The sequence below is a fragment of the Gymnodraco acuticeps genome, unplaced genomic scaffold (genome assembly GCF_902827175.1).
Source record: "Gymnodraco acuticeps unplaced genomic scaffold, fGymAcu1.1, whole genome shotgun sequence".
NCBI classification, from domain to species: domain Eukaryota; kingdom Metazoa; phylum Chordata; class Actinopteri; order Perciformes; family Bathydraconidae; genus Gymnodraco; species Gymnodraco acuticeps.
The window spans coordinates 2,404,470-2,476,558 of NW_022989800.1; the positions used below are offsets into that span (position 1 = coordinate 2,404,470).

General features: G+C 40.1%; 1 protein-coding gene across 1 annotated transcript; it reads right to left on the reverse strand.

The window, feature by feature from the left end:
- Nucleotides 1–36,901: 36,901 nt before the first annotated feature.
- On the reverse strand, nt 36,902–53,158 carry LOC117552250 (rab11 family-interacting protein 2). The gene is given in 7 exon segments (XM_034225596.1): nt 36,902–41,675; nt 43,864–43,930; nt 45,803–46,136; nt 47,895–48,058; nt 48,060–48,296; nt 51,575–52,152; nt 52,990–53,158. Coding segments are annotated over 6 exon segments (1,383 nt in total). The 5' UTR covers nt 51,928–52,152; nt 52,990–53,158; the 3' UTR covers nt 36,902–41,447.
- Nucleotides 53,159–72,089: the final 18,931 nt, after the last annotated feature.

A 72,089-nucleotide genomic window follows, 5' to 3' on the forward strand; every position in this document is an offset into this window, starting at 1 on the left:
TTGATTTTTGTTCATATGAAATAAACAGAGGGAAAATATGTTTTTTAATGTCTCTGTTGTGCAGTTCGTTTGCAAACTGACGCAAAGTGTTCTGTTTTGCGTTGCAGGTAGCTTTGTTGGTTGTCTTTGTGAAAGCTGCACCAACAATAATACCAGTTGGAAATGGTAGGAAGATAAAATGGTTTACAAGTGATCACAGAAAACTTGGCCAAGTATAAAATTCAAAGCTCATCAGTCTTTTCTCTATATTCTCTTGCTGAGTCGGTCTTCTTTGGTGGTTACAACGTCAGAGAAGATGCAGGCTGTGCTGAAATCTGTAGCAGCTCTCTTTGTGACATGGTAGAGTCCTTCTGAGCCATCAAGGCATATTTGCTCCATCACTCCATTGTTCAAGACTGAAATCCACATTTAAATCCTCTTGCCTTTGTCTTCTTCCAAGTCACATGGCTGCCTCCCACTCTGAAAACTCTTCTGTTAGCCATTCTAACCGACCAGGCTTAAAGGCTACAAGCAACTACAATTATCTCAAATGTAAAAGGCCATACCGGGTGTAGGTTCAAAGCTAAATGTTGAATTATACAAAATTTACAACCTTTATGACCAATAAACTCCCTTGGAAAAAGCTGTAAATAAAAGTAGCAAGCTGTTCATTAAAAACCCACACATCAATAAAAATGTCCTAGGCAAAATAAACAATAGCAGGGTGTCTGTACACATCACTGGATAGCACAGCGCTAACTACTTATGAGGCTATCAATGTCAGTCACATCCCCTTCTCGCATTTTACTGGGGCTTGTGCGCTGCTCTTTAATGCTCAATTTAACACAATCACCGTATGAAAGGAGGACCACCTTCGCCACCTGGCTCTTTCCTTCGAGAGAAAAGCCGGCTGAGGATCAAACTCTTGACCCTGCAAACTAAAATTGTTATGCCCCTTTACAAATGAATCTGATATGCATGCTTACTTGGCATATCGCGTTTCCTCTAACCACAGCTCCCGGTGCATTTGCAGGGTTTTTTTTTGTAGGGTACAGCTAGTTTGCTAATCAATGCTAGTGCTTCTTTAAGATTGATATATTGAAGCATGAATTGTTCTGACTATACTAAAAGGTAATGAGTCAGAGAGGATACAGCTACAGACTAGTATCTTCAATCTAGATAGTATGTCATAGTCACTTAAAGTCTACTTCAATGAGGCCAAGCAGAATTGCCCCCGAGGGACAGAACAGATATTTCCCCTTTGGTGTTTGTTTGTGTTCATATGCATGACTCCTTCTCTCTCAGTTATGTCAACCATACTAAAGAGTTTGTTAAAAATGGGAAATCTTCATGTTATTTATAAATCCCAAATAATAGTTAAGGGGTAAAGACAGAAAGATGAAAAAGGGATATGGGGATTCAAATCAAATAAATCACACCTGGATCTGGGTAAAACTGGCAGAGCGCTCCTTATATTGCGCTCAAATTACTCCATTTGTTCCAGAAAATATTTTAATCCCGACTGACCTCAAACTTCCCATGAACCAGGGCCTGAACAAAAGGCCGCCCACTGTCCTTGCAGTAAATCTGTTGTCTCCCTTCTGGGCCCTCAACAGGGGATCATAGATCAGCACTGCTCTGCAGCTTGCTTCAATTTACTCAATTAACTCTGCTAAAGCACTTGTAAGTTCTGCAGATGTTGGTTTATTATCGAGGCCTAAAATGTACAAGTGGGTTCAGGAGCCCGGGGTTGTGGCGGGGTTCAAAAGGGGGGGAAGGGCAAACTAATTACAACCCTTAGTTTTAGTACCGAACATAGATTATGATACATAAGGGTGTATGCATTTGTAAAGCTAAATGTAGCTAAATGCTAAAAATGGCCTGACAATGAGTTTAATTTTCAGATATACAGAGGTGGTGACTTACAGGTTTAATCGAGCCGTTGGAATGACAGAAATCTCCACTAAAGATGAGCACACACGCTGTAGACTATTTCCGCTGCTACAGCTGGTAGACTTCCAGCCAGCCAGAAAAAGTTCTCTAAAGATCTTTGCCACATGAAATGGCTTAGTCCCTTAGCCTGAATCATTTGCAGATGACAAACCTTGAGTGGCTAAATGTAAATCATGATCACAACATTATTGCAATGCTTACAGTTATCGCAGAAATGACCTTGCACCTTGATTTGTAAAAAAATGTTTTTACATATTTATTGCCTTGCCGTTATCAGAACATCTCTGATTTTCTAAAACATAAAACTCTCAAAAATGTGTATCTGCTGCTAACCTCTCCAGGATAAATCAAACTAAAAGTGACGTTAGGAATGTAAAGTATACAGTAAGGAGGATGCTAATATTAAACAGGTGTGGTTACCATCCCCATAAAACATTCTGCCGACACTAGTACCCGTATATTTCCGTGCTGGGACAACTACATTTCAATTAAGAGGGGCAACACAGGATGACATTCATAGTGCTTTAAAGTAAGGTTCAGACAAATGCTTTTCCTCCGTCAAGCTAATATGCTAGCTTCAGTGGAGGGCTTATCTTTGTGCAGTTGGTGACTCACAAGCCAAGTCAAAGTTGGGAGGCTCTGCACCAGTTTAATGGCTTTCCAGCTGATTTCAATGTGAAGTATTGCTCGTACGCAGGTACAGCAGCCTCAGCCACAGAACATATTTCTCATAACCTCACTCCTCAGTGACATTGATCAAAAGAGGTTCTGACTTCTTTTTCCAGTTAAAGCATTTTATTCCTTTGGAAAAGTCGATAAAGAATCTTTCGCTGATCCGAGCTCAACTCTGTTTTGACAGAAGGCAATCATTTTAACAGCGATGTCAAAATGTTTACATTGTGAGGCATAGACAGAAAAACAAAAACCCATTGTGCTTTATTGTGGAATTCTGAAGATTTCTAAGAAAATGTTGTGGAGTTTTATGTTTAACTGACACTGAAATTATTTAGCTACAGATTGCCAGCTAATTTCACATCTTGATGCAGTATATCATGGTGCCTGTTACTAAAGCAACCATTACAATGATCTTGGTTAAGGCTCTTAACCTTTGTTGGAATTTCATTTTTTAAGAGAAGCTTGATTTATGCACATTTTAAGCTGGATTGTTGGTTCCAAAACATCTGAAAATGGTGTTTTCTGGCATAGGAAGACACAGATCACTGCAGTTTACAGCATTACTGACAGTATTACTACATTTAAAATCATCGGATCTAACCAGCATTTACAGTACATTTACAATAAAACACTGACAATAATTAAATATTGATTTAATTATAGCTATTGAAGCTATTTGAGTGACCTTTGTGATATGTTATTAGGATGTAGCTCCTGCAAAACAAGATGTTATGGCTCCAGAGCATTTACTGTAAAACAGATTAGCGCCGGAAAACCATGAAAGAGATGAGTCTTACTGTCGACATTCCCCCTCCATTTATAAGATGAAAAGTAAGACAAAGTCTTTTGGGAGGCTATAAGAAGGAATTCCCCGCTAATGATATTCCCTGTGGGAAGAATGTAATTTATTCAAGTTAATGCGTCTTATTTTCTGTTCAAGGTGTATTCCACGGAATTAGCAAACAAATTTAATTGTTAATCCATCTGCTTTGAAACAACCGAGATCTTGTTCAATAAGCTCTGAGTCAGCTTGATCCAATTATGCTACAACGGAGACATTTGTAATCATTTGCCATCACACCACCCCTGCAACCTACACAGATACACGCACAAAACCGGCTTATGCTATCTGGGAGGAAGCATGAAAGTTGCACCGGAGTAACACAAACTGTTTGAAATGAAGCAGGGACCCCAGAGAGTTTGAGGTCAAGGGTTTCGGGGTACGAATTGTAAATGACATGTTCACCCTGGGGCTTTCACTAATAACTTTTTGGGGAGAGGATGAGGCCCGCTCATTTCTCCACTGTCTTCATTGACAGGTCTTCAGGGAGTGATATGCAAGTATGGAAGTGTAATGAACTTGTTTTCCTTCTCTAAACCCCCGCACTGTCTCTTAAATCACTTGTGCAGCACATGAGCCACCGTCCTCTCTCCCACAGCTGCACTTGCTCTGAGGCTGTGAACTACAGAAAGTGGCATTGATTGTGAGCAGATACACAACTTTAGTCTATCTCAGGGCACAATTAATGTCTCTTTAATTGTTGTGCTTTGCAGTTTTGAAATTAACTCAGTTCAGTGTTTTAAAACTTAAAAATGACAATATTTGTCTGCTCTGTTTATCAGTACTGCTCAATAAATAACAGACGTAGCTTGTCATAACAGTATTTCCTTGAACTCTTGTAAACGGTGATGATGTTTGACATCCCAAGTTGACAGTCTCATCCTGCTTCTGTATACTTCTATACAATAAAAATTGTTTATACACAAGATTATATAACATGACACTAATTGTAGCATTATTCTTGGTTTTCTTCTTACAGTATGGTACTAAATTATTGCTGTCTGGTCCCATAGCTTTCTATTTCCCTGTCTTTTACGAGTCTTAGTGATATACAGAACATTATTTTTAGTTGACCTTTGATAGTGAAAAAGACATCGTTGATCTCTGATTCTGATCTCAGAGTTAGTTTAGCACCAAGCTGGTCACAACATCCAGAGATTTTTTTTGTATCCATTTTGATATTAGTTTAATGGGTGACTAAACAACTAAACAATGTGACATTTTGCGGCAGAGCTATTATATTTATTTATTTACTTTTACAATTTTTAGCATACTTTCAGCAGGCAAGTCTAGCTATGGAGGTCCTGTTTATTTAGCCTTCCCTTTGGTATACATATTTGTAAAACATGTAAACTCTTGAAAATTTGAAAATTAGCAATACAAACGAATGTTCTCAGATGTTCAGAAATGATTACTTATAAGAAAAATACATAATGGTAGAATCATACTTGCTTTGAACAGTCTCTTGTTTGTGTGGTGGTAAATGCAATCGCTACGTTATGTCTTCTACACACTTCAGCGAGGCGTATGAGAGATGTGAGATGGCCGTGTCCGTGTCACATCCCGCACAGGGTGCAGCGCAGGGTGCAGCGCAGGGTGCAGCGCAGGGTGCAGCGCAGGGTGCAGCGCAGGGTGCAGCGCAGGGTGCAGCGCAGGGTGAGCGCAGGGTGAGCGTAGGGTGAGCGGCCGGTCTGCTGCTGGTTAGCTCAACAGATCTTAATCTTCTGGGTTAGACTGAGCCCAGCATCTGTGGTATTCAAAGACGATTGATTGGGCAGCATTCCTAGATTTTGTTTTCAACCCTGCCCTTCCCCGTGCCCCTTACGTGATGTAATGACATTATCAATTAGCCCCCATTAATTTAGCAAAAACAAATAAGCACCCCCTTCAAGCATGTGGTTCTGATTTCCTGAGTGTTTGTCAGTGGCCGCTGTTTGGTTAATCCTTTGGCCAGGGTGATGTGGCCAACAGAGGTCACGGCTTTCTCCTCCCTTCCGCTCGTTTCCTCCCTGTCCTCCCTAGACTTTCTTCACGTTTGTGGCACTCTGTTTCCTTTCTAAAATGGGTCTTGCTGACTTTCTCTGCCGTCCTCGATAGGCCACAATTATGTTAAAAGTTGACGATCACTCATATTTTAAAATGTGTATCAAGAACAAACCAGAAACAATATTATTTACAAGCATATTTTGTCAATTAGTATTTGTCAAATACAGAGGCTTAGAAAAAAAGAATAAAGAAATATTTTAACTGACAATTAATTGGCTTCTGTGTGGAAAACCCAAAGTATCTATGTTGACAGTTTAATATCTTAATTTCGATTCTTAAAAGTAATACGTAATATGAGATATTTCGAAATGACATGTGGCAAATGTATTTACATTTTTTATTTCAAAATAATAGTTACAAATTCAGTGTGGATCTAGCTTGAAATCACGTGAACAATCTATTTTGAAAATAGAAAAAAATATTACAATTTAAAGACAGTAAACAATGTATTCACTACTATCAATATAGCCAATACAGGCACATGTCAACTCTGTTCACACTCTCAGGCCGCTTTGTGGTTGGATTTCAAATGTGGGATAGCCTGAGCTGAAATACAATACTGTTAGATCTGGAAACCACACTGCACCTTTATGTTGAACATCTGGGAACACTGCTGAGGAATAGCAGTAGTTACCTGACCATTTTTTATGGCCAAGAACATTTACGAATAACTTTTGCCATTTTTTGTTTATGTTCAGAGACTTGGAGGGCTTGCTTGAGGGTAGTAGCCACAGCCCACCCTCAGAAGCTTTTCTAGCTAAAGTTTGCAACTTAAACCTGGTAGTCTGCTAACTTGAATAACTTGTTTGCACAAATGTATTTATTTGAAATAGAAGAAGTCGTTTTTAGTAAGATAACTTTTGTTCCCCCCTTTGTGGTTTAACGCAGATATTTAATCTGCCCCCAGAAACCAAGACATTTGAGTATATCTTAAAGTCCATGGTGCTATAAGTAAATCAGTACTACAAAGCTACCAATAGTAAATAGATGGGATACACTCTCTCTAACACACAGACGCTCATATACACAAACAAACAATTATGGACATATTAACCACACAAAGCTATATCAATATGCATAATATGGATTTTTGTTATTTACAGGGAATTAAAGCTAAGTGGACACAAATCAAAATGAGCCTAAGGAGAAGTTGACAGCCTCCACTGTGAGCCCCATGTGTCCCAGAGGAGCAGTTCATACATAATACTGCACCCCTGCAGGAAATCCCCCCCCCCCTGTATCTCTGTAAAACATATTCCACTGCAACAAAGGCTATGGAAAGTAGCCGGCTATTTAATATTAATAATGAGGTTAAGACTGACGCTCATAGATTAGACCACAACGTCTGGCTGTGTGGGAAGTGGCATAGAGGAAACAAATAAAGTTACAGATCGTACAGTTAGAGATGCTGACTTGACTTTGGAGAGTTCGACCACAGTTGGAAGCCCTTCGCAGCCAAATATGAACATAATTGAATGAAAGAAAAGGAACTTGGGTTTACCTGATGCTGATAGCTGAAGATGAACTGAGTTGTAATATAATAGTTTGTTGTTTAACTCTTGTCTATTAAGTACAGGACTCTTTACTTTGTGAAATGTTTTGTTTGTAGTCTACATAGTAGAGTTTAACAGTATTTACAATAAGACAATCCAGCCTGCATGTTTTTTTTATAATTGTAAGTGTTTTAAGAAATGTGTAGGTATGTTCTAAATGAGGAAGTAAAATCAAATGTATCACAATTGAATAAGTTCAGTGGTCCCCACACATAAACCACCCAGTTTCTTTTTTTTGAAACATTTGTCTGAGACAACAACGCCATCTGCGCTCTATTAACGTGTGGACAATCTACCCTTGCTCTATCCCTCTCCAACCAGTTTTGGACAGATTACCAGAGGAAAGGAATCACACCGCTGACTACTCTGACAGATCCACACTTGGTCTCTGTTGACTGCAGTGCAAAAACAACAACAACAAAAACACAGAGAAAAATGTACTTTGATTATCATGGTTGTCACTTTAAATACCTAACAAGTAACCTAATTATTGATGGGTGGTTAAAGCGGAACTCTAAGATTTACTGAGGGTCAGTATCACATGCTGAAGCACCTGCTCCTGGGTCAGTGAATGTGGATTAGCTAAAGGGGTCGGTTCTCTTTTCATTCAGCAAATCTTCTGTCTGAGTAGTGTCACGCTGCCTTTACTCAGGCCACATTGACACTTCTCTTCTATACTCATGGCTCATTTACTAACCGGCACATTGTTTCCGAGGAACCACTTTTCAAAAGTAGTGACATGCTCAATACAACTTGAACTTATCGTTCCAAAACCATCATTTTATGAAAAAAGGTTTAAGAGTTTATCTGCTCTCAGATTAAATGAAACAGCAATGATTTTAGTTATGACAAAATCTTAATCTAGACTGCTGTGTTTTCTTGATAGCGGAGCACGTGTTGGTTATATGATTGCTTCCCCTGCCTATCCTATTTACTTTAGACTGAAGGGAACAAATCTCCAGCTTCTCCTCTTGGTCGCCACACAGTAATTCCTGAAGAGAAATCAAGGACCTTGAAGCGTGTTAATGCTCACATATTGAAGTCTTACAGCATGGTTAAGATACAGTAGCTATGAGGGAGCACAGATAAGAAGGTGTGGACAGTGATGCGAAGTTTCTGTGCAGCCTGTTTGTGTCATATTGCATCTAAACACTTCAAAGGTGGTGTGACTCATCTCTGGACTTTGCACCTAACTTGCGCCTAGCCCATCAGCAATGTGCATATTTATCCCACAATCAACTATGGATTAAGAGCTTTCTAAGAAGATAAAGAAGATATCTGCTCGAGGTTTTGGATGTTTTTTCTGTTTAAAATGTGGCTGAATAATATTTTACAAAGCAGATGACGTTGTAAGGGTATTCACTCTGCAGTGGGACACATACACACAACTGTATATACAGCAAGACAATAAAAGCTACTTGTTAGCCCAACCTATCCTGGTGTACTCCAAAGCACCATAATGTTTATTGTCAATCACTGGCATGTAAAAGACCTACACACCATTTACACAGGCACTCAGTTTAATGGTGCAATATGTAATGCATGGCCTTATGCTCTGAATAAGTAGCACAGGCAGAGGCAGCATACACATTTGTTAGATGGACATTTAAATGCGCGAATACGCAAGTCTACAAAACAGCTGAAACTATGAAAACCGGTCCAAATAACCCGGCTATTGTATAATCTCTAAGTGAGGCGTTGGCTTATAGTTTACATCTGTTTGTTTATTTGAGTACAAACGAGAGGGGCCGTAAGGGTTCCTCCTGGGAGTATGGGCTGTCCCCCTGGATCTGAAACCGGTGAAGGGGATTGCGTTTAGTTGCTAGTACATTTGAGTTGTAGCTGCTAACGGAAGGACTGTCTCTCGGCAAGGAGCCTCAAATGAAATATGTAGTTCTTCGTTTCTGCCACTTTGGATTGAATCTATTTAAAAAACTATACAAACAAACTTGGTGATGCTAAAAGCACTCCCATCATCCGACCCATACGTGAATTGAGGATCACTCACTCAGGCCTTATTACTATAATAAAGAAACAGGTTCCTTTTTTGTCTTCCTCTCACATATCCACAGCTGCATGAATGTATTGGCTAGGGGATAAGAGAGAATGGAATTTCTCCTATGATTTATATGATGGACCTGCATTTGACCCAGTCCTACTGCTGGAAGCTTGCCATCACCCCATTCAGTCATCAGTCAGCACTTGAAAGTGACCAGACAACGTTTTACGCCACGTTTGGGTCATTCTGGGCAGCTGGGGCCTTTAAGGAGTGGAGTGTCTTGTCAGATGTATGAGTAAATATGTCACACACGCATGTTCTCGCAGCTTCATATATTGAGTCTGTTTTTTATGACAAAGTGTAAAAAACAGTTCATGCAGAAGCTATCACTGCTGTGTATGTTGTAAGTAAAGTAACATTGCCCTATGTTTGATACAAGGCAAACTAAAGAAGACTCCTGGAAAGTGAAGAGTGCAGCTCCTTCTTCTTTTATCTCTTGGAGAGCTGTTAAAACCTTCCAATGAGCGCTTGTAAAACGTCTGTTGGTAAACTGTGTGGTAGTCGGATGAGCAGAAAGGAAATCTAGAAATAAATAAAGTGGATTACATCCTCTGAAAGCTCCATCTTTGCCCTACAGCTGACTGGGTACCTGTCCTGTCTGCATGATAATGCTTTTGTCAAGGCTTGTGACCCAGTTGGTACAAAGCAGGAAAATTACGTCATTTGCAAATATGCTTTTATTCCATGATAGTGTATAATTGTACAAATGAAATGAGATTATCTCTCTAGTCCTCCACAAACAACCATGCAGCTTTATGTGGGGGGGGGGATTGGAAAAGACTGATAATTTGCCAAAAAAACCTGTGGCGTGGAAGCATGTACTCAACCTTGGGCCCAGGTTATTTTAAGGAAAGCCAATCTTTGATCAGCCAAGCTGAAATGGCTAAGATAAGTGGGAGCTACATCTCGCGGCAGGACCGCGCACCAGTCTGATATTGCTATTTCCTCCCTGGTTTCTCAAGAGCGGTAAATAGCTGCTGCCCCCACCTCTCCCCCCCACTGCACCTCCTCCCCTCCCCCTTATCTACTCCCCACTTTCTTCTGGAGATCTCTGTCACTTTAATCCACAGAGTCTGCCGCTGGTTAACAAGGAAATCCTGTGTCAATTATCACCAACCACTTCCTGCTGGGAGAGCAGCGGGGAATCAAAGGGGCCTGAGAGTCTTTCACACCAGAGAGGAGCAGTAGTCCTAATTAAATGGCCCTTGTGTCCCGCTGGCTGCCGGTGGCCGGGTGACAGATAGGCCAGCCCAACGATAACCTCCTTCAGCTGATGATTGTTTTGATAGGGGCGCTAGTAGGCACTTTGGGTGCCCTAAGGTGGGCAGATTGCGATCCAGGGGTCCAAATTAACTCACATCCAGGACGCAAAGGTTTATGGGGGGGAAATGATGGCTAAACTCTTTGAAATGTATGTAATCATAATGTAATGTGGGTACGGGTACAGATGTAACAGATTCATGTTGAAATGAAGCTGTTAAAGCTTTTAAGTACAATACGCTTTTTTACAATTCACCATACTGTAGGCTTTCGCAAAAAAATCAGTGTCCTATAAACTACAAGTCAGGGGGGAAAAAATAGTCATTTAAATTCTTGGTTCATAAGTCTGGGGATGTGAAACCCATGATGTATCATTTGCACACTATTGGGTGAAGCGTGCATATTAAGATTTGATATGCCATATTTTATCTCGATTCTCAAAACCCTGCATTTGGGGAAGAAGGGAGGTTATTTGAAGCCCAAATGTGCAACGCTTAAAATGACAATTCCCGGACCACTTTCAGGTGGGGGTCCTGTGAAAGCACAATTAAGGTTCAAACTGCTTTATATCAACTTTTAACATCATATGGGGTCAGCAAATCAGCAGCCTGCCTGCCTTGTAGTTTGTCATTTCACTCCTACTGTCACTTACAGGTATCTTATGTCGCCTGCTGCATAATGTCAGATTAAGCTAACAGCCACAGTCACTGCCAAAGTAGCTCTTTCTGTTCATTAAAAAAGTTAGCTTCTAAAAACTCACCGGAATTATCATTTCAAATAGTGCCTGTGTGAAATATGTTTCCAAGAGATTGGCTATGGATTGTGCATGATTTATAGAGTAGGTAGTTTGAGGGTCGGGAGGAAGTGAATAAATCAAACTTAGAATGTTTAACATTTAAACAAGCTGAGGATAATGCTGAAATTTGACATTGAAGCCAAACATTAAGAACAAAAGAACCTGCAGCTGAATGAAGTTCATCACAATGTCCTCCCCTCTGCCTCCACTCCTGTTGGAGACTGCTTCACCCCCCAGTGCCTTGTCCACCTTCACATTTTCATATGGAGGAAAAGGGGGCAGCAGAAAAAACCAATTTACTAACAGAGCGACATCATCTGTTTGGCCGTTTATCTCTGACACACCACCCCTCAGTCCAGTGTTGACAGTACATGATATTCCATTAATCTGCCTAATGAAAATGTAACCAGTGTTATAAACAAATAATTGGCCATTATCCTCTCAAAGATCCCGAATAAATTACTTGGGCGTTTTTCATGGCTTCTGAAAGAAGAAGAAGCCGGCCCCTCCTGATTGATGTTGGAATAAATGCGGGGCCGGCTCCGACGCTGCGAGTGGGTCTCGGCTAAGCCTGTGATTGACTTAATGAGAGTCTTTGGGGTGAGTAAATGTTCCAAATTGCTCAGTCATTAGCTTTTGCTCGGCTGTCTGAAGATACCCCCGGATCTGCAGCGCGGGTCTCTCCTCTTGTACCATTCCGCCTGCAATTACATTTTCATTTAGAGCAAACCTCTGAAGTCCGATAGGCAGGCCCCTTTTCATTATGCTGGCCTCCTTTTTCTTTTTTATCTAAATGGTGTGAAATGTCTCTTCATTTAGACCAATTAAAGTTGAAAAAGACTGCGCTGTAATGAATTATCATACAAATTATTTACTTAATGCCACAATCTCTCTCCCTCTCTCTCTCTCCCCTCCTCCTCTCTCATCCTCCTCTCTCTGGCACCAGGGATGCACGGAGTCAGGCAGGCGGGGAATACGGTGCGAGAGAAGACGTGGTGGGAGTCCACAATGGATCCACTTTGAAATTGAAACTTCCCTCAAAATGCTCCACATTTCGCTGAGGTTACGTCTCTCTCTAGCATTTATCTACGTCTTGCATGAACCAAACGCTGCATATGGACCATCTTGACTAATGGAGGAGGACGGGGAACAAAGGGGAATAGTATGTCGTCAATATAGCTCATTTCAGATATTTCATTTCAGGAGATGTCTAAGCTCTTCTTAATTAAGGACAAGCTTATGGTTTCAAATTAACTCATTTAATTGAAGGGACCAGTTCTAGTCTGCAAGACGGTGTGGAGAATGTCTCCAGTCTCCTTCCGGAGGCTGTTGGCTCACACATAAACACTGGGAGAGTTCACAACTATCACAGCAGCCCCATCCATACCTCTGGGACCGCCTCTCTCTCTGTCTCCCTCCTCAATGAGACACACACTGCCAAAGTCTCCCTCCATTAGCTTTTCACCAGCAGAACAGCTATTCAGCGCATATTCTCCAGCCATTATTCAGTGTTAGCAGCCAATGCACCATATTAGGGCTGTTTTTCACCCGTCGACATAATAGGGAGAGGAATGAAACGCTATATTTTCTTTCAATGTTTTTTAAATTTTTTTTAAAAGCCAGTCAATTCACAGCCTGGATAAAGCTGGTGGAGCTGAAGTGACTTGTCACCATGGAGACGGCAGCTTCTACTTCATGCCAGAGCAGTTCAGCTAAAGCCCCGAGATGAGGGGGCAGCAGAAAGGGGGCTGTTAGTTTGTCCCCAGCCCAGCCACCACTTCCCTTACTGCAAATGGGGGGGACTGGCCGGACCCGAGATGGAAGCCAGATTTGTCACCGGAGGCCATATATAAAAAAAAAACAACAAAAAAAAACCTGCTGAAATGAAAAGTCCCAGCCTGGATAAATTACTTTTACATCCTGCAAAGAAGTTGGAAATCTATGGGGGGAAATAAACTCAAGAGGGGTCAGTTTCAGAGGTGTCAAAGTGTTGTTAAACTCACTTGGCAATAATCGTAAGTACTCCATGATTTGCACTAATTGGTATGAAATCACCCACAGTGCTTAACTGCAGCTACCGCTTTGGTTAGCTGCATCTGCTCTATGTCAGAGTCGATTCTATGTGACAGCCTGGAAATACAAATACTAAATTGCCGTATGGATCGCCCACCTTTGAGCTTAAGCAACAGGTACAAACGAAATGGATTCTCACCAGAAATGTTGCTTCCTTATCAGCAGTTAAGGAAACAAGTGCTATTCGCTGTCATTATCAAGGAACATGTAAAAGCTGCAGATATTTTCTTGTGCAAAGGGAGCTTTTCTGAAAATGATGATGTGGAATGATCCAAACACAATGACAGGATTGCTGTTTGGTGATTTAGACAAGCAGGGGCGATATGATATGCTCATAACACAAAGATATATGTTGCCTTTCAGCGGGAGACGTGGGATTCTGACAGCAATAAATTACCGCTGTGAGAGGATACTGTAGGAGTTTGATGTCAAAACCAGCTCACTTAGATCAGTCATGGGATAGTGAGTGTCCCCTAACCACATGTGGCTGGACGAGGCTATTTGCTCTCTCCAACATCAAGCTGTCTGAGTAATCATACCCAAGTACTCATTATGTGTGGCATGCCACCCTAATGCATGCTAATTGCTGCTTATTAATCTAATACTGGCATTTAGAGAGGTAACTAGGGGGCTGACGCGAGTAAAGCCAAAAACAGAGTAAAGTAATGAGTAAGCCCTGCGCAGCATGTATTGTCAAGTTGGTAGAAGATGTACCTCAGTTTTATGTTTGTTTTTTATATTGGGGACCGTTTTTGAAAGTGCAAGAGCATTTCTCCTAATGGAAGTATTTTGGGCCTGTCAGCCACCCTAGGTAACTCAATCAGAAGAAACATGAAACAATACAGAAAGCCATTATAATTGTTGATTTACAGTACTAAAGTAAAATGCTTGTTGATTTGATTAATATCTGCTTTTATATTCCTTAAACTTTGCTTGTTGTTTTAATTTAGATTAACATAACGTCAGGACAGGTATATCCTTAATGCTCATGTAAGTAACTGTATCTTCATTTAAACTGAAACAAATGTAGACTTGAAACTTCCGCCTGTCATGAAATGTTTAAGACTCTGAGCCGACTGATGAGTTGTGAAATTCTAGACCTGCCGGCTAACATTACCTCCCTGTTACTTTAACACAAAAGGCCTTGTTTCTTCAGTATTAATAACCATTTGTCACCTTAAAAAAATTAATTTGAATCTATGCATACACTCCTGAATAGGAGAGGGTAAAACTATTAATTAAAAGTGGAACAGGTTCTTATTTTAGTGGAAAGTGGAAAAATGATGAGCCTTTGTTAAGGAAGGCCCAGGAGCAAAGCTTTCATTAGCCTACATGCATGGCAAAAGCAATTCATCAACTGTAATTTTGCCTCAATGGGCAAAAGAGAGGGATCAACCTCAGCATGCTATTTATGGAGATTTACGGAAGTCTGGGAAATGCTAATGTGATTAACATTTATCTACAACATGTTTCAAAATGGCCCTCATGTCCGCGTTTTGCCTCTAAGATTAAGTTATTGCACTAGCTGGAGAAAAAAAAGGAAAAATATAGAGTGATACAGAATCTGCTTTGCAGAGCAAGAGCACACAATGATGCTTTTTTGGGGGGGAGAATTCTCTGTCACATTAGTGGAGGATTTCTTACCCCCCCAATCCCCTCCCTTCTCTCTAAATATCTCTCTTTATGTGTGTCTGTCCCTAGATGAAGGCGCGGCGAGCAGAGCAGCGCTTTTGTCCTACCGGAGTGTCTCTCTCGAATATGTGAACTGTTCCACGGATTAGCTGAGCAGAGATTTATTTAATGCATCCTCATAGAGTATTGTTGAAATCTATTTTGGGATACAGAGCTTGCCAAGCTCTAAGCCTGGTAATATATGCCTGCTACAGTTTAAGAGAGAGGGTTCACAGACCCTCTTTATGTTGGGATCATATGGATCATACAGAGTCATTGAATATGAAAATATTGAGGGCTGGTAGCACATTTATTGTTTTCACACAGGGCTTCACAAAAGGCGTGTTTCCATGCCCCCCTCCCTTCAGTCTCTTGTTTGTTTGGCCTGTTTAAATATTTGATGTCCTAGAGAATGATTGTGATATTCACCAGATAAGATACTGCACATGCATATGCCATGAGAGGCCCCTATTTAAGATACCGGCTTAAGGTTTCTGAGAGGCCAACAAAGCCATGGGTGGAAAAGACTGCAGTGCATTTGCATTTAAGCGACGGATTTAGCTGGAGCAGAATGAATACTAATAATGTATCTAATTTAAAATGCTAAGTATTTACCTTAGAATGTATTCAGCCATAAAACCATATAAATCAAATCAAAACATGTGTATTCAATATCTAAAATAGCACAGGATGGACTGTGATTTCAGGCAGCATTTAATCAAATACATGTATTTATTTAGATGTAGTTCAAATGTTATGTATCAGTTTCCAGCTGCTGATACCAGCAAACTCCCCAAAAACGGAACCAACAATCTCCAGACCCTTGACTACACTTCCCAGCATGCCTCGGGGGGGATAAGGTTTTGGACCGCTTCTCCTCACTGTGAACGGGTAGCAATATGACAGAGAGTGACACAAAAGAGGAAAGCCAGGGGGTGTGCAGGAGTGGGGGAGAGGGAGCCGGACAAAAGAGAAGACATGGGCTTTGCACGGAGGACATGATAAAGCCAGGAGCATTATCGTCAGTGTGAAAGACGGGGGCCATACTTCAAACGGGATTTTCTCTCCATGACAGGATACTCCGCTGACGCAGAGCAAATAGCTTTCTGTAGCAGTATATAGCTTCAGGGCTTCTAGGCTTCTTTGTACATTCAAAAAACTACAATGCAATGATAGCATCTCATACAGAGAAACCAGAATGCTCAGTATCAAAAATTATAGAAAGGTAAATAAAATAGAAAGGTGGAGAACATTCATAATTAACATAGACAAATATATATTTTATTGTGTTATTAAGAAAAAGTAGTTCTTGAGTAAATAAATGAGACCCACTGGAAAGCTATACTAGCAACTGATGCTTTTTTTCTAGCTGCTATAAAGGAGGCTTTAAGCTTTACAAATATGACTCTTGCAAGGAAGCCACGGGTTCAATCAATTAGTCTGTGATTATTATTACTTCTGTTGTTATTACTAGTCCCAGCAGCCAGGCTGTTATGGTAACCCTAGACGCGGTCCATACTACTAATCCTTGCCCCTTCCCTAACCCTAACCTTTACTCTCTTAATCAACATCATATTCGGAGCAAGTGGGCAAAATATTGACATGTTATCCCTTGCAGCATTCAGTGAGAATTTACTTTCACTCTGGGAATTCTCTGCTGGAGTTGTTTTGTGTGCTTGCATACATGTAGGGGTGTGTGTTACAGTATGCGCATGTGTGAGTGTGTGTACGTGTGTTATTCTGTCCGGGCTCCATTGTTGTTTTTTTCCTCTTTTGTCTGAGTTGAAAGTCACAAGGATATTAGGGCTCCAATAAATTAGAGGAAGAAAGGCTCCCATTGTGGATGGGCTGCCACGGGTGGTGTAGTTCTGTCTTTATATAGAACTGTCTTTCCCTTTATGGACTTTCTGACAAGTAATAGCTTTGGGCCTGGCCTCAGAAGTTGTGGTAAAATACAAGATATTTTGAGTTAATAAAGGCACAAAAAAAGACAGTAGTACAGCAACCACAGCTAGACAAGTTTATATCCCAGACTGGTGGAAAAGCTCTTCTTTTATTTTGTTCAATATTCAACCCATCTGTCCCAAAATTACTACTGAGAAGTTTGATCCAACAGCAAATATAAACCGGACAGCAAGATAAAGGAAAAGCACGAAACATCGAAGCAAGCAAACATCAGAGTGAGACAAAGATATTTCCTATGCAAAGCTTGCACACAATGTCATGTGTGATAGCGACGAATCCCGTCCAAGTCACACGCAGGGGGGTTGGTGGGAGACAGAAACGAGGTCGGCTGCCTGCATCTTCCAATGATTCCCCCTCTTAGCTTTGATTTTGCTGATCCAGTATCTCGCCATATAGCAAGGGACACAAAGCAGATTTCAGCTTTGGGCTAATCTCATTAAGAAACTCTAACCAGCCCTATGAGTGGTGGGGGGGGGGGAAAGCAACTCATTCTGCACTATGCCAGAGCCAAGGCTCAGGGAGGCAGGTGTAATGTTACATAATTAGCCTCTAAACGGTAAAAAGGAGATTATTGCAAATGGCCTACCAGCCAGCACATGCAGTGGACCTGGTCCCTGAAGACTCACAAGTCTACTGAAGCTGAAAACAACCCCAGGGAATTCATGTGTGAAAAAGGAAAAACAGGTTATTTGCGGTTAGTGTTTGGTATAGAGTGGTCAAGACCCTTTGTAATTTGGTCCACTTTAACAAATGAGTTTGATTAGGGTATAAGAGGGGAGTTTAAAACTAAGTATTTGATGGCCAGTTAAGCTGCTAGAAAAAAAAGCAGGAATCTGAATTGACATGTAGCTGTCCACCATCTTTCTTTTTCTCTCTTAAAAAGGTGAAAATGTTACTTTTAAAGACATGAACACTGCATGAGGCCCGAGTCTGTGCCCCTGCTGAGATGTCCTGTCAACCACCAGCAGGGGCTCTGCGGCCGACTCCTGCACAGCAACGGCTGACAGAAGAATTGATGGAGTCGGTCTGATCCGGGGAGCCCACACCTAGTCACTCATAACCTCAAGCCTGGATTACCATGTCAGATTGTTGCCATATGTGGCACGGCGCACCACTCTGGCAATGACAGTGATCAACTACTACCGTTCACCATAACCATCCAACAAACATTACTGTCAGAGTTCAAACACTGAACGCACTCGGATAAAGGATTTCTGCGCCGTGTCCAAGTACAATAGGACGTATTGTCCAGCTAACATGCTAATTAGAGAAACAGATGATCTGAAAGTCTCTCTGGGCAGGACAAAGAAAGAATGGCGGCATTCCTTTGTTGCCTCTTCAGACACGCTGAAGCATCGGCTCGTTGTTACATAAAGTTGTATAACAAATGAGCCTGGGCCCTTTGAACTGGCTGACCACACAAGCCTGCAAGAGTCACTAGGAGCCCAACATGTGGCAGCAATAAGATGGCCCCGCCCTCCACAAGACATGTGGGAGACACTGCATTCCAGCGGAGCTCATTAAAGCTAAAAAACAAATCCAACAAACTCTGCTCCGGTCTCAGAGGAGGACTGTGAAATATGTAGAACAGGCCGCTGCAAATGATGCATTTATTGTTTATTTATCTATTCTCTAATCATTTCATTATTTCTATTGTCTACACTGAAATAACCCTTCATTCCACTTGCTGATCATATCAGGAACTTTAATGAACCAGTGTAACTGACGGCTGCATTTTCAGACACGTTTTAAAGACAGTGACATTTACCATGGCCTTTATAAAGTGTACAGATGTGGTTAGGCGTTTAAACCTGTCATTGAATTTGGCTTATTTATAATGCTGTTTGTTCCACCAGTCTGCCCAGTTAAGCTATGTGTTGTCTGTTCAACTTGGCTATAAACAGACTGCTGCTGACTGTTTGAACTCCTCCTCATGTGAGCACAGGGCGTGTTTTTTTTGTTACTGTTATTGTAAAATGTGACATGATATTCAGTTTGTGTACATGACTTCACAACATGAGGGCCGTGCATTATGAGGATCCCAGGGAGTGTATTCACTTAAGATTGATAAAAACTCAAATCAAATGCCCACCGGGAGGCAGCTCTTCTCACTGTAACAGACATCTGGCATGATTATTTTCAGCTCTTCAGCTAATCCTCTCTAAATGTAAACTGAAGAAAAATGTGCCAAATGGCTTTAGAGCAAGACTGAATTTTGGACTTGCAGAAGGTTTAAATGAGTTTTATATAAATGTTAGTCATTATTGGAAAACACAGTGAGACAATTGTAATTACTTTTCAGCCTGTCACATTTATAATCATTATCCCACTTTTTAGACATGGCAACTACTGTTAACGACTGCAGCTGTGGAGGAGCCACGTAACATGCGGCAGGTTGTTTTTGTTCATGTTTTGATGTGCTTTCATCTGTGTTGCCGGGCGTTAGATGTTTGATATGTAGCGTTGTGACTGGAAACGCTTGAGTCGTGTGCATGCCATTCAGAGGTGGCCCATAAGAGCTAATCTACTTGTCAGGGTTGACTGCCAAGCATATCAGCCCACACACTTCACAATATGACTTTATTCATACTGTAGATCTGGGACATTAACTGTCTCTGCCCACCAGAACACAACACTTACGCCCACCGCTTCCAATGAAAGAAACCGACATTATAAGAAGTGCTAAAAAACGGATCTGCATCCTTTACACCTTGCATCTAGGTTACTTTACGACGATAACCTTAGATACTTTTGACTCAAACTTAAACTCAAACTTTATGCAGGGAATCTGTTCATTTTGATATTCCTATTCAATAGACTTCAGGAAAACTGCCAGCAGGATGTTTGGACAACGCTCCATTTACAATCATTCTTATGCAGCAGCATTTGAAATGAAAAAGGCTTAAGGGGCTATCATGTTTACAGCGGCTGCATCATTAAGGGACTTCTCAGTGATGTACCACCAGTACAAAAGACTCTGAAACATAAGTGCTTTATGATTAAATTAGTCAAAACAAAAATGGATTTGTGATGACTCTGACAAATGTGGTGATAGCTTCCAAGCAGATGACTTGAATCATGTTCGAAAAACGGCATATCGCTTCTGGCTTGGAAGCAAGAGATGCATTTGATCGGGCTTATGGCACATTGTAGCATAATAAAAGTGGTTGGCATGATTTATTGAGCTTGAATAATGGTGCCTCATGGGCATTTCATAAATCTCTAATAAGGGGAGTGACCTCAGGCGCCAACACTTCATAAATCTATATCAACAAAATTGGAACTTCAAAACACACATAATATAGCAAATGTGTCTAATATGTTTGCTTCAATTAAAGGAATTGAGTTCAGGTCAAATAGGCCAGGTTCACGTATACATTAAGAGTAAGAGCAATTATTTTGAAAGTAATAACTTCTTGATAAAGAAGAAAGGACACACAGACATCTGCAGGCGATTAAAGCCTCCTAAATTTACAACGAGGCGGAAGAGGGATGTCAAGTTTTCACACTAATTTAATACCGGGTCTTCTTGACCCAGCTATTATGAAAGGGATTATTTTGCATAACTTATTGCAATGATAGATCTAACTCTGACCCGTAAGGCTAAAAAGCTGTCACAGGAAGGGACGTTGCCAGATGGTAGAAATATCACTCTTGACTGTATTGTATTATGACACAATACAAATAAGAAGGTTTCCAAAGTTTACAATTGCAAATGTTTTTGTTTTTTAAATAAAGCAATAAATAAATGAGACTACAAATGTGTAAGCCTCAGGGCAAAGAGAGCGTCTTGCTGCCAAGTCACTATCTCAGTTTGTAGTACACCACAAGGGGCAGTGTGCATCATGTGTGTTTTGTAAATCTTCTTATTGTTCTTTAGCCTGCACAGCTACTATGATGCTTTAAAGGCAGTATATTGTACTCATATGAACACGAGCAATAGTCCATTCATTCCAAAATGGCAAACTATTAATGTTCAATATGACATTTAAAATAGGCTGAGAAGATTTCTGAATATTTTATACAACCAATTAAAAGCTTCTTAGTGGATGGATTTGATTTGAATGAACAGGCCTTCCTGCTGTCCTTTTTAATTTACCATTGAGATTGTTTCAAAAGGAAAGGAAATAACTCACAGGTACAGGACTGACAGCGGCAATGTGTTCAAAACATGTGTTTTGCATTATATAGTTTGAATTCAAAAGGCCATTGTTAAAGTTACTTAAAATATAATATTGGAAAAAGACAGTTTTTGAATAATTCGAGAATTATTGAGTGTGATTTAAATGAGAAACTAAAATCCTTCTTTGCATATTTTCTATAATTGATGAAATAGCTACATTTTTATTTTAATACTTACATTTGTATTTTTCTTATAATAAAAAATGGTATTATAATTTTGAATTCAATGATTTGTTCCTTTTAGTATTATATTATTATTACTGAAACATTACTGACTACAAAACTCTAAGATACTTTAAAGTACATCTTATTCTTTATTATTTGGATCTTTTAGCTGTAAAGAAGAAATACTTTCTCAAAGCCACACAGTTCACTGGGCTGTGTTAATTACAGTAGGCCGTTACACTGTTTGCTCATGTACAGATTTACAATGTGGAAGGGGGGTACATTTCGTATCTATATCCACAGTAAGACAACCTTCCAGCTGAGCCACTGAGGGGTCTGCAGGCTGAGGAGAGGCAGGGGGGCTGTGAGGGTGAGGAACTTGAGAACACAACCTGAATCACTTTCAATCTATGTACTAAATTGATGGCGATGAAAATAAGTCTCAGACACACAAAAAAACACTTGTTTGCAGATTAATGTCTTGAAAGCAGGATTGTGAAGGTGCTCTTTGTCGCAGGCCTCACATTGTGCCGCAGCCCTCACCTGAGACTAATGCTCCAAAGACCCTCAAACCACACTGGGCTGAGCAGCACAAATGAGACCAAAAAAACCGCTTTACTTCACTAGAAATGTAAAAAAAGTAAGCCACCTCATTGGAGAGATCATTTAAACACAGTTTGTGTTTCTCCAGAATGTCACATTTAGGCTCTAATATTCTCCGGCAGAATGAATATATGTGTTGACTAACAGCACGGATAAAACTCTTAAATATTCCGAATTTTTAATCTGGTTTAACATTTCCACCCGTTTTATGCAAATGACAGTATATTAGCATAATCTCATTTGAGAATACATCCTTTTAAAGTAAAAGATTATAACCTATTTTTTTAAACGCATATAAATCAAATGTTATATTGAAATGGTAATGTTTTAAAGTCTGTGTGCTCGGCAGCAAAGAAGAGCATTTACATATATACTTTTATTTTTTGCATTAGTGGCTCAACACTACATGAAAAGATAGAAAACGGAGCTAAAACCTCCATGAGGGAAAACATCCAACAGCTTAAATGTCTTGGCAAACATGAAACATCCGTTTAAAGAGCTACAATAAACAACTAAGCAAATATTCTCTTTGTCTTGTTTCACCCAATGTACGTACATATTTCTACCCTTTTTCTGATATCAATACTGTTGTTGACAAGATTAAATCCATTTTGCTGGAGAGGAGAGGAAGAGGTAGGACATTACCTCCATGCATTTAAGTGGAAACAGGGTCTGTAAAAGCTTCAGCGAGATATTGGGATGGATAAAGATGTAAGAAAGGGCCATTATACTGCCGAGGTGGGGGGACTGTATCTCTCCCCGTCCCCTCCTCCTTCCCTCTTTACGTCTACCTTGAACTTGTAAGGAGTTCAGCAGGTCTGAGCCTACGGTCCAGACAGGCCTCTGGAATGCGAGTGCGGCCACTCAAGCCCGTCTGACCTGCCACCATAGCAGCTCCGTTTTCACCGGGCTAACTTACCTATTCACTTACAATGGGACTTCAACTTTATCTTCCCTTGTAACACAACATTAACTGCCAAAGAGCTGGAAATGCATTATCAGCCCGCCCCAAAGCTTGGATTGCTTCCCTCATAAATAAGATCATTATACGAGTGGTAATCCCATTAAATAGATCATTTTACAAATATCTAAATCCAATTAATAAAGTGTTTTCAGAGGGGGTGCAGCAAACACACGGCCTTATAGAGAGCTGACATGCTGTGACTCCAGCTCTTTGTTCCTCACTCCCTTAGTAGCAAGGGTGATATTAATAAATACAACCCCGAGCCTGATTCACTCTTTGAAAGAAAACTGGGATTCGTTGTTCTGGTAGAATATAAATGAAGTGAAAAGTCAACGTTTATCAAATGAAAAGATTCAATTATTTAAGTGAATTTGACTAAGGGTTCAGGAGATTCTCCTCAAGAAAAATAACTTCTTCCCTCACCTTTAACTCATATTGCGCTTGCTTGCATAATGTGCTTATGGGATGTTCTTATGCTGTAATCCTACAAAAATCCCTAGCTGGACTAGGCCACATGAGCCAAAAGCTTTAAAATGATTGCCAGATGGTTTAACAAATTAACCATTTATGGAATTAATCCAAACTAGTTTCCTAAACATTACCATAACTCATCAGTGCAAGTGCCCTCTAAATGCCCTTTAACTTTTGGACTCCCTGCTTTGACCATGTCACTTTCTACGGACCATTAGCCAGAATATTAGAAAGAGAGAATACTGTTAACTAATTAATTGCCCTTGATAAACGAACCATCTGTGAGAAGAAGAGGCATTATAATCTTAAAGTATAGATGCCCCTCAAGTGCTTGTGTTTGTTCCACTGAACTAATAAAGTGCATAATCCGATAAAGGATGATATCCTAAGCTTTGATTGCGCCTGAAGTGGTTGTTTTACCTTTGTGGAAAGTGCGTCTGGCATGGTAAGAATGTTTTCGTATCTTTTCATGGTTTTTAATTGCCGGCTGAAGCTGTTAGGAAAACACTGCTGTGGTTAAATGAATTAGAAAACAGTGCCCCTGGGTGATGTTAACACGTTGCACCCTCTCATCCAAAGAGCGCATGTAAGGCAGCTGCCAGTGGATGATCTATGTGTCATTTATATGGCTGTTTATGGTACAGCGTGAGGGAGACCACAGCTCTAATTATGGTTTCGAATATGTCTTTCACTATCTAGATATTTCCTTTATCTTGAGGCTTTAATGACTGTGAGATGATTTACATCATATTGGCAACAGTTTTTACCGCACTTCAACCTGTCAAAAAAAAGCTAAATATATGTCTGAATCTGCACATACCATAACATAAGAGTGAAAAGCGTTTTGAAATTCAGCAAAGCTCTATGTGTTGAGAGCACTGCAGCAGACCACAAGTCAGCATCCTAATGATGGCATCATTAGAAGAACGCTAGCAGTAATTATGCTCTTCATCTGAGGGCAAGCCTACAAAGAGAGGCCGGTGAAAAACTAAGGTAGAGAACAGTCTTCCCCCTCTTCGACTCTGCTTCCCCCGTCTAATCTGTCTTCTTCTAATGAAGAGAAGGAAAGCGAGAACAGTGAAGGAAAGAGATGTCAAGATTGAGGTCGGCTGCCCCCCCCCGCAGGGTCAAACTCGAGGGGTTAATACCTGGTGTCCGACACTGCACATAAACTCCGCTGAGCTCATCACACTAATTAAACAGACACACATCCTCTCGGAGCTCCGATGGCCAATCGCTGCCAGCTAAAAAAGCAGTCCATTCATGGAGGTTGGCAGGGTGTGCATGTGGGGTGGGCTAGGGAAATGCTACCTGCCCTTCCTCAGTTTGATTAATGTGAAGAACAATGGAGCTCTTGTGGCCCGCCAGCCTCACTCCACTTGGTTCTGGTTCAGCGCTCCAGGAGAGGGGACTGCATGTTCCAAACCCGTACCCCCAGACGAACCAGCACCCAGCCGAACAACTATTCCCACGACTGCTGTCTGCTCAACACCCATCCCCTCGTCCTCACGCTATTCAAAGTGCTGACCCAACAAAGGCACAATGTTTAGGAATATATGTCATTTACGAGAATTGTTATTGCAGTTATCGGAGATCATTGTTTTCTCAAGACATCACTTGTCATTTTTCTATTTTTCAAAGAAACCAAAGCTGCACAATATAAGATTTTTTACGGTCAACGCGAAGTGAACAATTGCAATTTGGAACCAGAGATTATTTTGATTTAGTTGAAATAGATTATCAGTGGAAATCTGCATTTGATGTGCTTCTATTCTTCTTTTTATTGGTGTCTTTTTTGCTCAGTTCAATTTGTTAAAAACTGTGTAGTATTTTGGCCTAGAATACTGAAAGCAGCTGAAAGGCAGAAGCACTTAACACTTAAATATCTCTTTAGTTAATGCAAACAACAGCAATATGAAAATAAAACTGCTACTTACATTACAGTTAAAATAGTATTTCTAAACTCAGATTAGTACTGTAAACCACGGAAAAACCACTATGTTCAATACAAAAGTTGTATTTATATGCAAATGTCATCGATTGTTAGTCTTTCCCGACTTAACAACCTTTAACTTAATGCATCACTTCCAAGTTAAATAAAACTACTGTTTCTGCATGATGCCTGAAGTTTTATCCAAAGGATCGTACAACCTTTATTTCTTGTTGTTAGCTTAAAAAGTAAAGGACAGCCTGCAATTACATCAACGTCATCTCTCTGAGGAACGGCATAATGTAACGCCTGTCAAAACTTAGGTGACATAATTAATTGCTGCACTCCCTAAACTCTTGTAGAGCTTTACCAATACTTTGCCAATACTCTGAGCTTCAGCTTTATCCAAACAGGGAGACAAATTAAGCCACCTGCATGTCTCCAAAGCTTGACAAGCCATCTCACTTGCAAATTGCAGGCATTTGACCCCCCCTACAAAAAGAAGTCCGTAGAGGCTAGCGAGCTTCTCACCAGCCAAGGCTTGATGGGTCTTCATACGGCTATGTGACACTCTGAAAACAGTGGAGACATTCCATAACACTGGAGGCTGGAAAGAGAACATGCAAAGTCCTAATGATGGTCGTCCATATGGCCAAGAGCATAGTGTTGGTCACACACAAAACCATTGAAAAAACAAACCATAGTGCACTAAAAGGTATTCAGTGAGTATTATGAACTCAGGCATGTTGGTTTTTCTGTAACGTAAGGTTTACCTAAAGTAAGATTTATTTAATGTGAAACTGGTGCTGGTTGCACAAACTGGGCTTATGTGAATGTGGTCGTCACTCAGCGTTCTAATAGATTTGCAAGTTGCCTCTTCTAGGTTTAGACCTTTTTCTTACTAAGAACCGCCGTGTTTCTCATGCCTAGTCAGAAGGCAGAATGAAGTTTTCCAGATTGAATGAAGGGTAGTCTTCAACAAATACCTTATATTGACACTTTACAGCTTTTTTTGTTTTAATCTTTACATTGCTCAGGAGGTTTTCCAAATTTTAGATACAGAATTTTCTGAATTAAAGCTCCAACTTTGAACATTTGTTATCTCTCACCAAGCCAACTGCTTCTTTTTATTAGCTATACCATTAGATTGCTTGCAAGTCAGCTTGTTTTTGAGCCGGCTGAACCACTCCATTCATTCTCATATCTCCATGTCCTTGAAATCTTCTTTTTCTCTCTCTCAGATCCTCCAAAATAATGTTGCTGCATATGATAAATGAGTATCTACACATTAGCAAGATGGCAAGAGATGTTAACAATTTATCTTAGCTAGGTTATAGCCATGGGCATCCACATGAACATTCATTGAATTCCGTTTCATTGCAACAACTGACTTGAAGTTCATTCTAAAGACTGGTTTTAACAAAGACCCATTTAGCACTTAAGACCAGCTTTAGTAAAGACCAGTTGGTGCAACCCGCTCCAGGAATGTATTTTGTCTTAAAGGTAATGTGGTTTATTACGGAGCCCCCTAGGGGACATGGAGAAGAAAAAAATAAATAATTTGAACAGAAAAAAAATAAAAATGTTTTGCGAGATATCGCAATACTTTTGCGAGATCTCGCAAAACCCCTTTGCGAGATCTCGCAATACTTTTCATTTAGTACTTCCTGGTCAGTTCGGCTGCTACGGCAACACAGAAACCACAACAATGGAGTGGTTCATCGATTTTACTCTGAGCTTGGCCTTAAATATAAAGATATAACATCAGTGCTTGGCAATAGGCACGGGTTTCACACATAGACTGTATATATAAAGGGTTTCACATAAGTGAAGACACCTCAAGAAAACACTCAGAGCGAGGGGACATGCACGTTCCTCTGAGCTGAGTTATTGACAGATTCGAATTTCGCGGATCAATAACTCATGAACATAACGTTGTAAAAATACAAACAACATGACTTTACAATCATAGCAAGGTAGACAACGAGCTACAGAGTCGTTTTTATCAGAACAGTTCGATACGCGCCGTCATCCGAGCTAAACATCAATAATTTGTCACAATCCGCAGCTGGAGGAGGGAGAGGAGTGCTTAGGGATCGTCTACAAACTGCAACGCAAAAGTATTGCGATATCTCGCAAACAAATTTTTATTTATTTTTTTTCAAATAATTTTTTTTTTCTTCTCCATGTCCCCTAGGGGGCTCCGTAGTTTATAGATTACAGAGACATTGTGAAAACATTCAAATGTACTTTATAGTTTTTAAGGATAGTATTATCGCTTCAATAAATGAACTTATATGTGAATAGGCACATTTTAATTGAGAATTATTGTTAATGGAAGTGAGATAACTGTCTTCACATAGAAATTGGCTATCACCAGGAATTGTGCTGATGGGACTGTAGATGAAGACGACTTTACAAAAATGGAAAAAGACACAGAGGGAAAGAGGCGAGAGAAAGATATTTCGATTCCTTTCATTCAAAACGTATTACCTTGTAATATATGGTATTGTAATCCTCTCTGTGAGCATTTTTTTAATAGCATAAATCATTATTTATCTCTGATTAATTAGATTACAGACCTTTTAAATCTCGTCTTGTGCAGAACGCCCATGGAGCTTCTCTTTTCACAGTGAAGAAAAAACAATAGATCTTTGCTGCCGATCACTTTTTGTAGATTAGAGGATTGTTATTAATTGGTCAATTGGTTAATTGTTCTGTTTCTTAATTAGTTACCGCAGAGGAATAACAAGCTTTGTTCAATGACCCTCTTTACAGTAATGTGCTTGTCACATTCGTAAGGATTCATACAGCAGCCACAAATTATTGGGCAGGAATATAATAATGTGTATTGAAGAATCTTGAACTAAACAAATACATCATGCCAATGATCCTTAGCATCCATAGGCTAATTCAAAATAAAGCTAGCAAACTGAACACTTGTATTTGAATTACACTAATCCTTTACATATAGGAAGAGAACAAACAACATCTATATTTGTTCATTTTGGTTAAGCAGACAAGCTGTAAGAACATGTTTTATTTGCAGAAAATGCCAACTGTGGTGTCTGCAGGATGATGAAAAGGTTGCACGTGTTTACCATTACACCTGGGAGCTTGCTGGTATTTAAACTGGTATGCATAGTAAGTGGAAAATAAAGGGTAGAAAGTAAAAAGGCAGTGACGGTGTCAGTGTTAAGCTATCTGAATCATACTGTTTTGTTAACACAGAAAAAATACAGCTAAATTAGACGCATATCTGCAATAATCTAAATAAACACCACACATACTGTATTTAAGTCCCTCTCAGGTCTGCTTGGTCTTCAGTAGGGGTTTCCTGGCATGTCCCTTCAGAAACCTGAATATTTCCATCGCTATAAGCACAGCAAATCTGAGGTAATTCCTCTTTCCACAAACTACAAGTGGTCAGCAAATGGCCTTAGTGGTAGCCAGAATCTAATGCTTTCCAAATAACTCCCATAGAAATTCACAGCAATGGCTTCTGACAGCATTTCCCAAAATGAGGTAAGCACAGGGAACATTTTTAAGTGGGCCTTGACCATTGGCTTCAGTTCCCAGCACATCTGGATGTGGTGGGCAGGGAAAGAATCACAAAACAAAATGGTAGGTTTACTAACTGGCTCTGCATGCAGCACATTAAGGAGGGTAAACAATGCTCTGATAATAAGAGGTAAAAACATTGAAAATATCAATCAAAAGTGCTATTTTTGGGGAATTAAAGCAATATTCTCAAAGATTTCAGATGAAAAGTGACTATTACCATAAAAAAAGATAGCAGGTCCTTGTTCAATATTTTCAGCATTATTGTATGCTTTTCTTTTTGCCTCAGCTATGGAGACAACATCCAATTTGAATATCCAACAAAAAGCAAATATTTTACACCTACCTCAATTAGCATTTATATGTAAAACATACACTTGTCATTTATCAAGCTAAATCACCAAATGTCTCCTAAGGAAGGGAGGAGTGTTCCAACACATTCTTATTGAGATGTGAAGGTTTTCCATAGGCTACATTCTGTAGTATTGAGACAATGGCTATGGATTTTAGACACATACAAAATGACAAATCGAAAACAAATCATATTGAAAGTTCTGTTTCTTCTCAAGTATAAAAAAGGTTTGTCTCTATCAAACTCAATCGAACAAAGCCCTAGCCCAAAAACAACAAGTCACTTCACTAACAAATTATTACTTTCTATTAGTACAGTGTGCAGTGATGTCACATCCTGCTGACCGTGCCTCCTACTGTAAACTGTCCACTGCCATCATCATCTCTAGGATGACAGGAGAGCGCAGCTCGACAAGGAGCTCTGTATGAGACCGCGAAGCCAGACACTCAAAGACATTGGCAGACTTTGCTTAGCTCAGCCCTCAAACGCGGGCTTGTTTAGCTGCTGGCACCCGAAGGCATCAGTCAGATGTATGCCAGCTGAGCTAAAATGTGCCTGCAGAGTACACACTGCAGCATCACTACCAGCACTCGTGCCCTCACCTTGTCTACCTTGGCACTTTTTGAGTTTGATGGAAAAAATGTCCCATTGCAAACGACAAGTCAAGTGCCAGACAGCATATTTATACATCTTAATTAGCAATAATGAAGCCCAGTACCTGCCAATGATCTGATGCCAGTTGTTACTGTGTCCTGTTGACTAGAGTGTGTGTCTGTTGTTTGTCTTCTACTTACATGAGAACTGTGCAAATAAATAAGGGGAAAGGATCCTAAAACTGTTGGATCCGATAACTAACATGTAGTGATGATGAATCTTTAAATGCAGGTATCTCTTAAGAATGAAAATGTTGTGTCTGAATTATCCTGTTACATCCCTTAATGATAACTAAGCTTCTTTCTAGAGAAATGTTTAAACTGCAGGCTGCAGCATGCCTCAGATTTACAGAAGATTATGAATGAGCAGGAGATGATTATTAGTTGCTCTCACAGCTTGTCATGTAACAAGATCATTCATTTTGAAATACCTGTCAGGACATGGTGAATGATTACATCAGAATCTCATGATGTTTTGTTTCAAGTCTCCTTGATTTGAGGCTGTTTGGATGCAAGCATGTTTAGATCTGTCCTCTGCGATAAGTTTGAGGCCTTCACAGCTAGACATTTTTTATGGAGGTAATGGAAACAAGTTGCATGGATTTTTTACCGTGAAATAGGCTGCAGCCATCCTCCTGACGTCTGGATTTATGGCCTGGTAATTCCCCTCTGGAGTAATTTGGCTGGTACATCTGCAGCTTAGCAGCATTCCAGCAGAGCTCTCCTGTGCTGTGAAGTCAGGAGATGACTGATTGATTGATTGTATTACTCTAGTTTTAACATGGCTTTACTGAGCTATTGCAGTTGAGTTCTAATGTGATCTATCCAGTGCAAACTACAACTGCGTTTGATGTGAGCAGTGAGCGGCCCGCCTGCCGCTGGGTTATCCTGCTGTGATGATCACAAACTATATTTAAAAAGTGAACTTAACAATATAATAATAATAATCCATGGCAATATCAAAACACACACTTATGTGGTATTATTTAAGATATGGGGTGAATTGTACCTCCTGCCATGCAGGAACAATTAGTTGGGAACATCCAGATTAATCCAAAAGCATTATAAATACAGTGTCAGGCAATCTTCTGCTTAATCAAGATGATCTGTAATTATTCACTCAATATGATCATCAGTTAGAATCCTCACTGCTTTCAAACTAGTGATCCCTCTACAAGCTCTTTGTGGTGCCCATTACATGCTAAAAATGCAAACCCAGGGTCTGCTGACAGCTCATGTTTCCTAGCTTTTAGGTGATAAGTCCCAGGCACGTGCTGCTCAGACAGTGATAATGAGACCGGTCGCTCACCAGCTTGTTGAGGAAACACTGTGGACCTTCGAGTTTGACCTGTTCCTCAAAACAGCAGGCCTGCAGAGAGCACAAAACATCGACATCTAAAACAGGGTTTACCACAATTGATGAAAACTGACTTGAGTAAAATTGAAAATAGATGAAAATGAACTATTCTTTAATGTTTTGTATATAAATTGTTACAATTAAAAGCGTAAGTTAACCCAATGAGTGTTAAAGTTTAACTGTTTGTTAGGTCCTACTAATTAACATAAAGTTATGCTGGAAAATGACCCCAATCTAATAAAGGATAATGAGGCAATTCACATTTCACTATGTGTTAGCAGTGTACTATTATAAAAAAGGTTGACTCAACATTAATTGGGTATGAAATGCCATTTTTTTTTTTGTCAATCCACTTGTTAAAGGTGGGGTAGGTAATTTTGGAGAAACCAGCTCGAGTGCGCTAGAATTTGAAAATACACAAGAGGCTTCTCAATACTCAAATTTCCCCTCCTCGACTCCTCGGTCCTCCGGTAGTGACCCGGAAATGAATTTCAGCGCGCCATTTTGAAGGACGTCTCATTTCTCTAAATGCACACCGAGGACCGAGGATAGAGCGTCGAGGAGGCTCTCTGGAGGAGCTATAACCGAGGATACACTGATGGTTCCTCCACGGCTCCTCCGCGGATGCATTTCCGGGAACGGTGGAGGCGTGACGCACGGCCGGACTTATCTCAGCCAATGACAGCTCTGCATGCATCCTCTGGATATTATTTTAGAAACTGCTTTCATCGCGTTGCGATGTTTACAGTGAGAACAGCTGTGAGGTCCGTGCAGAAAGTAGAGCAGTGTACAATATCAGTCAGTATAACAGGCCTACATTACTCTCTTTATTTGCTGTAGTACAAAGAGTCGATATTTTTCTAAGACCATTTAGTGCGTCACATAATAAAATACACAACGGCTGTAGCCTGATTATGCTTTAGGAGCTGTAAGTGTGTGTGGTAGGCAGTGTGTATGTGTGTGTGTGGTGTGTGTGTGTGTGTGTGTGTGTGTGTGTGTGTGTGTGTGTGTGTGTGTGTGTGTGGTACAGTATGTAGGTGTGTGTTGTACAGTGCGTAGATGCGGCGGACAGACGGGTCTCAGTTGGTTTGGTGTCCTCTGCTTACTTTTAATTTAATTTAATTTAAAATCTTTATTTATACAGATAGGCCCTACATCCCATTGAGATCATTGATCTCTTTTTCAAGGGAGACCTGCTCAAGTAGTTCCACATGAAACATAAAAACATAAATAGAACAACAAAAGGACATCATACAGCATCATTTACATAATTATCCACATAAACAGGTACCAATAGCTTCCGATTGAGTAGCATCCAACCGAGCTTTAAAAACATTTAGTGGCACCAGATTGTTCAGTTTCCATTTAATTTGCAGACTATTCCAAGACAGAGGAGCTGCGCATCTAAAAGCTGTCTTCCCTAAGACAGTCCTAGCAGTTGGCACATTTAATAAAACCACAGCATGCGATCTCAGGCAGTAGCCACTTACAATTCTCCGTGAGATCAGGGAGCAGATATAAGATGGAAGTTTCCCTAACATGGCTATGTATGTTAGGGAAACTTCCATCTTATATCTGCTCCCTGATCTCACGGAAAATTGTAAGTGGCTTATTATTATTACAAGTTAATACTTGTAAATACAACTTTTGGCCCGTAATTTCAATTCCCCATTTCAGCGACCAAAGAGAGGGGGGGGGGATATATCCAGTCTCTGATTGTGTTACGTTATTATGAGAGTGCTGAGCTCTCATACTTTAAATTGTATATATTTATATAAATATATTTGTGTGTGTGTGTCCGCATTTGTGCCTGTTATTGTCTCATTATACGGTATACCGCACTCTCAATTAATTCAAAGTAAATATGAGGGGGAACAATGTTCAGCTGATCTAACAGAGATACAGCGCTATGACAAAACACTCGACAGCTGATGCAGCTGTTGCCACGTAATAATAAACGGACGTCGCTTTAATATGACCGCTCAGAGGAGAGGAGTTCTCATTTCTTTAAACGTCCTCTCTCCTCGGTTCCCCTCCTCGGTCCTCCGCTCGCATCTCCTGTGGGCGGGTCTAAGTCTCGAGGAGGGGAACCGAGGAGGGGAAATTTGAGTATTGAGAAGCCTCTACAGCCGGAAGAAATCTGCCACTTCCTTACAGAGACCCACCTCCAACACACACGAACGCGCACATGACCAATGAGGGCACGAGATAAGTTTGTGCCGGTTTGTGCATATATGGAAGGCTGACAGGCAGGTAGGCCATCCAGTTACTTTAGCCGGGCCGGCTCAGATGATTGGTCGTGCTTTTTACGGTACTACGGCTTCCACAGATGATATTTTTTATGGATTTTTTGTCAAAGCACTTAAGATATTCATTGCTATCGGGATGTTAAGAGCATTCCATGGAATATAACAAAAAGTGTATCTCGAGCCGGTTTCTCAAACTTACCTACCCCACCTTTTAACATAATTGACTTAGGAAATGACAGTCTGGCTAGCGAGCTAGCACTAAACTAGCAACTATACAAATGTCGCTTGCTAACACAAAACTATCTACTGACATTTACATTAGCTCTGTTAACCAGTATTAAATTAAATGTACACTTCACAGTGTGTTTGAAGCCATATTCATGGACAGCATAATTATATTATCTTTTAGTTTATTAATGGCTAGTTAGCAACCATGCTAAAACAATAAAGCTAAGTTAGCCAACTAGCTATAAAAGATGGATGGTAGCTAGCTTGTTAGAAACGTTAACGTTACGCCAGACATTGCACGTAATGTACACCTCTAATTTTATAAACCATAACAACTTGTGTTTGTAACTATGACTCAATACAAACTCAATTGCCTGAAGGAGAGGCTACTGTAAACTGTTACATATTGTGCACATTAACAGGGCTGAGGTCTGAAACCTGAGCCCTCAGGTTTGTCACTTTACCTTCATGAATCCTGTGTCCTCCACCTTTACATCCTTTTTCTTCACTGTCACATTAGTAGCAATATTTTTTGTCTAGTGATAAGTTTAAATTTGAGAAAATATAAATCAAAATAAAAAGTTGTGTTTATTCAACAGAAAAAAATATTTGTGTTAATGACTCGTACGGAGCCCCCCTGGTGACATTGGTGAGAAAAATATGAATACGTAGCCATATTTTTTATGAAATGGATAAACTATGTGAATAACACGGAGCCCCCTAGGGGACATGGAGAAGAAAAAAAAAATTATTTAAAAAAAAAAAAAAAAATGTTTTGCGAGATATCGCAAAACCTTTCCGAGATCTCGCAAAACCCCTTTGCGATATCTCGCAATACTTTTCTCGCAAAACCCCGTTGCAGTTTGTAGACGGTCCCTAAGCACTCCTCTCCCTCCTCAAGCTGCAGATTGTGACCAATTCTTGATGTTTAGCTCGGATGACGGCGCGTATCGAACTGTTCTGATAGAAACGACTCTGTAGCTCGTTGTCTACCTTGCTATGATTGTTTGTATTTTTACAACGTTATCTTCATGAGTTATTGATCCGCGAAATTCGAATCTGTCAATAACTCAGCTCAGAGGGACGTGCATGTCCCCTGCTCTGAGTGTTCTCTTGAGGTGTCTTCACTTATGTGAAACCCTTTATATATACAGTCTATGTGTGAAACCCGTGCCTATTGCCAAGCACTGATGTTATATCTTTATATTTAAGGCCAAGCTCAAAGTAAAATTGATGAACCGCTCCATTGTTGTGGTTTCTGTGTTGCCGTAGCAGCCGAACTGACCAGGAAGTACATTGAGCTAAATGAAAAGTATTGTGAGATCTCGCAAAAGTATTGCGAGATCTCGCAAAGGTTTTGCGATATCTCGCAAAGGTTTTGCGATATCTCGCAAAACATTATTTTTTTTTTTTTTTTCAAATACATTATTTTTTCTTCTCCATGTCCCCTAGGGGGCTCCGTAGAATAATGACATCCCTTTTGAAACTATAAGAGTTGTAGGCTCTATCTTTCACCCTTGTTTGCTGTTCAATGTTGACAGATTCCCTCTTTCCTCTGGCTTTGTTCACCTGATACCAGACGCGTGGCAGCTATCAAAGGAAGACAATACCATCAATACAATGCTCAACGCTGGGATCTGCAGCACGTTTGACACCTGATTTATCTCAAGCACCCATTCAGATTAGTTAACTATCCAACAAAGAGCTCTGCGTTGGAGGAGAGGGTGTGGTCTGATACTCTGGGGAGTTTGAGGGGTTAACCTTGACATCTGGCCCCCGATCATCCAACAAGTACAGGCCAGCTGCTAAAATAAGTCTGCTTTTTCCCCTAAAAACACCTCATCCATCTGCTGAATTTCTCCTCATATAAGTTTCCCCATGATTGCCTGAGGCACTTCCATTCACAGACGCGTGCTGGGTGACACTGATCCCTGCTATGACGCCCATCCATATTTAAAGGGGAGCGCAGGTGACCTGTGGGTGGCCCTCTGTGGCACGCTTGGGCTCTCCAGCACCCACAGAATCTTACATAACATGCTTGTTGGATATTTCCTCAAATTACAGCAATATGATATAATGCACAAAGAACTAATGGGCTTTAATGTAGAGGGCACTCAGATGACACGTGCCGTACAAAAGCTGGGACCTGTGAAATTCGATCAGTTCATGAATGTGTGAGGATGACAATGAGTATTCCAATTAGCTTATGAATACAACAGGTGACACCTACATAAAGCCCAATTACACACTTATTTGTGCTCTCCCAAAGCTGACTATAAGTTAACACAGGAGGATAACAAATTAATCATGACGCAAGCTGCCAATTTGGTCTCCAGCTAGAATTATCTGGAATTTAACATTTAGGCCTACATCTAGCCACATGTAAAGCAAAAATGAACTGTTTCATCAGCACATGTGGTTCTGTATCTATTTCTGTCATGAGGCATTCAAAGATTTTAGAAATTGTGTTGCAAGTAATTTGTTTTTTCACGGTGTTGTGGTTACCACCGCTTTGCATCTTCCACCATCAGCTCTTTCGCAGTGCCGCAGTGTTCAGTAGCAGCTGCCGCTGGGTCGTTGTGAACCTCTTCAGGGACTTCTACAGAAGAGACGACAGGGGAGAGGTCATGTTTTAACCTACTATGTGGCGGGAAGAAAAACCCACCAACAAAAGCATCAGGCGGTAAACAACACAAGTGTCTCTTGTCCCAAAAGACTTCACACAGTCTTGTTGCACACATAGGCAAATTAGAGGGGACCTTTAACAAGTAATCTTTACTCAGTTGTCAAACGATGCCACTTCTCCCTTTACCGGGAAGGCCATGGGAATTTCTCAAGAACAAAAAAGGAAGAGCTGCCTAGAGCAAGGGAGAAAACAAAAGCTTTGACACAAATCAGTACAATTTAAAACACTAATCATGGTTTAACTGCCAGCGAGATCGTAGTTAATTGAGAGTGGATTTAATTTATCCTTAAGAATGATAGGGACAGGAACAGATGAATAGCAACCCACTTTATGGATGATTATCAACCCAATTTACAGTGCAGTTTGATAAACCACATATGCTGCAAAATGTAAGATGCAGATAACATAATTAGAATGTTGTTGAAATTCAGATGTCAAGTATGTAAAGACAGAGGGTGCCGTATTGTCATACTGATATTCTGTACAAACTGTGAAGTCCACTGAGACAAATGTAACATTTGTGATATTGGGCTATATAAATAAACATTGATTGATTGATAGACTTAAACCACAATTACATTTGATTTTTTTATAGAAATGTTTGCCTTAAAAAACTATACAGAAGCACATTTCATTTACAGTGAGTTTATTGAAAATGACATTGGATTTCAATTATAATGATGGTGATGATATCTAAAAGGAACAAGTCAAAACTGTAGTACATGGATGAATTTAAGAAATGCATCACCAAATTCTTCTGAATTAGTGCTTGCGTTGGCACTTTATAGTCATCATTAACAGCATCATACTGTTATTATATTACATACATTTTCTAAACCCCAACGCTTTTCCAGAACTACAATAATACAAAAAAAGCCATACATTCTTGTACCCACACATCCAGGTATGAAAGTCTTGCATATAGGCTATTATGTGAAAACAAATAAAGACATTTTTTTCATTCAGAGTTAATTACATTACAATAAGGTAGTGTGACGAGTTGATGAAAATGATCCCAATCTTGAGGAATCAATGGGAAAAAACGACATATTTGGCAAAAATATAACGTTTTACATAATCAAAACATTTGATTGACATGCAGAAATGACAAGAATCAGCCATTTACTTCCATTTTTTTGACATTACAAGGCTTGTGGCTGAGTTCACATTGACTACCTTGAGAAACACGCGAGTATCAAAATGTCATATAAGGTCTCCACCATGTTGGGGCACTAAACTCAACTCACATTCTGTTTATTTGTGTTGGCACCTCTTGTGCACCAGCCTCCATACGATTGTGTAAACTCAATGCTAACTGGCGAGATCTTTTATAAACACAGTCATCATTTCCTTCAAAAACTGTGTGCCACATTACAAGCACCGTCAGGGGATTTAGAGGGAGCTTAAGTCTTAGTGTCTGGCAGCTGTATGTGGCCTATGGCAAGCAGCATCATATTATCAGTAGAAGACTTAAAAAGCTGCCAGAGGAGGATTGTGAGATCCGACTTGAGCTTTATGCCATCTTCATCAAAAGGTTCAATGCATACTTCGTCAACATGGAAAAAAATCCCCATATGTTTGCACTGTTTGTTTTCTTTGAATGGGGTGGACAACACTAACAAAACATACTTTTATGCATTTGCAAAATACTCTATATTAAATTTGAATTACAACACAGGCCAAATTGTATAGGACATGTTGCCTCCACGCTTTGCACATTGGAACATTGGCATTGATTGGATGACAAATATTATGCAAAAGAGCAGAGGAAGAAGTGCAATAATGATGCAGGGGTGGTTGTGTTTTTGTTTTTGCAAATGCACCCCTTTACACATGTTGTGCTGGGAAAATGATTTGAAAATGCTTTTCATTTAGATTAGCGATTTATTCTGACATCTTCCAAAGCACCAAATTATGTTAAAGCATATAAAGCAAATGTAGCAATCAAGCTGAAAGAGAATATGACAGGCAAAATTAATTAGAACTAAGCAACCCCTCATTTTTCATTTGAACTAAATAACCTCGGGGTCCGAATGTGTTCAACATTTATTTATTACGACCTTGTCGTTTTTTTCATCGTTTGAGCAAAGCAGCGGCGCTTTGGGGCAAATAGTTGACCTGAGTGTAAATCACCTGTTTCATTCTCTGCTTTACACTATAATGCACCATATGTCATACACTAAATACAGAAGCAACAGACCATGTCTATAAAAGCTGGAATATCCCAACTACTTTGCCAGTATCAGTTTTGCTCATATAGGTGGCAATTACTTTTCTTAAGTTTTACATTTTCATTCCTATCTTTGAATTTTTATTTGGCTTAACATGAATTCGACTGAATTTCAGACCTAAGTAAGCACATTTGCAAACATTTTACAGCACAGTGAAATGCGCAAAAAGTCAAAGTGAGGAGAAACTACAAAGTGACTATACAGTATGTACAATGGAAGTATTGAGACTTCGTCAAAGGTCCATTTACAACTAGCAATACAGAGTAGTTAAAGCAGTTTAAACAATAAAAGCCTGTAACACGAGTTCACACTTCAGCACACGTAGGAAGGCAATCAGTGAGAAGCTTCTCCGTAATGTGAAACAGATTATTATCCACATATTTTCTTAATTACCATCACATAATACTCATCATTTCGTGAAGTGATTCAAACATGTTTGGCAAAATATATGCAGATCAAATAACCCTCCTCCAATACGAAGGAATTTACCCAACATCTGTGTCACATCATCGCACAAAACAATCACTTCTTGTCCATAATGAAGATGTCTGAGTGACGTCAGAGTAATAGAAGGAAGGAGTGGGGAGGGGAATTATCTCTTTGGATACACCAAATACTTTAAAGGCAAGCAAGGTTCTATGGCCTTGTAAGTGTTTTGTATATCATTATACATTTCAGAATCACGTATTTCAAATCGAGCAGGATACATTCAGTAACAAGACAAGTCCACGAAGAGATCGCATACCTTCACATGAAGTAACTCAGCAGCTGAAATAATTAGTACATGACAAAACTGTTTTTCCAGTGGTTCATGAAAAAATGTGTTTTGACATTCCATAGATGCAGTGTAGCACTCAACTGTGATTTGGTATCATACAGTGTAAAGGTCAACAATTGTATAAGACTGAAAAGTAATTACAAAATAGATAGAAACACCAGAAGGAAATACCAGCATAAGAACAAAGTCACCGGAAAAATAAGATCGATAAATCAACTACTATAATACGTGTTTAACACTGTACATGAAGCTGCTTCATCTAAAAAGGAATACAAAACTTGAATGTAAACCTAAACATCAGGAAGTTATTCAACTATTGTTGAGCATCTAGCTCGAACACAGGTAAAGGAGATACAAATGATTCACCTTTAAGTAGTCATTTTGTTCATTGTAGTACCAGGAGTGCGCTCCGAAAGCAGCTAGGGGTGTAACGAAACAACAATCCATCGATTCAGTGACCAACAATGCAATATCTCTGGTGCAAGTGCAAACATTCATACAGATATGCTTTCATTTTGAAATCCCTAAAAAGGCAGGTTTCTTTTTGGACCAATTCCCATCTAAATCACACCGCCCTCCTACACATTTAAAGATGGTTTTTACATCAATGTCAAGTCATTTTTTTGTAGCTATCTTTTGTAAATGTAGTTTTGTTACAAGGGCATATTACATCACCTGGCATTGATCAATAGAAACACATATTGCATTATTGGTGGAGAATCAACGTTAAACCATATTGTGGTGAAACGTGTTACACCCTTTAACGCTGCCCCTTATTTCAGTTAAACATGGAAACAACATATGTTGTTGTGACATTAGCATCACAGATTGAAGCGACATATGAGATGACATACAAGTGTGAAATGAGGACATTTTGCTTCTGACACCAGCTGTCACACTGATCTGCAACCTGAATGACACTCATTGGCTGTTTACCTCGAACAGTTATGCACTGGTCATAATTAGTACCGTGAAGTGGTGAAACACGTTCATATCACTGTATATTCATTTTAGAATTTGTGTTTATAACACAGAAAAACGGACATAATGAGGCACAGTACATAATTCATCTGTGGCTAGGTAAACACATATTAAAGCCGATGTAAATACATATAAAACTGTATCAGTATGACACTTATGAATGATAATATTTGTTGGGACTTTTACCATCTGTTGAGTGTTAAACATTAGAAAGAGTGATGAGGGAGGGGGAACAGTAGCGTTTTTACCATTGTACAAATACATTGTTCATATGTAACTGAGCTATAACACAGTTATAAATAAAGATTGTTCAGCATAAGTCCACATGTGCATCTTAGTACCATAATTCAATCTTCTCAAAATTGTAATAGAAGGAGATGGTTGATCTGTAGAGGCTGTAACAACATGACTTTTTCCAGTGAATCAAACAATATTAAAAGACATGAGTTTGACTCAAAGCTTAGATTATAATGTAAACAACAACATTACCAGCAGAATGTAAAGCAAATTATTATTATTATTGCACTTAAAGTCAGTAAAATGATCCCCTCCAGCAAATGACTGAGACACTAATAAACTTAATTGATAGTCATCACAAATAATAATTAAAAAGAATAGAAAGACAGTAACTGTATGTTTGTTCATTCGAAACCAGATTTCTAGATACTTTCCAGCAACTTCTTACAGTAACTGTCCTCCAGTCTTTCTAAGAATACACATCTGTAGAACAGAGGAGGCTTCCTCCTCTGGATGTGTATCGTAGTTTGAGACTCCAGTGTAAACACAGCAACTACAGCTTCATCTTCTCGACCCACTTGACCGTGTTTCAGCAAACAGGAAGCATAACTTCAAATGCACCATCTGGTGAACTTGGATCTGGCTGCATTTGCACCTTAAGAGCTTTTGAGCCAATGACGGCAGCTGTATGTGCAACATGTGGGGAAGTGCATACCATATTGTCAGAAGAAATTGATTTGATTGGACTTGAATCAATCATTGAATTTCTCTCATCCTGTACACCGTAAAATAGGAATGCCAAAAAAAAAATGTAAAAGCTACACCCATTGAATAAAACGTTCTTTAGGCAAGGACATAAACCATTGAGCAATTTGGCTTTGATCAATACCATTTGTTCTCACTTATTTGACCACATGAGTTCCTCCTTCATTAGTAACTGTTTGTCTTTCATTTCTTTTTACCAATTTTACCCGCCTTCTTTTTGGGCTCGTAGGGTGTCCGTAGAATGCTGGGCGTCTCCTCCATCACGCGCACGAGAAGGTTGTCGATGTAGTTCTCCAGCTCTCTGATGTGGGCGTCTTTCTTTTTCACCACCTCTTTCTGCTTGATGAGTTCCCGCACAACTTCCTCGAAGGACAGGTTGCTGTAGGCGGCCAGGCTTTCCTGTTTCACCTCCTGGAAATAAGAAAAAAGGACTTAGTTTGAGGCTCCATAATCACCATATTTCACATGGATCTTTTGTAAAAGTAGCCTGAATGATCTTCTATGACATGTCAGCATCTGATAAGCTGATCACGATGCGAAGGAGAAAATAGATGAATTAGACGTGTTGGCCTAACGTGATTGTCATGTATTTTTCTCTTGTTCTCTGCTGCTAATAAAGGCTAACACAGTTGTTAAGAAGAGAGTGCTGTCAGGAGATTTAGCGCTCACATGTCAATAATGGCAGATGCTATGATCCAATACTGTGTAATGAGAATAAAGACATGTTTAACAGCTCTAATGAGACTTCACTTTGACACTAAAGCATTTAGCTAGAGAAAGTAGTTCTTTAGTTTTAACTAAGGCTGGGCAATATGAAAAATCAAATATGACAGTATTTCTGACCAAATACCTCAATATCAATAATTGTGTGGGATTTTAGCCTTTGAGAACCATTTACATGCACACAAACCTATACATATAAATATAATACACTACAGGAAAGGGAAAGGGAACCCCCCCCCCCCCCCAAAAAAAGCATAATACGGCCTTTTTAAAACCAGTAAACGACAACACTTACAATTTTCAAAATCAAAGAAAATCATATCAAAATGATTATATAGTATCAATACATATACCTGTACAGCCTTAGTTTAACACATTTCAAAGCATGACCTCTCTGACTTAACAGGCACAAACTCTAAAATGCCTTTAAGAACTTAGCAGGTTTCCCAAAAACACAGAATCTTTGTTTTGACGGGGGAAATGCCAGGCTGCATATTTCTGCAATTAAAGGTCAGGCTGATAAATACCAAAATAAGGATGCAACCCAAGCCCAGCGTTGCTCTTTGAGGACAACCTGCTTGGACGGAGCCGTGTGGTACGGTATGTGCAGATCGTATTGCGCGGGTACGAGAGGAGCTGTAATCGTTTTTAATGAGGGACCACTTTATCGCTTCAGTGCTGGGCATCCTCCCCCGAACGGATAGAGCAGCAAAGCCTTCACCCTTGTTTAAAATACCACACTTATCAGCTTCCACTCCCATGCACCATTCATGCCTCCACTAGCCGGGTAAAGACAATGCAGAAAGACCTGGAGCGGGACTGCTTACCAGGTATCTTATCGCTTCTAACAGCAAGGAGGCTACTGTGGGGAGACGCGGACCAAAATGAAATATTTGCCACCGAGATTAAATGTCCGATGTAAGAAAGGGTTTAAGAACAGATCTCTGTAACCTATTCCTGGCACACACACAATACAGAAAAGGTATTTCACCGAAAGATACTGCACTTGGAGAGGGAATACGAGAAGTGACAGCAATATGTTGTGTCGCATACAAGCATGTGTACGTGCATAGCTCTCTCTCACACACACAGCATAATAATCAGAGCTTCAGTGGCTGGTGACAAAGGCCTGGAAAGGACCATGAATTGGCAAAGTGATGATGACCGTTTCCCTGCGATCAGTAGTGAGGAGAAGATAAGGCGCACACTTGGCATTCTCCAGTTGTGTCATTACAGTTTCTAATGAGCTCAGCTTTGAGAATCTAAAAGCTCAGTCCTTTGAAATCTCTCACTGCCTGCACCCCCCCCCCCCTCCCCCTGTGTGTGGTTAATTAGGGCCTTGAAGCGGAGGAAATGGGAGCTGCCATTTCTGTGAGGCACTGCGGCATGCACAGGGGCACATGTGTGGATACCGACAGCCCTCAACACCCACAAAGAAAGGTGAGGAAAGCTATCATCTGCATTCTCCTTCTCATTTAGGCGTCACTTCAGCCACTGCTCCTTCATTAATACTATTTGCTGTGTAATAGCTGGCAAATTTGACTTTTCTATTTCAAATTGGAGATACAAAGTACAAAAAGGGTAAAACGCCATGTACAAAAAATGTAACAATCATTAAAAACAGAAGAACAAATGACATGCTTTTTCCTGACTCCAATTACGGAATAACCCAGCACTATGACTGCCCTCACAGAGGGTCATCTCACACCACTTCAAATTACGATCAGATCAGACATGATGACCGATGTGTGCAGCTGCTAATTAGTTGAATGGCACAGTCGGATTCTTTAGAGGACTCAGAGATCAATGTGGCCATCTGCTTTGTCTAATCAAATGACCAAAAAAACAATATCACGACAAATCATGTCTTTCTTACCTTTTTCTTGCCGTATATGTCTTTCTTCTTATGGCCAAATGTGATGTCTTCATTTGACTTTTTATCACTGCAAAGCAATCAAAGACAATTCCCATGAACACATTAAAGTGACCGTCGTAGCCTATGAAGAATTACAATATGTGATGTATTTGCTACAGAAGTTCACCTATCAATAATATACTTGAAAACAGCCTTTTGGTATTCCTGCACCGCATTACAGAAGGACCACTGAGCTACTGTACGACAAAGGCAGCAGTAAAGATGATGGACGAGTGCCTAAAGAGATAAGTGGTTAATTGGGTGGTCTATCTCTGCAGAGGATCTCATTACTATAGCTCAGAGGGCTCCGTTATCAAGCCCAGGCCCTCTAAATAGCCACTAATGACACCTTCAGCTCTGATAAACCAGAACTCAGACACAGTGCCCACCAACTCTTTATGCAACACTGGGAGTAGAGGCAACGGGGCTCGGTGGAGAGGTTTGAACAACAATACTTGCCAACAGAATGAAAGAGAGAGAGAGTAGGGGGGTTTCATCAGATGGGGAGATTTCAATCAACAAGGTATTCCAAACTTTAAGGGAATGTTGTAACCAATATCCTGTGGTTCAGTACTGGGTGTCCAACAGGGTAGCAAGGGCAAGTTTGGAGACTGTGAGAGGATTGGTGGAACATGATAAGAAAACATGCAGTATATGCTCTTATAATCTAATGTCAGACGAGACAATACTTAAACATTTTGTTTTTGATTTAGAGCGCTTCACACTTTCAATGTGCTTCCATTAACTGCTTGTATTTGCCACTGATAGGCTCAGAATGTGTGTGACAACTATTTGGAGGGGATCTGTTGTTACTGTTGTTATTGTATCCAAACAAGTGTGAATACCTGCATAATAAACATGTAAAATCAGCAATATAATCAGCCATGATATAGAACATATTTCCGATGACTGTTAACTATGTTTTATGAACCCAAACACACACATGCTCCGACAGCAGCGGCACCCCACCAGAGCTGTGTGTGGCCTGTACTACAAAGTAGGATTTTCTGTTAGCATGTTTGTGAACATATGCTGCAAACCACGCCCCTTTTATGTGAACACGCGCATAACCAGACTGAGGAACACTAGGTTGACATACTGCTTTTGTTAGGGTTAGTAAAGCCAGAGAACATGTTGAACTGGCTTCAAGGTACAGGCCTCTGGTGAAGAGTAAAGAAAAAGGTTTGATTTTCCATAGGGCTCTTCCATACCGTCAGACTGAGCCCGTCAGGGGCCAAAACAAGCACTTTGAGTGGAAGGATATTACTGCAGTCCATTCTCCAGTGGCTGTCTACAGCCTTCTTACACAATACTGAAACAATTGTGGTCACTATTAGTCACTTATAAAGAATATATAGAAATATAAAGAAACCATGGGGCGCTTGCCTCATAAATGTTTTTTGATGAGAGGCTACAAAAATATACATGAGCATTAATTATAGCTTTGGTTAACCAAAAGGAGAGACATTTACCGAAGGTGCTGCCTTAGGAGGAAGCATTCATTTCAAATTAGGCTCTTTAAACCCAAGAGGGATAAATAATAACTTGAAGGCATTTTTGTAGCATCTTCTGGAATATATGTGTCCTCAAATAGCTGATGTATTTGAGAACTGAAAGTGTTTTAAGGGTTGAGTTTAGATATACAGATTGACTTTGAAGTGTGTAAGGGTTAGTCATTATTATTGTTTCGTGAATATAAAAGAGAAACAGAATATGTTCCTTTGTATTGAAAAAACATTATTCAAAGATATCTGTACCTTTCCCATCATCATGTCTTAATGGACATGTATCTAAATGTCTGTATTGATGCAGAGTAATAGATGTACTTTATAAACTGAATGAGAGTGAGCTGGTGTTTTAATTAGGATACAATCATACAGAGCAAAGAAAGACAGTATACCTGGTTTTGTAGTTGGAGATGAAGGGGTTAGTGTCTCCACTGAAGGGGTTGGGGGAGCACAGGTCTCCAGAACTGCCCGATCGCCCCCCATAGTTGGTCTTGCGGCCTTCCTTCTTTCCAGTCACGCGTTCCAGTAGGCTGACCTTCTCCTTTTTCTCCTTCCGCTCCGGCCGGTCCCACAGCTGCCCGTGCTCCCCCTCAAATGGGTTGCGGTTGCGTGGGAGCGTGGCATACTTCTGTGGCAGGGTGTCACTGATATCAGTGAAAGGGTCACTGTGTGCCTCTCCGTCCTGGTAGCCTGGCACCTCGCTCTGGGAACGCCTGTGAGGGCCGCCTGCAAGACAAACCAAAGGGAGTACATCAACTGCATACTTCAAGATGCACTTATCTGAACAATGTATCAATGCACTAATCACAAAAAGGCCACATTTGTTTCCGTTTTGTTTTAATATATGTGATATTTCTAACTTGAGATGATCACATGGCCAGAAGTCATTGTAATGTAACCAGGGCCGGCCCTTAGCATAGGCAGTATAGGTGAATGCTAAGGGCGCATCAACCCATCGGGGGCGCCAAACATTTCAAAAATTTAAATTTCATAACACAATTTCCCGATTTTGGATCAACAAAGGACATCTTATTATCTTATACTGACATAACTACGCCTATATTGCGTACAGGGCCCATAAACTATGGCGCACCCCCCAAAATCAAGTTGAACTGCCCCAGCCCCAGTAAAAACCAGAGGTTTATGTGAAATTGTTCTTTTTTTTAAAATAATGGTTTTAGTGTGCAATTATAGGTTTTAATTTTGTGTGAGTGCTCATTTAAAATAAATCAAACTCCCAAAAAACGTATCCAGCTTCTGTGTGCTTTTATTAACATTGGGGGGAGAGCTTTAGAGAGCTCTCTCCTGAAAGACTGAGCAGCTCTGATAACCTCAGCTCAGTGAGGTAAAGGCACACCTTTATATGATCATTATAGTTATAAAAAATAAGAGAATAGATGAAAAACAGGTATAAAATACTATATGACAGTACAAAGTTGTTAATTAATAAACAAGAATAGAGTTTAAAAGGGGATTGATTTGTAAAATATCTGCTTACAGTTCTGTTTCATATTGATGTTGAGAGATGTATCCATAGATCTCTTCATGTTGCTTTCAAAGTGCACCAGATTGATGCTTTCAACTTCAATATTAAGAACACATTCGGATTGTTGCCTGACACCTTTCAGCTGCCCCTGACAATAGTAAGAATTGAAGTGCATCGGCACAAACCATAATGTATCCTAAATTAGCAAATAGCATGATTGCATATCAATAACTGACCTAAAAATACATCACCAGATACATATTTGTTGTGATAATCTTTTTAATTTCAGTCAGTCCTTATCCATCCTTTTGTCCTTACACAATGCAGGACATTAGTACATTTTCTATCTTTATCATTACTATATTGTTTTGGGTAGTTGTGCGTTATCATGTTCTAGCCCTTTCTGTTTGATCTCTTTCTTTCTGTTGTTCACATTGGGAGTATTCTTCACATTGATTTACAGCTTCTGCAACTCAGGGAGAGAGGGGGCAAATGGGAGGCCAATTATACTGGTTAGAAACAGAGGTCAATTAAGGTCACGGATTGATAGGATTGACCTAAATAACTAGGATAGTGAAGATTGTATACCTTGTTGTGTAAATATCTTTCTTTCTCCATAGCTGTGACTTATATTGACCTCTACTGATGGCCACTACAAATTGCAACAGCATCCTATATTGACAATAAGTCAGTCACACAAGAAGAAGCCACTTCATTAAGAACAGGTTGACAGCCAACGTTTTTTTTAAGTAATAGCGATGTGAAATAGTTCCATTTTAGTGCTCGAGAATGACGCCTTTTATTCTACAGATATAGCAGGAATGTTTGAGATACAAGGTAGATCTCTGATCATCAGTGACTCGGTTAATAACTGGAATGATTGTTATTTAAAAAAAACAGTAACTCCTGCACGCATTTACCAACCGCTAAAAAATGACATAATTCAACTGCCTTATAAACAAGAAATCTGGAAAGAAATAAAGAGTTTTGTTCCTCACCACTTTCTTCTATGGAGTTCATGGAATCCAGTTTGGGTCGGAAGTGAGTCCCAATGAGATCGGACATGGAATGGGCTGCAGAGAGTTTGTGGGCCCCAGAGAGCAGCGGCCTCTTGGCCTTAGCTTCAGGCTGGGGTTTCTGGGGCGAGGGACTGACGGTTTGGCTCTGCGTCGCTGGCAGCAGAGCGAGGCAGGATGGCAGAGGACGTGTCACTGAAGCCGCTATCGTGTTTGCGACCTTTCATTTTGTCTTTAAGTTTGGAAAAAGGCGAGCGGGGCTTCTCCTTCATGGAGAGGTCGAACATGCTGGCAGTCATGTTGTTCCTCATGAACTGGATGCTCACTTGGATGCGGCCTCGTTCTTTCCTCTTCTTCCCCGGCTTAGACTCCAAGGGATACCAGCTAAAAAATGAAAGAGGAGGACGCTTAGGCTGAGCAAATTCAATGAGACAATTTATATAAAAAGAGCAGGATTTATAAGAAAATCTTCTCAGTTGATTACATGTTATTCAACATAATTCAGTATGACAGGTATACAAAGTCAGAATGTGGTAAAAGTCTATCAAACAATGCGACAAAAGGAAAAAATAGCTCACATTCTCGCTAATGTGCTCTACCTACTTCTTTGTGGACATCACTGAAAAGGCTAATTTGAGCAGACTAATCCAACAGCGACACACAAAAGCAGGGGCTTAAATCGTTTGAACTTTTTCTGACACACACAGGAATACAATTTATCATTCAGAGGATAAACATTATTCCCTGCAAACTGAACATAGGAAATAGCCTGCTGCTGCTGAATAATATAGACCATTTCAGGCTGCTTTTTGGGCTCCTATTTGTTTAACCTCTCCGCTTCTTCAACTGGAAGTAATGGGATTTATGCATTCATTCTTAGCGAAATAAAGTGGCATTTGCACAAATCTGGCCTTTGTTCAGAAATGCAACGACAAGCAATTGGGAAATTGCAAAGCCCCGTTGCCGGTCCAGCCAACAGTTCATACATGTTAATGAGACGTATCCTCTGTGCTATAGGCCTTGTGACAATGTCCTTTAAGAACCTGCAGTAGGAAAGCCTCTTCCAGTCATTGTGTTCTATTTGATGTGTTCATCTGGGAGATGATGAAGGTGTTTACATTAATATGCTGTATACCTTTGCACTCATCCGTCATGGTGCAGTTTGATCAATATAATAAATTGTTCTAATTTTCAAAATATTTGTTTGTGAAAAGTACTTGAATTGATATTTGACTTAAGTGTAAGCAATTCTTTTTTTTTTTCTTTCATACAATTATTGATATTTCTTCGTGGATTAACATGGAGATTTGTGTGATCCCTTGAATTCCAGCATGAAACACCATTTATCAGTTCATCCAAAAAAGGTGTTGGTATTGGCTTTCTAAAACCTGCAGCTGTTCAACGCTATTCTGAAGCCGTCTAGCTCGTGGCTCGGGGAGCCGCTCATGAAAGGGCCTCGCTGGGTCCGATTCCCAGGCTGCGCGCCGCTCTCAGTCTGATCAGCAGCCACAGCGTACGGCTGCCGTGGGGCCGGGGCTGCACCTCACGTGTCTCTCAAGGCCAAGATAAACCTCCCTGTGCTTGGAACCACAATCCTCCCACTCGGGCCTGGACCGCTGGGAAACTCCTCACAATCAACAAACACAGGTGTGCGATAATTATGGGCTGCCTACTCAGATATCAAGACGGGCTTTCCTCCCCTATATGTGGGTTCAAAAACATTGCGGATGGGCTGCGGTGAACACAGGCCCACTGTGGAGAGTGGATATAACATTGAGGGACCCGGCATCATTGTCAAGTATGCCTGCAGTGCAGTGTGGGATTGGGCCAACAAGCAATATGAGCGTATCCATTACAGAACCTCAGCTGAAAAAGTGCACGGCCTGGAGGTGCATCGGCTCAGGCACTTTAAACAAATAACAGCCATCCACGCTGATTATAACATATTGTGATTCTCCTGTCTGATGGGCAGAGAGGAAGTGTGCTAATGTCTTTTTTGTGTTGAAATGTGCGGTGAGCTAATTAACACCAGATCCAATTTGGTTATTCTGTTCCTGTTTGCTTAATGTGAGGCTAAAATGTGTGCGTGTGTTCAACTTGTAGGGGTCAACACCCACAATTGTATCCTTATATAACACTGCCTTGACGAGCTATAATAGTAGGTGGGATCCGCTGAAGCCTTTCATGCAGTAGTGTAACCAGGGGACAAACCTTAACCAAGCATTATGCATAGGGAGGGTGAACAGCCTAGACAAGTTACCAGTTAATGAATAGGCTGACTCACTCGATATACACCCCAGTATCAGCCACCAATACTTATGATCTACACCTAACCTGACATGTATTCTTTTTTGGCTAAATGAAAGCACCCAGAAAAAATGTAAAAAACAAAAAGGAAAATGTGTGAGCTCTACACAGAACAGGACAAGATTCAAAACCATGTTAATTCAAAAAGGAAGGGCTATTTTCTATTCACACCTTTTTAAACAATTGTTTGTATAGGAGTGACTTACAAGACATGTTTAGCCAGCTCCACTTGTTTCATTAGGCCAACTGCTACTCACCATCATGTCAGTGATTGTTGAGCTTAAAATAACCTCCCAACAATATGAGCCCATCATAGGAGCCAGCTCTTTGCTAAGCCTCAAACAATAAAGGGTCAACAAGATGGAACACTTCAATGAATGGAGCACTAATGTTCTACTTCATCCGAGACAATTGTGTTAGATTAGAAGGAACACTCTGGTGTCTCTGTTTACCTACTGGCAACAAAAAAAGATCTATTTGCTTTTTCAAATTAAAACACGCCTGTCTAATAAAATGTAATCGTCTAAAACAAGGGTATAAAAGAGAATATTAAATTCAATTGTATTTAAATCATGTGGTGTACAGGAGTTAGGTCATGAACTTAATTTAGAACCGATGCACAGACTATAACGCACAAAACATTGGTATTTTGTGTAGCTTAATATGGCAAAACACATGTGGAAATGTGGCAAATAAATGCTATTTTTGTCTATGCTGTAATCTACTTATGACTGGAAAACTTCTGCAAATATTTTCCACTTCCTCTCAAAAGTCCCCTCTATCACCAGCAGCACGACAATGCATGAGTATGAACTGGAGTTACAAGAACATCAATGCTTATGACAAATGGGCTTAAATGCTTACATATGAAAAGTACTATATCAAATGTAAGATTGAAAGAAAACTAAATGTAGTGGCATCCAAATACCACAACATTTGATTATTGTACAAACTAATGAAGAAGCTCATATGCTTGGTAATCTAGTTTTTATCAGGATCAAGTATTCATTTCTTCACACAAGTACTATCAAATAATATTCTCTTTGCGAATATCTCTATGGCTATATGTAGCAGTGATTTGACACGATAACAGAGATGTCAAATCAAAGGAGACATTTTGCCAAAACATGTTACTCTAAATAAAACACAATACAATTATATGGTGAGAATTTTGAAAGTCATCTTATTTTAGACTGATGATTTGCACATTTCAATGGGTGTGTAATATATTCACTACCTGAAACTATTTAGCGTGAAATCCACGGGAAAAAGTAATCTAAGCATGTTGAAATGTACGGCTTGTTGTGAAACAATATGCCTTGAGGTTAGTTCTTTGAACAGTTTATGATACTTACTCAGTTTTCTTCCGTTCCTTGTTATCGAAGATTTCATTGAGGCTGATGGACCTTTGACCCAGGAACTTGTCCATCCCAACCAAAGAGCGGTGCATCACGATAAAGCAGAGTTCATATACTTCTGGGTTCCCCTCCAAAAGTAACCCCGGTAACTCAAAGGAGGCTTCCTCTCTCCAGACGGGGTTAAGCGTCTTCTCTGCCACCGATGTCGAGTACTTTTCCTTGCCCAGCTGAATGATAGTGTAGGCATCGTTGGTGCCATTTTTGCCCTTGGCCTGTAAACTGGTTGATTGAAGAACAGTGGCTTGGACATGGGTTGGAAACCACTTTTGAGACTGCTCGGCCAGTGACATGGTTATCAACTGAAAGCCATTCAAAACTAATTAATTATAATGTATGCAGTTAGTGTTTTTCTGTGGATGTGATGTGCAAAATGCAACAAACATGTTTCACTATAGTTTGTTGTCCATGTCAGTGTGGTTTATGAGCCTACAGAAGCAATCATTTTGAGCAAGTCTGATCAATTGAGCAAGCCTCATCTTCTGTCAAATCAGATGTCCAAGCCACTTGTGAGTCATCTGAAAAAGCACAAAAAGAAACAGAACAGCATTCAGTTTCTTTCCCAGAACCATTACATGACTCATGTGGGTGTAGAGGCTACATTGATATTAAGCCAGATAATATTTCCTCCAGCTTTGATAGCAGTCACTTGCACAAACATGTGATTTTAAAGTAAACACACAGAAAATCAAGACTGAAACAGAGGTACATGTATGCTATATGATGTTGTACACCTGCTATAAACAGATCTCCCCGAGCTGGAGTATCAGGAAACTGGTGATCTCATGCAGTGACTCATTTGGGTGCTGGTACATTGTCACTGATTCAGCGCCATGGTCGTTTCATATAGTACCTACACATTACTTGTATTTGGTTACAGGGTTGAAAATAGGAACATGTATTCCTAGTTATGTAAAATGATTATTACGAGTGGTGTCAAAGTGATTTTGTCACTACCCATGAGCAACTCTAGGTTTTATCTTAAGGTGACTCATCTCTAAAAGGTCTGTTCTTCAACTTGAAAGTGTGTTTCATTCATAAATCTGACGTTGCAGGACAACTCAGCTGTATGTTACTGAACTGACAGAGCCACGTGAAACCTATTAGTCCTGGATGTACCTTTAACTGAGCATCTTTCCAGAGATTCGTCCAAGAACGGAGCTAGTATTTAACTCATTTCCAATATATAGTTAAACATTGAAGCAAATGTAAACACTAAATTGCAATACTAAATGATATGGTTAAAATGGAGCTTTGTTATAGTTGTTACATTCTGCAGAAGAGCGTTAGATAGATGCAGCTAGCTAGCTTCAGAGCTAGCAGGCACACAGAGCATCACACACACAGCTGCTTACCTCGGTGTCATGTTGTACCGACACTTGAAGGACATTCAGCACCTCAGCTCAGCAGAGACAGACTTCACAAATACATTCATGTAATGGTCCCTTAGGAAATTGGCCGCTAAAGTTAGTTGTTGCTGCTGCTGTTGCTGTTGATACTCACTTCTGTCGGCCAGCGGCGAGCTTTACTTCCTAGTCTGACGTCACTTCCTCATCATCCCGGTGGAAGTTCAAGCAACATATCAAAAATAAAAGGTGATCGCACTAATAACTGCGGTTACAAAGGTTCTAAAATTAAGACTAAAAAACATTTCTTATAAAGTTAAATTCTGTGCAAAACATTTTTAATAAATAAAAACACTAAAAAGGAAGAACAATTGATGCATTCAGCTGTAGGTGTTGAGTTGTGGCTTTCCTGCACAGGTAAGCAGTAATGAGAGGCTATATGCTGTACATAATTGTAGCTAACACTCTCTCCCCTGTAATATATGGTTATGTATGTGCGTGTGAGTCTGCCTGTGCTCGGGGGGTGCACTTTACTTGAGAGGTAAATCATACAAACATGGGAAGTGCTTTTGTCTCATGAGTGGGACATGGAGGTGCAGATAAGGGGTTCACTTGAATGAACACAGACATGCTTGTCACCCCTCTTGACAAGTGCATCTTAACCAAACACACCTGCCTGTGTTGGTTTTATCATTCTGCCACAACCAGTGCAGTATGTACACACCACTGGCCTGAGGCTCCGGCTGGGCCATCCATCAAACTGAGATTATTGCACTTATCTAGAGTACATCTCTGAATGAAATGCTGAGGCTTAGTGAAATATTAGGCTGTACAAAAATGTGAGTCAGATAGCATTTAATACATTTGAGGATATCGGCCTCATGTTTTGAATTAGCCGTTTAGGTGTAAACATTGTGTGAATAATGAGTACAATGTCACTTTGTAACTGTATAAAGGATGTGACAACATTTAGGATTTAGGTATCACACTTTAAAAAGGGCTTTTTATACAGTAGCTCTTATTAAAGGAATTACATTTTTAACCAGAAGATACTTCTATTATTTAAACAAAAGCAATAATTATTATATATGAACAACTAAATACATGGCAATAAAACCATTCTTATCATTCAGTTTTCCCCTTTTATATCCTGCGATGGTTTTGCTCCAATTTACCAAATGACATTATTGTAGATGTATTGTGCCTCATTATATACAAATGTCCTTAAAATGTAGCCTATCATATTTTATAGAAGGATTTAAAGTTGGCAATTTGATGGAACAAGATGTAAGATGACTCAAATTCTACTAAAATAAACATGTCAATTCAACCAGCTATAAAAAAAACAATGCATCGTGGGTTTGCACAAAGTTTGGTAGCACTGCATGAGTTTATATAACAACAAAAAATGGCCAGACAGCATTTTGAACGTTTTGGCTCTTGTTCTCGAGTGATTAATGGCTTATAGGGACACATTTGAAGATTGTGACAAGAGTTTGTTTTCAAGTGAAGGCAAGATCTGATTAGCCTTTCCAGTCTATAAATGGAGTATGCTCAAACAGCTCCGTGTGTTTCCGAGTTATCCAGTCCCATCTCTGATCCACTACTCACATTCAGGCACATTTTATGATCGGTTATGGTTAGCCTTTTCGGCTTGAACTGAATAAAATAACGACCAGAGGAATGTTTATACACCATCGGGGTCATGAAACGCTTCCTTCATTTGACAATAAGTCAAACACTTTCATATATTACCCCGTATAGGAACATAATACCACTGTACTGGTGCTTTGTGAGATAAGACATGAAAGACACGGCGTTCCAACATCACTTGAATCTTTTTATTACCCTCCTCTATGGAGAATACATTGGTCGTATAAAAACAAAACATCACGCTATAAATTAAAGTAACCTGGTCCACTTTCTGAGGGAATAACGCTGAGGGTCATAAACTGTCCGACATGTAAGTGAACCTGCATGCATGGCGGGGTCCACATGTTGAACCATATTAGCTGTGGCCCCCTAACGGCTGGGCCTCCATCCATCCCATGCACATGGTTCTGGTTTAGATCCCTTTCTTCAACACTAGATAGGTTGTATTACATTTATTAAACACTTTAAGAAATCTCTGGCTGTAAGATTGTCCATCTGTTGAGGACAAGAGAAAATATATGAAGAGGCACATGAGGTGGAGAGGGGAGGAAACAGTTTGTGATGTCAGTGCCGGTCTTAATGTGGTGCAGGTCTGAGCCTGGACGGATGACTGATTTAAAAGGTATAGCTTTTAGCCGAGTAGGTGAACAGTTAGATCACAGGTGAATTTTAATAAAAAAAGAAGGAGAAAGGCACACAAATCACCTCTGCTTTGCTCTCAGGAATGTTTTTGTGCACAGCTTTGATATATAGGTGCAGATGTGCGACTGCAGCGTGACGAGCACAGAGCTTAAAAGGCCTGCTAAGCTGGGGCAACATTGTCAGGCCGGTTTACTCCATTAAGGCCTTGATTTCTACCTTGTAACCTAAAAAAAAGTAACTGAAACTAACACCAAGGAATAACGGCAACATCCATAATTCACTGTTCAATGAGCTTTATTGACGATTGAGAAGCAACAGTGAAATCTAAAGGTCCTATTGATAATATTTGGTGGGGTTTCTCGCCAGATTCAAAACCTTATCAATAAACAAAATCCCATTAATTCTGAATCCAAGCATCCAATTAGCACGGGTTTGTTTGTGCAGGAGGTGTTCCCCTTTTGCATGTCAATCATACTATGTGCACAGCTCTCTACTCTGCAGATAACACAAGGTCCCTTCTTCTATGGTTTACCATATCTGACCGGCAAAGCTGTGCAAAATATTAGCCCAGCTGGACGAGTCAAGATTCAAGATATGTTATTGTCCTTGTCATAAAGTGATGGGGGATGAGACTATGGTCAGGTCTACTACAAACATGATTGCCCTTTTTCGTGGGGAAAATGTACTGTAGTCACCTCAAGTGATTGAATCAGAGATATTCATGTAAACAGTGAGGCTAAAAAAGAGCTTGAGATCAGGTGCTGCAACAGCTTTGACCAGCTATGTCATGGACTGTCATGGTGAAGACATGACATCTACATTCACACCCTCACAGATGGCATTGAGCTCTGGATAGTAACTGATAGGCGATCACAGAGAAGCAGCTGAGTTGAGCTTGGTTCCAACAGCTCTCTCTCAAGGGCGAGGGAACTCTCATAGAACCCCTGCTCCTTCACGATGAATCATATTGCATTATCGTTCAGGTATCTGATCAAATGCCTCGTGGACACCTCCCTGTTGGACATGCCTGACATGTCTTTACAGGGAGGGGTCCATGAGGCCTCAGAACATTTCAAATCAACACCCTAAAACAACATTTGAAATAGTATATATCTAAGATAGTTTTAGAATTGTGCACTGTATATACAATTGCCCTGCCAACACTTTAAGACATTACATATCTAAATAACGATCAGACTTAAATATACTTTCAAAAAAAATACTACATTTAAAAAAAAAAGAAAAGAAAGTTGTCTTTCTGTTTGCAGTTTGACAAATAAAATGTACATACATTCAACCATTCAACTCCTCAGAAACAGATGACATTGCTTAAAAGGGTAGAGCCTAAACAATCATTTCAGCGGCTTTTATATTCTATAAACCCAAGAAAACAGATACAGATATAAGCCTGTGCAGTAGGCCTCTGTGAAATGCATTCCTATGCACAGTTTAATGTCAGCAGCACACTCGGGGGTCATGTTTTGCGGGGCAGGAGAACAGGTGTCGACCCTGCAACAGTACGAACACACTCTTCCAGGCCAGAGGAAGCACCCACACGTGTATGCCCCGCAGTCAGCCCCGTACAGGATGAAATAATTCATCAGAACTGTTCAGAAGAGACGTTGTGAGGCAAAGTTCAGAGGCATGCTAATGACAAGAGCATGTTCGCAGGGAAAAGGAAAAACTGTCAGCTCTGAATGAATTGGGAACGGCAGAACAGAGGTTAGGCCATTTCAAACTCCTTATATCTCTGTATAATCTGTGTAGAGGGCTTGCAAATGCCTGACAGAAATTGGTGGTTTTGTAGCACATGGCTCATGCATTATTTTATGCTCTCTTGACTCGTATGGATTTCTTGAGTCCAGTTCTTTACAGCACAGCTTATTGGATATTCCAAGATGAAAAATGTTGGATAAAGAATGTTGCTTTCTTTCAAACCCCTGTCAATGCTTTTTGATACATATTTATATTCAACATATGGACTACTTTTTTCTAAAACCCTGCTGCTGAAGACAGATTTTTTCAATGTTAAGTAAAAAATAAGCAACTGCATTTTTAAGTGGAATGATTTAAAGTAATGAATGTACAACACGCTCTAAATGACTCCCTCAAGATTAACATTTGTTATGGAATGTATGGTTTCCAGGCATTTGCATAGCCAATAGGATATATGTGTATGTATGTGTCTTAACTTAACAAGCAGTGAGACATTTAAATGTAAAACAAATACTGCATTCGGAGAGAGTGCGCATTAAATAAACATACAAATATAAAGTAGTATTACCTTAGCCCTACAGAGAAAACGAGTGGGTGCATCATTACGTTCAGCAGTCTTCAAAGCTCGAAGCAGAATCAGCTTATTACCAGTTTCTACAAGGATAAACATCCCACACAGCCACTCAGTCTGCACAGTTTTATTGCAATTTGCCTATATTAAGTATCAAATTAACATTTTCTTCTAAAAAACATGTATATACAACACCATTTAGCAGAGTCAGACTTGCGTTTATTTGAGATGAAACTTGAATGATTCCTGAAGAGACACTGGTCCTTAAAACTGGAACAGAAGAAGTAATGACAATTGGGATAACATAGTATTTATAAATATTCAAGGTTCAAGGTTCTTTATTTGTATAAATGGTCTGCATATTTTGTCCATTTACTTACATTTAATATTTCATCATGTTGTCTTATTGTCATTGCAATTGCACAATAAATTAAACAGATATAGTAGTTTATGTCAAATAGGACACGATTGATTAATACAATTGAATTGCACGTTAAACTGGGCCTATAATAAATAACATGTAGGGTGTAATATGAGGCCTTTGCGTATTAGTTAGTCATTTAAGATCGCAGAGTTTTTTTGCATGAATTAGTTAGTTTCAGATTGCACAATTTGTAAATGTCTGGGGTTGGTTTATCTTTGCTAACAATTTGTTAAATTGATGTATCTGTATATTTTAATTTAAAAATAATCATTCAAAGCATTACAAAACAATAATTTGGCAGACCCCTGCAGTACATTTGAGGACCATTAGGGGTCACATACCCATGTTCTGGATTATTAATTGGCAGTATAATGTCAGGGAGTTTGTGAATGAAAAGATAAAGTCCCCCCACCTTTGGGTGCCAAATAAGATGACCTTTGTTCTCACTCCGCTAAAGGCCAAGAAAGTGTGAGCAGCGCCAACCTGGAATGACATATTTCACAGATTACACTACGGATGACTTGTCAGGTTAGATGATAGCTGCCATGATGTGCCATCACTGGTGTCAGCGACCCGGTAGCTTTGGTGATCAAGCCTTGAAAACCTCAAAAGAAGAGGATATTATGTTAAATGCCACATTTTTTGTTCCCGTAACAGATTCACAATACCAGAGAAGAGTGTGTCTGAGTCAACGGTGTCTGCTGGAGGTCAGTGTTCCCTGGAGTCGTTCCTCGCTGAGGTCAGACACACTGCTGCACTGTCATCATCCCTCTTGTTCTTGTTCTTTCTTCTCCGGGACACATCACAGACACTTTTATAATCTCCACACACTACATCTTCACCTGGGCTAACATGTCTTCCAGATGTCGTGATCGTAGCAGCTTTAGCACGTCTTCTCTGAACAGTTAGAAGGAAAGATTATTCCTTTTCAAACAAGTCTTTTTCTACTTCTGTAAGGTTATGATATATTGAAAATTGTGGAAATCTTTTTTACATTGTCAATGTGACAACAAAGGTCAAGGTCTGTGATGGAGAAATGCTGAAGTATTGTCAAATGTTTGTGTCATATCAACCACAAAAGGTTACACAGATGACATTAAGCGCAGCTGACATCTCTGATTGGCAATTTGAGGCTCATGACCTTTTGTGATGTACACAGTGGGACCTGCACTGTAATTTCTTGATATCAAAATGACAATTGATAATGATCACTTTTGTAGATCACGTTTGCAAGACGGCTCTAATGAATTCTTTAAGTCACCTTAGCTGCAGTCATAAAGAAAGGGTATTAATGTCCCTCATTTCATTGCATCTCATTATCATACGCAAAATGCTTGTTGAATGAATGATGCCCTCCACTTAAAAAATTGTTTTCTTTATGTTTGTGACACACACATGTCTTACTTCGACTTTAATTACACGTACAACCCAGTCTCACGGCATTTCGTGTTCACCAACACAATTTTTAATCTATTGATTCGTGTTCACCAACACGATTTCCCCCCCTTTTTTCGTGTTGCACAGCACGATTTTAAAAGTAATGTATTTCTACTGGTAATGTGTTTCGTGCCTGCCGCACGTCTTTTTCTCCGGTCGGGTCGTGGAAGACCGGAAGCTGTGTGGTTCATAAAAACATGTTCTTACCATAGACTGAATTGTTGGCACTTGACAATCACCTTACCTGAATTTTACTCAGGTGTAACTAAAGTCTGATTTAAGGGTTGTTTATATTTCACAACATTAATCAGAATCTGCATAGTAACTCAAATAAGTGTAGTGGAGTAAAAATACCAGGTTAACCTCTGAATTGTAGAGGAGTAGAATTACAAAGTAACAATGAGCTGTCATGTGGGTATTAATGCTGCGCATTATGGACACAAGCGATTTTCACCCATTTATTAATTATATGTTTTACATTTGATAACACCAATGTGTTTAATACTGGCAACTTCTAATTGTGGGAAAAACGAAAACGTTCAGTAGAGACGTCCCATTCTTTCACACACAGTGACGTCACGAGCTACCCACAATGCAACACGCGCCATATAAATATATATAAATGCGCCATTTTCCTGGAGGTGCTAATATCCTGGAAGTGCAAATATAAACAGCTAGCTAACGTAGCCAGGCAGAGCGCAGTAGGTTTTTTTTCTGAATTAACGACCGAAGAAATCGCTGCATGTCTTCGGATTACATCTCTGGACTTGAGGGGTGTGCTTTAGGTCGTTACCAGCGTAAACTAGAGCTGTGTGGGTTGTTACAGACTGCCTGCAGACGTATGGAAAAACGACAGTGGCCTTCGTCGATTTTGGCTGCATCTAGGCCTACGTCTAATTTCTGGAAACACCAGGTGAATACCCCACTTGTCACAATAATATTATCATGCCATTGCATATATGTGGTATTTTAGAGTTGACTAGATATTGATTAAGGCAATAGACTATGATATTCAGTACAGGAAGCTTAGCAACACCTAGACGGTGTACGGCTGCTTGCACCTCGCGTAAAACGGCGCAGACCGGAAGTACGTGTCGCGCTCGGCCCAATACCCGTATGTGTGTGTGAAAGAATAGACCATTTTGCGAAACACAATAGCCAGCATGTGTAGTTCTGGGGGGGCGTTCGATTCCAGTTTTGGATAGTCTGGCGTGGTTTCGTTCCATTTCACACAGCTGTTTGACGCTCGGCGTAAACTTGGCGCACTGCCACTCCAACATCCAATCCCAGAGCTTGAAGATTAATCACGGGGACTGTAGTCCTAAACGATAGCTGGGGATTATGGGTAGTGTAGTGTCTTCGGCCATCCTAAACTCCTAGAGGCCTACGTCTGTTTCCGGTTATTTTTATTTTGAAATTCAGTTCCTGACGGACGCCAAAAATGCCCGAGATTATGGAATTAAACCAATAAATAAAAGCAAGGATCATTGTGTGTTATTGGTGAGTAAATAACAGTGTGTTATTTTGAAAAGAATAACACATTAGAAGGAAAAAAAGATTTAAAAAATACAGATTTCAGTATTCTGAGGCTCTGAGCCCCATTTATTTTCCTCACAGACGGCAACAAAAGTCCGAAATTATACGATTTAAAATAAAAGCAATAATTGTGGCTTGATATTGAGTAAGAACATGTTTTTATGAACCACACAGCTTCCGGTCTTCCACGACCCGACCGGAGAAAAAGACGTGCGGCAGGCACGAAACACATTACCAGTAGAAATACATTGCTTTTAAAATCGTGCTGTGCAACACGAAAAATAGGGGGAAATCGTGTTGGGGAACACGAATCAATAGATTAAAAATCGTGTTGGTGAACACGAAATGCCGTGAGACTGGGTTGACATGTATCTGTTGGAAATGTTAGCACACTTTCCTAAAATCTGAGATTCAAACATAGTAGGCTACATCACAAATAATGCAAAAGCCAATGGCTGTCAAATACAAAAAGGCAGACACATATTAAAGGAGAAACAATCTTTACCACAAGGCCGGCAAAGACACTTTTAATCCCCTGTGCAGAGTGGACTTTCAAGTAAAGAGAGCGAGAGTTAGCATTAGCATTGTAGAAGTTTGAACAGCTAGCATGACAACATCTGAATATTTGTGAAGTTTGAGCTTCCTTGTACAAAACACAATTTACAAAAAGAATCTCATTAAATGTTATTGTATGTTTCAGTAACAGTAATGCTATCACTCATTTCCAGTTGCAAGCTAACAAGCTAACAAAAACACAAACAATAAAAGATGCTAACTACACTCTTCATTCTGACACATGCTGTTCCCAACACATTGGACTCCTCAACTTGATGAGTCAAACATGTAGCTATGGCCTCAATCTCACCAATGTTTCCCCCAATGGAGAAACAATACACACCCAAAAGTATTGCCATAGAGCTCGATGTGTCCTGGCAAGGCCTGATACAGAATGTGTCAATGAGGGACAAACAGTATATGTGCTTAACTAACCTCCCCCCCTGTTTTGCAGGAATTTTAAACAAAATATGAATCAATGGGTATTTTATACTACTTTGACATGGGTCATGTAGGACATTATTCACTAGAAGAAAAGGGAAACTGGGTCTTCATTAATGAAACGGTGACAAATTGACTTTATGAAAACTTTCAATGTTGCTCCTTTGGGAATATCAATAATATGTCAAACAGACTTAATCCACACATTGTGACAGCACACCTGACAGTTAATCCCTTCAATTTGAATTGATTTTGATAACAACATGGTTCACTGTAAGGCTTTCTATCTGTTTGTAAATAGTTACCCATTTTCAATTATGAATATGTTTAAAACCTCATTTTAATGCCTGTAAAAAAAGAAGGCACATTAAAACATGGATTTTGCCACAAATAAGCTATTTTCCAGCAGAAAGGCCAATTTGATGCTCATCATGTGCCCTGGTGTACCTAAGAGCTGTTTAAAGAACATCAATGCAAAGAGGGATTAAATATTCCTGTATTTTGCTAATCATTTATGAAATGCATAATTATCTCACCCGCTTGTTGAGTGGATTAGGAATCATTGATTCTCCCTCTCTTAGTGTATATATAGTGTCTACCTAACCCTTTCAAACTCCCCAATAGAAATATTCTGAATAATACGTATGTATATAGTTGGCAGCGTTGTACCGTGGTTCATATTTCATGCAATGTGAATGACTAATCCATGAAATGTGTGGGAGGGATGATTAACACAGACACCAGCACTGAAAATATGTTTGCTTTGAAACTCTGAATGTGATACGTACATGAAAACTATGAGTAATTGGCAGTGAATGGCCGCCCGTGTAGATTTAGAACTCAGAAATGCAGTTTATGACTAATTGTGTTAAGTGAAAATAAAGTGCACTTTTGTTCCTGGGCTAATTAGCTTTTTAATGTTTGCGAGGGTGATTGTGGAGGCTCTCCTGGGCCCCGCTGCATGTGGAGTGAGCCCTCTAGCTCTCCCGTGGGGAAGGAGCGCTTGTTACATGTCAGCCTGCAGGCCAGAGGAGAGGAGAGGAGGCAACACTTGTTAAGAAAGCAGCATGAACAGAAACAGTTCCTACAGCAAGGTGTTGTTGGGGCTAAAGCAGAAGCCACATACAGTATGATTTTCAAACCTTATCAAAGTTTTTTCCTATTGTAAAACATGGACACCCAAGTCTGTTTTACCAGCTTGTTTTATTTGATATTTTCAATACACGTTGTAAATAAATGCACAATTCCTGGAAGTACATAACATATTTATTTACCATCAAGATTGAGGTCTTGGTGGAGATAATGTGATTTTTTTCACATTAACAGTATGAGGTAAGAAATGCACAAGAAAATACTAACCTTTAAAGCAACACAATTATCATTGCAAACACTGCAGGGTCACATTATTTCAAGCAGTATTTCTCAGACCACTATATCAATAAATATCATATTTCTTTTAGTAAATGTCATGTTTATATCTTGCATATGCTATGATGACTTACTGTATTGGCTATTTTTTTATAATAAAAAACAGTTTTTATCTAATACACCCAGAGATATCTTAGATAATAGTCTCTTTTTCAAATGTACTCTTCAAAGTGCTGATTCTCAAAACAATTTAAAACTCATAAAAACAATCAACATGATTCAAAGCATTGTTTCTTATTCTGATAAAGTCAATTCCAAATGAAAGTAGTCTTCCGTGAAGTTTATATTCTTCCCAGCCTGTGTAGGAATCGTGCTATGAGGTGTTGGATTTATTGTCCACTTTGAAATTTAACTGAAACATATTCCCATAGAAGGAAACTTTAAAAGGGTCTTGAGGGAGTGGAACATTTAGCTTCAGAAAAAGGGTGAAGGGGAGAGGATAATTTAGGGAAAGGAGAGGACAAAATAGGAGGCGGGGAGCGGGGAGCGAGAGAGTAATTACTGGATGTAAAGGCCACAAACAGAGCTCCTGCTGTCGCTGAAAAATCAAATCTGTCAGCAATTAGACGGAGGCCAAGCAGCACTTGTCAGTGGACAATGGGGCAAGAGGAGAAGGGGCTAGCAATTATTAGAGCTGATAGAGTACCTTTATTTATCTAAACAGCAGGTTAGTTGCCCAATCTCCTCCTTTGTCACTTGTTGCCTATGTGAAAGGGGCACCACTTAATCCGAATAGTGTTCCTTGTGGCAACCATCGAGTATTATGCCTGGGCCAAGAGTTGGAGAGGGCTTCTTTACAGCGCGGGTCAGAATAATCCAGGGGTTGATCTCATGCTCTTGCAATGCTTCCTTTTGCTCAAAGCGCTGATCAGGATCCTTTACCTTTGCAGCTATTTATTAGAAGTTTAGTGAGTGGGGGGCACTCGTCTAAAACATGTAGTCATTATCAAAGACTTCTGCTCCTCCAAGGGGCAAAAGCCCACAGAGAGAGGATTTGAGATGTGTGGGGCTTATTTTCACCACATTATAACTTCAGTGTTTCTCACAGAAATATATCAGCATCGAGTAAACGAGGGGAGGCTCTGCTTTGTTTGGTTAATGGAAGAATTGGAGAAATGTTATTAAATGGTGGCTCATAGGGATCCTAGTGGTTGCTCAGAGTGTTAACTTCTCAATTAAATGTATAATTTGAGAGAAAAAATTCACAAGGTCTCACCTGAGGTTAGGACAATGTTGCCAAATGTGTTAAATCACACAATATATAGATGCAAATCTAAAAAAAATAGCTTTTTCTTAGCTTCCTTACCCTCTTTTACAGTGCACACATTTTAGTTGACTACATCACGTCCTTAATGCGTGTTTATGTGCCCTTTTCCCCTCAAAATACACCACTTTAGAAATAGTTAGTAAAGTTTAACGAGTGCAAATCAGCATGCGTGCTCTGTTCCCGATATTAGTAAAAGCAGTGTTGCACTTCTACCGCATTAATATCATCATGTTTTCTCGTCGTGTCTATTCAAAAGGTAACATTTGTTGGTGCAGTTAATTGCATCGGTATCTTTCAGGTGCAGAATGCACAAGCTTCACTGCAGTTTTACAACAAGAAGCCAGAATAAATTAATTTGGACAAGTCAGCAATACTATGAGGAAAGAAATGAGGTGGATTGACATTAAAATATTAGATAATACATTTAATATTATATTAAGTTTATGGTGCTTTTAAAAAAAATCACATGGAAGAAGCCTAGTTATTAATTAAGGCCAAACTGAGCATTAAAACAAATTCATTAAATCACATTTCTGATGATGTGAACTCATCCCATTAATGTGTGTATTTGTAATGTTTCTGACTTGAACTGAGGAAGTTAAGAGCGGAGAAACATCAACCCAATGCGCAGTATCTTATAATGTGGTTGATAGCTCTTGTGCTGACACAGGCTAATTTCCTCAAACATCCCTAACTGGAGACAAAATGAATATCAACTTCACTCTCAGTTGTTCAATTAAAATTAAAATTGGAAATTTTATTAATGAGGTTTCAACTAACTTTAAGAATAACAAGAATTGGCTAAGTTTATTTGAAGTATGGTTTTGAGTGAGGAGGTGATAGTTTCTGGATAAACGTCTAACATGTCTCTCTAATATTGAGAATAAACATTTTCCATTTGCTCATGAAATTGCCTTGCGAGTCATTTCCAATGTTTTTTTTGGTGAAATTACAGTAAAGTTATTGCTTCAGGTTCAGTAGTGCCGGGACACGCCATCTCCCCGCTCCTGCCCTCTACCTCCTCCATCGTAAAGAGGAGCATATTTGCGGCGATGGAGTCTGATTGTCAATAAAGTATGCGGCATAGTGGTGTCTTAAATATTCCTTTATATATGGAACCCAGATGTGAACAAATATGAAATCCCATAAATCACCGGAGGCTGATTAGCTTCCTACATTTGGCTATTGAAAAATGCATAAGTACATCACTCATGGCTCAAAGCAGATTTCTGAAGATTACAGAGTTGCATATTTTCTAAATAGGGACAGGTTTTTAATGTGGTTTACAGAGCTCTCCGGAGGCAGAACCAGCAAGAAAGATTCATAAACTGGAGACTGCGAAGGCTGATTCTAAGTTGACATTGAGGTATTTGCCTGTTTCCCACACGTATAAACATATGCTGCTGAGATACACGACTGACATGAGACAGAGCATCTAAAGAACTCATTTGTACTCACATGAACTTGCAAAAAATAATATCTATTTATCAGTTTCAGGTTAGAAAAAAGAGTGCAGTTAGTGAAGTACTACGTTAGAAATATAAATCAATACTCCGTCTACGTTAATTGGAAGAAAAAATGGGTCTGATTGGAAACTTTGGTCGAGGAAAATTGGTGTTCCCGAAGAACACATGAAGAACGTTGTTTCTTTTCTTCAAATTGCTTTCACAGCTTAAACAAATTTAATAAGACTTCTCTTGATTGACAGGAGAGCGCTCTCCCACAATGTCTTCTTTTTGCTCTCACATTCCTCGTCAGCAGCTGTGCGTCGTTTTCAATGAGATGGAGGCTGGAAATCTGCGCTGCACACACATACACACACACACACACACACACACACACACACACACACACACACACACACAACACACACACACACACACACACACACACACACACACACACACACACACACACACACACACACACACACACCCGACTGGGAACAAGTGGGACTTTTATACAAGTCTCGGCGGGCCTCAATTGTGCTACTCATGACACATTTCAGATGTGTTATTTTGTGTCATTGAGAGTTTTTGTAAACTTGGTCGGTTTACAGTACAAGCTACATATCACAGCGGTTGACATTAGATGGCGGTTTTGGGGTAAAAAATTAAGATTGCCATTACAATCAATGGAAAATGCTGCACAGGAAGTGATGCATTTTACATTTCCTGCTTTGTTTGTTTGCACTTTGCAACAAAGAAAGAACTTGTTAGCATGAACGTGAAAGGCAAAAGAATAACAAGACCACCTGTATAGTTAAAAATAACATTTAAAAAAGTGCTGTATCGTGCCAGACATCAGTGTTTCCTTGACTTATCTCTGGCACAATAACAAAAAGCAAAAATGTACAGGTTTCTCACAGATAAAACCCTTAATTTCTTGTCAGTGGAGATGATTTCCTAACTTTTCTCCAGTTTTCCAGCCCTGTGTTTGAGGCAGTTACGTTCTCAGCGAGGCACAGTGGAGGTCTGTGCAGGTGGCACGGCTGAGCCCGGCGGGGGTTTTCTGCTCCCTCTCCACAGGTGCTTATTAGCATATATGAGCTGCCACATGTTCCCAGCTAGGCCGCCGCCCGAGGGGCAAAATCAGTCTTCGCCCATAATCTTCACAGCCTGACCAGGCCCTTGCTCCACTAACTGGGGCACATGGCGTAGCATTTATGAAGCCCAGCAGAGGTATTACCCCTGCGTTTTCTCCCCTCTTTTTTTCTTCTTCACTCCTCCCTGAACTGCTGGATAACCTCTCTAAGCATCTGCACCTTTATTTCCATATACCAAGTTTAAGGTCAGGATGAAAAGAGATATCGATGCACATAATTCATATATGTAAGAGATATCTTCTCTCAAAGGCAAAAAGTAATTCAGACTTTACGTTGCAAATGTTACGATATCAAACAGCTCGGCCAGCAGTTGAAATGTGTTGCACCTGGCCGGCATGACAGAAACCCATTGTCATCTTAACAGCCCCCCACCCTGTGAGACATGTGAATGGTTCCGCTGTGTGTGTGTGAGAGTTCGAGTGGGGGGGAGCGCAGTTTGGATGGGAGCTGTCTGTGTTTGAAGTGGGCATATGGTCGTTGCATTTGCATTTAATGCCCTTCAGATTACTTGTTTTAACTCGCGCTAAACACTTCACTCGGTTGGGGCTAATTTGATGAGGTCATGGTATGACCCTGTGACCCCCTCTCTCCGTGTTCGCTAAGTGAAACCAGCTGAGTCACAGAGAGAGAGAGCCGGGTGGGGAGGGTCTCTGCGATGTGGCTGGATTGGCCAGAGAGTCGCTGAGCCTCACTTACCCATCAATCTACCATGCTCTGAGATCACGCCGCTGGTGTGATCCCCCCCACCCCCACCCCCCCAAGCATCACAGAGATCCACATCCTCTCCCAAGCAAAGCATCTAGTCAAAACACATTCAATCGACCTGGAAAGAATAACAAATGGCCAAGCTTCTTATCGCTTCCACTTTCAACTTTGGAGATGCTTGCGAAAGCCGATTGGGCCAATATACATCCAGCCAATGTGTGTGTGTGTGTGTGTGTGTGTGTGTGTGTGTGTGTGTGTGTGTGTGTGTGTGTGTGTGTGTGTGTGTGTGTGTGTGTGTGTGTGTGTGTGTGTGTGACCTGCAAGACCCCTATTAGGACATTTATTTTCGTAAGTGTGGCTATACTTTCTTATGTTTCAAAACTCTTACCAAGAGGTTTACTATGACTTTCCAACATAAGCAATCTTCCAATTCTAGCTTTTCAATTGGGAACAATGTGTTTTGGTGTTGGTTACATTTTAGGTATTTGCTGTGCAATTTATTATAATTTTTGAAATAATGTTAGCTTAATGTTAACACAGCCATACGCATGCTTGGATATGCATTTGTAAACACACACACACACACACACACACACACACACACCACACACACACACCACACACACACACACACACACCACACACACACACACACACACACACACACACCACACACACACACACACACACACACACACACACACTCCTCTCACCATGAAAGGCCATCCAAAGGAATAGTAAAAGCCCTCTTATGGAATGTCAGTGAGGCCCGTTGAAGTACTGATCCACAGCGGCAAACCGGCTCTTTTCTATTGCTGCAGACTCAAGTGTTGTCCAGACTCCAGAGAATAGCCCCGTATGGTCTGAAGGGCTACATTTTCCTAACCTCCAAGGCCACCGCCACGAAGGCGCCTCAAGAGAGCCTCTTTCGTGTCAAAGGGGGAAAGCCATTCAACTCGAGAACGGCCTCTGGCTTTTGATCAGTTCACAAGTTACAGTTTTGCAGAGGCTCTTTTTTCATGCAAATGGAAAATCTTCAAACACGGCACGGAAATACATCTCATTCGGATGTACCTTAATAGGTAGTGCTTTTAACATGGGAACTTTCACAGCCAAGGACTTGCTTGAAAGCCTCTTTAGAGTAGTGAAAGGCCCGCTCAGCGCCCAGGTGTAGATGGTCCCCTTTAAGATCTTCATTCTGCCCCAAGTTCCTTCTTATCCAGCGCCTTTGTATGTTCACTGGAGACTTTATTGACTCCCAATTAAGGGATTAGGATAAAGATTATTGGAACCGTTTTCAAAACACACAACATTTACTGGCTTTCCCACACCACTTTGGATCACCACTCGTGTTTTGGCACACATTAACTTAATTGTTGTTGATGGAACAGCTGTTTCCAAGCTTATAGTGTTTTTAAAACCCGTTCTCTAATTATTCCAGCAGGATAAACAGTTTTCATTCCTTTTTTTACTTATATTCCACATATTCATGCTCAAATACATAATCGTTATTTGAGGAGCTATTTGGAGTGTGGGGTTGCGTAAATATAGTGCAAAGTTTATTCCCGAAGGGTCTTTCCCCAAGTGGATTTAAATTCAAAGGTGTTGGAATGTCGGGTTTTATTTGGGGTGTCTCTCTGTGTTTCATGTGTTTCTCTTGGCACTTTGAAACTGCCCATTATGCTCGTATTAAAGTTCATGTTGCTGGAATATTGGGAAGAAGGAGGGGTGAACCAAACTCTCGTCAAGGTCATGTTCCATTGGAAAGAGCCAACAATGCCAGAGCTAATCCCTCCCCCTCCACCGCGCTCTGACCCCATCCCGCGGCTTGTAGAACTCTGTGGTGGGAGAGGACAAGAGGCCCGGCTTGTTCCTATGCTCAACCCGGCATTAGGCGGCCCAGAGCTCTTGGATTATCTGCCAATTAGCACCAATTGTGCCGGACGGCATTAATGTAATGTTCTATATTTTTTAATACCGTTTAATTTTTGCTCCTCTCCTCTCCCCTTCGCCTAATCAAGATTTTCAGCACTCTCTTTTGCCATTTTCTCATTTAAAATAAAAGAGTTGGGGTTTAATTTGGCATTAAGGAGCGTAGAATATGCCTTGCCAGCAGAGCGTTTGTTAGAGGGAGAGAGTTAGCAGGGAAATGAGCGGGGGAGAGACAGAAGGGAGAAAATCATTTTATGGGAGATACTGTGAAGGACTTGTTTGAACAGGCCGCCAGCCTCAGTGTCCTGCTACATTAGCGGGGAAGTCAGCTTTGTGGCGGAATAACGTGTTGCCTCACTATTGTGCCCCCTACGGTGGAAGGGTTTGGTGGGTTGGGATTAGGAGACTCCATTACATTACCCTAATAACTGGATAAAGCCGCCTCATCCAGTGCAACTGATCCTCAAGTATTAGCGCTCATGGCTTGTTACAGCATTTCAGCAGCTGATCTGCAGACAGTTGATTTCTCATTATAACACACTGATAGAAACACACAGCTGCAGTAGACAGAGCTCGAGCACGCCATCACGTTTCATCTCGCAGCAAATGTGTTATTTATCAGAGAATTTCCCAGAGACCATTGCAGTCGTTTCCCACTGATTCAGATTGGCAATAAAGAAAGTCAACAAATCTCCCCACAATTTAAGAGGCTAAATGATAACCTTTAGTCTGCTATGAGGGGATTTCCACCTAGTTTTATTACCTCGAAAAACCTTTTATACTTTACACATAATTGAGTCAGGAAAAGTAGCTAATCATTATGTAGCATGGTGGTTTCACAGAGTTTAATTATATATGTGTTGCAGGTGTTAGGGCATGTCAGAAGCTGCATTATGAGACTCGCAGAAGATTTTTATCAGGTTTTTTCTTTTTTCAAATAGTGTAATTTACCTTGTGTAAGCTGTGCGGGTTGTTTTCACCCACCGTGAGAGTGATAGATATAAAGAGTGAAAGAAAAGAGGGGGAGAAAATGAAAAAGTGAGGGAAGGAGTGTGAGGCGACAGCAAACCGAGCGGTGAAAGCAATGAGGATTTTTTTTATTAAAATGCAAAAAATTTGTCATTTTAGATCAAAGTGAATTGATGGAGAATGACCTTCATTACAATGTTTGAACGTATAAAAAAGCGGCGGCATGAGAATGTGGCAGAGGAGCGAGCAGATTACATATAAAGCCCAGCTTCTTTGATGTTAACTGTCCAGACCAATTAGGCCCCAGGACATGTGAGTCCTGACGCTTTCATGGATGGATTCAGGTTGACTCTCTGCGTGCTGCAACCACACACCAACCCATCCCAGAAATGTCCTCTAAATTAAATCACATTTTTGACTATGATTCTTAAATTATTTTTGACAAGTAGTAGTAGAATTAGCAGTAATTTCTAGTGGATGTTATTTGTAGAATTACCTAGATATTCACAAAAAAAGTAAAGGAAACTATCTGCGTCAAAAGTCTCACTTTTAGATTTTAACGACTGCAAAATATATCCAAATTTGATCGTAATCACTGGATGGGCTAGTGCAATATTCAAATAGAAGTATGCTCAATATTTAGGCTTAAATACAATTTACCAGATTTATTTTTGATTGTGGAGTTGCAGAGATAAACGGCCCACAAATGGCATCCTGCTAACTTAACAAAACAAGTTTGTTTCCTACAGATCCTCACACTTTCACCATTTAATATATTTTTCAATCCTAATAAGAATTAGGATAAAAAAAATGATCAAATCCCTCAATATTGTGAATCATATGACAATTGCAATATGAGTCAAAATAATTGCAATAAGTTGTTTTTTAAATCGCTAGCCCTTCCCACAGCTGTTTAGCATAGCTTTAAATCTCCTCACATACTGGCAGTGTGTCTGCAGGTCTGGCTGCAGAGTGGGGGGGGGGGGGGGGGGCTCAGGTGAGGCCAGAGGCCGCTGGTCATTAGCGACCCAGCTTCCCTTCATAGTGTTAATGGGGGGTCAGCCTGTGGACTAGAAATCCACAGTCACAGCTGGCACATCGGCATCTCCACGGTTGCTGTTTTCACTAGTGGAGTGAAAACAATCCCCCTGCTGTTCCCCCCGGTCCGCCGCGCTGACCTTGCCCTTGGGCCACAGCACCATACACCACCCCAGCTGTTGTCACTCTG